Source organism: Saccoglossus kowalevskii, chromosome 3, assembly GCF_978046115.1.
Source record: "Saccoglossus kowalevskii chromosome 3, keSacKowa6.1, whole genome shotgun sequence".
Lineage (NCBI taxonomy): Eukaryota > Metazoa > Hemichordata > Enteropneusta > Harrimaniidae > Saccoglossus > Saccoglossus kowalevskii.
Genome location: NC_140643.1, coordinates 17693398 through 17765486, shown reverse-complemented (window position 1 = coordinate 17765486; position 72089 = coordinate 17693398). Strand labels below are relative to the sequence as shown.

Sequence of the window (72089 nt, the reverse complement as noted above, 5' to 3'; positions counted from 1 at the left end):
GCTTGGCTGATGTCATTTATACGTAGAGATACCAGATTAGATCCAAATGAATACACATTAATTCATTACAGATGGTCCAGCTTTATTCGCACAAGCAATCAGCTGAGGTAATCCCTCGCTGTACCGTTCTCTCCTCTTACCAAGGTTACAAACTCTCCATATTAAAAGTCAAAACTAAGGCGTGGCGGAGTCGTTGGCATGATCACGTGATTACCAGAGATGTGTCTCACGGTTAAAGCCTTGCAAAGTTGCCACTACTAAATACAATAAGTAAACAAGTAATTCCTGTTACATATGTTTATAATCTCCACTCTAAACATGCATGTTGTTGATTCTAAGCAATAGTCTAACGGCGTGTCAACCGAATGTGCGAACGTGAAGTCGCTATCATAACAGGGTTGCTCGAATCATGGATGGTACTACCCGAATCATGCTTCCTAGTCGGGTATGGTATAATTATCTCTATTCAACGCAATTGTTATTGACTTATATCGTTCATACTGCGAGTAACCCGGAACAGAGCTGTCAATGCCTAGATCAACTTGATCTTACTCCGAGAAGGGCTCTTGAATTAGTACGCATGCTGAAACACATAAACGCGCGGCGAATTATGAGTAGTTTTCAAGTTTTTTTTTTCAATTTCCATGTCCAAATTTCTTTTGCGAATGTCTAGGTGAATCTGTATCCCATTCCGTGGAATCCTATCACAAATATTTGAGCATGGGTAGGTACCCCAGTTGCAATCTATCTGGCGTGTAGAACCGGATAATGTTCGACGGGTTGCGACAAATTATCACCCGTCAATAATCACGTTTCTGTGGCATTGTCAGACGTCAATTTCATTGACGTAGCCGAGGAGCACTGTCAACAGTCGAAATATCTTTCATCGGAGCAATAATGCAACATGCGAATATCACAAATATTATGAATGATTGCCGTATGAGTGTTATCGTAGCTTGTGGCGGTATTCTGACCACGTGGGTGTGGTTTTCATCAGCCAACGTAATGAAATGTGTATTTGATATATATCTTTATTTAATACAAAGGCGACATCAGAAATTAACGCTAAAATTCAGTAAATCATTACAATTGTAAATTGTAAGTAATAAATGTTTGTTTCTTAATAATTTGAATGCTTTAAATCTTTTAAGAACAATAGGAGTAGTATAAACATAATAAAGATAGAACGCGGCAGAAGTGTAAGAAATACGTGAACCAGACGTGGATTAAAATAAAATGTGCAAATATACCCACAATGAAGTCACTATAAAAAGGGCACACCAGTGGCCGGTGGCACGCGTCACTACTTAGTCCGGATATTTTGTTCCAAATATCGGTCTCGATATTAAGATTGTGTGCCAAGATTTGTAATTTACCGAGAGCTTGTCTGAGTATGGGATTGTCGAAACACGTTAAAGTTCACCTGAACTATGTGATGTCCCCTGTCAGGTTTGAACATATTTTTAGACCACTTGTTTCTCAAACTACATCACTTCAATTTGACCCGCCTTTGGATGTCAAGGATAATAGTCGAATCCTGGTTAAAGTGGTAATCTTAAGTATGATTCCGATAAAGTTTATTGACCCGCGTAAAATAAAATATTTGACGATTTATTAATTTATTTGGGATAATTTATATCATCGTAGTATTGCATCATCCGTTCCGTGGTGATCTTAGAGTTGCATCAGCCGCTGACAGGCGTATGTATTTAACTGTTAAGCAAACACCCATACGGGTCCTAATTGCTTTATTTGCATTTTTACACCAACGCGGTTTTATTGGTCATTTTTATTACTTTGTATGTATGCGACAATTTCTTTATATGTGGACATGTGTACCTACTAACACACACCGACACACTATACAAAATATTCAAATCTAGCCGTCCTCTGACCAGTGATATGTACTATATGGGTAATACAGTTATACAGGTTGTCATGTAGATTAGGTTTAACTAGAACCTTTAACTTATTTGTATAACCGGGTTTATTTCATGGTTCACTCGACAAAGTAATAAATACGTCGGCAGGGTTATTATGAATTCACCTCCCTTCGATTTAGTATAGCGGCGACCTAATTACAGTTGGTATGATTGGCATAATCACGTGCCTAGGTGAATTGGTGACACAATGGTTAAATTATATTACATATGGGTAAATAAGTAACAGACTCATCCCGCCATTTGGATTTACACCCATCGCCACAGTGTTTCGTCATCATTACAGACCCACGTTCAGTCTCGTGTCACCGCATCAAGCATCGTAACCCGATTTCCAGTCGTTCTTCTCTTCTCGCGTGGACATATACACCAGATCGTATCTTATGCATTCTGTCGAGATTATCCTGAAATCCGAATTGTGGTGCTCAGCGTACAGCTCCATGTATTGTCCGCTAGACTCCTGTAACTGTTTTTGTTACTCTTTGCTTGAGACAATTTCCACAACTTTTGGGTATATAGATTACTGAATATCGCGTCAGAGGGGAACTTGTTAAACAATCTAAAAACGTATTTTAACAGGTTTAAGAGACTGGGGTGGATTAGAAAATGGCGGAATCACTTAGCGAACAAGATAGCGTCAGGTATCGGGGATCTGATGGTGGTTCTATAGAACTGGAAGATGCCATACAAGTCAAAGCAAATTTCGACGTAGTAAAAGATGAACCTGGAGACGGAGTGGCTATGAAAAAGAACATTAATTTATTTGCCGGTATCTCAGTGGTGATGGGATGTATCATTGGTTCTGGTATTTTCATATCCCCAAAGGGCGTGCTTGAGTACAGCGGTTCGTCTGGTATGGCCTTGATAGTCTGGGCATTATGCGGCGTGGTGGCCTTTCTCGGAGGTCTCTGTTACGCCGAGCTCGGTTCTTCTATTCCGAAATCTGGAGGCGAGTACACGTATCTTAACGAAGCGTTCGGGCCTGTTCTTGCATTTTTGATGTTGTGGGTGAACTTTGTGATCGTTGCACCTGGAGATATTGCTATTATCTCACAGACCTTCGCTATCTACGCCATAGTGCCGTTTTATGGAGATTGCGATCCACCACGATGGGCTGTTGTGCTTGTTTCGGAAGCGTGCATTAGTGAGTATCTTCAAAATCTATACAGATTTTTAATAAATTTGTTTTTCATATTGCAATCTTTCCAGATCCGAAGCGTGTTGTTTTACGTTTCCGAAGGCCAATCCTGACAAAATAAAACAAATATCTCGAAACGGAACCAGCTTACTAGTATACATTAAACACTGAAACCTGTAATTGCGCGTGAAATGTATTCCTAAAACAAATCCTGGATTTAGTAAACAACAAACATACGTTAGTCTACAAGCGTGTGATAAGTACTTTGTTTAGATACATGTACAGTAGATTACCGTGCAATTAACACACACGACTAGTATAGACTAGTCCTGTAGGTATATTGACCGATGCATTAGCGACACGCCCTACCTGAAACGACTTGATGTTATGATATAATATACTACATGACGTAGTACGTTTATGTCAAGGCAGAGCAAACATACACAAAACACTGAAATTAGGCTTTCAAAACTTGTAATATTTAGCACTGTTTGTTCGCGAATTCATTGAAATAAGATATATAGTGACCTAAAACACGTGTTTGTGTAGCCAGGGAGCTGGTGTAGCGCACAATCCAGTGTTCGTTCGATGAAACCATGACACTCTCTAATGTACGCATGTGCAGTGGTTATTTTGGTACGCATAAAAAACAATCACTGACATACGTAGGAGTGTTTTTCATTGGATGAATATAGAGTGTGTTACAAAACTTTTAGTTTACGATAAATTATAATCTGATTTGGTCCCCAATATTAGTATAAAATGACAATAATGAAAAGTACAGGTTTTCGTCCGTATATCAAGTTGGAGAAATGCGGCACTTTGATTGTTTTATTTCTGATTCAACCGATTAAAGTAATAAGTAAAGGGCGATAATCGTCGCGAAGCGTTGAATGTAAGTTCCACACAACGCGCGTACAATTATATTAAAAAAGAATAATAATAAACAATTGGTTGTTGCTCTACATATGTCTGCAATGTAACTAGGCTAGGGCGTTGGCAAATCTCTTCCTCTATCGCTCCCGTCTGCCGGTAACACGCGTTTTAGTTCACATGCTCTGCATGTCTACCAATCGAAGAGTAAGCCATTGCTGCTGTCGATGAGAGGGATATGCTAGGCTGAACCCAGACACAGCAGGACGATACACAATTCAGATTACTGCACAACTCTATCGTCAAAACAAAGCACATTTGGTATTAAAACAATCGTCCTTGACAGGTAGAAATGTTTGTGCAGGTTATCTCGCATCGCTTTCCTCTCCTGTGTCGTTGTGATATCATCACCACACGACTGATAGGTGACAATACTGCGTATCTATCATGACCTTTGACCTTTGCCACTCCCATTTATCCCCTTGTCCATCACGGTGATATTGACAACATACGCCATTGAATTTATTATGGCCATGGTCTTATCAGGGATTTCTTCATAAACGGTTAGGCTTGAATTATTACAGTTAAGTCAACAGTCATCTCCATGCGTCGTTTCGACGCGGGCCCCATGCAACGCGTGTCAAATACATCGCTTATACACGCCTAGTTTGACAACGACTGCTGCGTTTACGGCAGCAAAAAAAGCGACATAGTGTGTAATTAAGACGCTAAACAAATTACTAAACGTAACAATATTTTTAGGGAACTGGGCTGTGTGAATACGACTGTACATTTTTATTTTTTATTTAATTCCTCCCTAACTCTACCTGAACAATAATTTTGTTTTTATTAGATATATATACAAAGTTATTTTTTGCGGTCTAGTGTATACGTGTAAAATATAATTATAACTAAGGGCGATAGCTCTTCCTTGGCTCCGTCAACGGGGTGATTTACTTTCTACCTAATGCGTTTTTTTTTTTGTCAACAGTACTGGTATACTTTTACAACTGTGCGTCTGTGCGTGGTGCTACTTGGGTACAGAATTTTTGTACTGTTGGCAAAGTGGGGGGTCTAGGAATTATAATAATCGCCGGTATTGTTCTTCTGATACAAGGTAAGACAATCACAAAATTAGTACATGTAGGTGAAAATGTGGATAGAGATGTTAAATAAAGTCGGGATATCCCGCCATTAGATCATATAACGTCATCTGTGAAGTTAACTCTGAGATCAATTCGGTTTATGTTATATAGAATCGCATGGGACAACGCCACATTTTCTCCGACTTTCACTGTATTACTAAAATATAGCAGAAAATGAGTATGCTTTAAATCATATGATGCCAAAACTAGGTGTTTCTCACGAGCGAAATTATAACAACATACCCTGAAAAAAATCGAGCACCCTCAAGTATCGACACAATGCAATGTCCATTCCACTTACGTGATTGGATGCAGCTAATGTAGGCCACTTCCGAGCAAGTGTGCCACGTGACACGATTTCGTACCAAAAAATATCTTTGGGGTCGTTGGAAATTGGAATATAGGTATTAGTAGATATGTAAATACAATAATTGATATTAATATTAAAACGAATTCATATTATGGAATGTGAGTATTCTGATGATAGTAATTCATACGAGGCTTTATAGACGAATGGTCAGATAAGTTCAACATGCTTGTTCCTTTCATCCTTCATAATACAATGTAGTTGTGCACGTTGTATTGATTTTATTATTGTTTTCCGATTAAAACCACCGCTTATATACATGTTACTACATAGTTCATTATTGATTGCAACAGGTAATACCCAGTACATCAATTTTAATGGTCCTGGCACCGACCCATTGAGGTTATCGATCGCCTTCTACAATGGTCTATTCTCTTACGTTGGATGGTAAGTTAGAGTTTTAGGACTGGGTGATATTTGCGCCCTCTAGCGACAGAGCAAGAGAAAGCAATGCCGCTCAAATTGAAAACTCGCTTTGAATGTTTAGTTTTCATACATATGTATATATATCTTAAAATACATGTTTCATTGACGGACGCTCGCTGATTCATTTCGCCACTAGAGGATGTATTATTCCGTGACCACGTCGGAATGCATGTTGTGAGAAACAAAAGAAAACCTGATCTGGAATGTTTTGCTTTGAGCGTCATCATTTTCTGCGCTAAGATTTTGGTGCCTATTCCATGCATTTTTCTATAATGTTGAACCAAATAGACTTAATTTTATAATGAATATTTTGGAAACTTGAAAAAGAAAAACAATTATATATGTGTTTTTTTTAAACGTGATTAAAGATAACTTTGGCGTTAAAATGACACTGGGTAATACTAATAATTAGTTTATTCGAACGTCAGCCGCCAGACCATAGTACGTGACAAGTGCGAATACATCGGCATGATAGTATGGTGTAAGGAGACTTTACCCTGGGCATTAACATGCAACGTCCTTGGGTTGGGAATTGGATTTATAACTCTCTATATTTCATCTAGAATATTCACAAAACAAGTATCTTTGTCATTACAGGTCATGCCTCAACGCTTTAACGGAAGAATTAAAGAACCCCACACGTGATTTCCCAATCGCTGCATCCCTCTCCTTGTCGTTGGTTACGATCATATATGTAATGGCAAACGTGGCATATTTTGCCGCTATGTCACCTGCAGAAATGATGGCATCACCCGCCGTTGCAATAGTAAGATTTTAATATTACAATGCTTACGGTTATGTGAATATTTTGACTATGTTGCTATGGATACGTTTTCAGCCAAGTGATAATCACATCACATAATGTTTTATTCAATTCTTCATTTTCATTGCAGACATTTGGTGATAAAGTACTGGGTAACTTTGCTTGGCTGATGCCACTTGCCGTGGTCATATCTACTTTCGGTGCTACTAACGGTAACGTACTGGCTCTTTCAAGGTAAGTTCACTCTAATACACCCACATAGGCAATAGACCATTTTCCGTTTACTGCGAGAATCACGCGTTATGCGTGAAATCTAACGTAAAAACAGGACTAACAAAGGTCATAGCGTCGTAGTGGCGTCAAACATCGCGTGGGATTCGACAAACGCGAAAGTATTTTGGGGACATTTCCATGATTAATAATGTGCTGTCCACAATTGATGATAGGCAATTTCGATTAAGTAAGGGTATTCGGAAGCAATATTCCTCTGTCGAAGATCGGCCGGTCGGTGTGAGCTACGAAATACGGAAATTCGAGTTCAAAATCAAATCGTTCGATTTTTGCGGCAGACGTTTGACGCGCGTCTTTCATGCATCTCGCGAGATCTCGCAATTGTACGGAAAATCACCTATACTTTCCAAACACTTCCTAGACACAAATGATATTGGCGAATAAAATCTAAGATACTGATAAACTAATTTCGTCGTGTTTTGTCTGTGTCATATCAACAGTTTGCCCGATGGCAAATATGTGTATGTGCACTGTGTAGTCAAGTTCCAATAACTATTGTCGGTGTCTTTCAACGATTTTCTCAAATGAATGTATACTATTTCAGTAGTTGCGTGCCTGTTAATAGTTGCGAATCAATCTTTGTAGAGGTTTTCTCTAGTTGTTTCAAACTTAGTTAATTTCAAGTTAATTACATGTTGTTTAATTAATTCATTATTATATGGGAGCTCATTCACGCAGTTCCTGCTTTAATTTAAAAACAAAACAAAAATTTGTTCCAGCTGTTTAACATCATGTAATACAGACAGAGTTAATATTTATTTACTAGTTTGTTATCTCTTAACTATATATTAAAGGTTGATATTTGTTGGTGCAAGAGACGGATTGTTACCCGACCTCTTTGGCATGGTCCACATCAAATTCCTAACACCAATGCCGGCCCTTCTAGCTATGGTAAGTAGTGCAAGTGCTAGGTAGTATGTTATTATTATTGTTGTTGTTGTTGTTGTTGTTGTTGTTGTTGTTGTTGTTGTTGTTGAAAAAAAATTGTCAGTGTCAATGCGGTGTACCGTTGAGTTTTTTTTATTGCGTTAAGTTTAATTTTCATATCAGCTTCATTAATTTAGATACGTATTTTACTGTTTCGTTTACTCCCCTCCCCCCGCTCACTAGTATACCTCTCGTAACGCCGTTTTTCATATTGCAGGGGTTCTTTACCGTGATATACGGTCTCTATGACGACGTGGGCAGTCTTATTAATTACACTGGGTTTTCGTACTGGTTATTTGTGGGAATTGTCGCCACTGGTCTTCTGTGGATGCGGCACACACGACCTGATATGCCGAGACCGTTTAAAGTAAGCATAAATAAATATTACACCATTCTAATACATAGCGCCCTCTCCCAAAATTAATGTTTCGAATTGTCACGCACACATTAAAAGAAAGTTTAATGTTAAGGTAGAAGCCTACTTATGAGTTTAAATAACAAGAATTTATTTTTTTCCAATAAATTGTACTTCCGGGCAATATAAGGATATTGACTTCAAGTTAAAACAAGTGTGGGTCATCAGCTTAGGTTTCAAGAAAATTACGGTTGTATTTTACTGGATAGTGGGCTTTTTTTCAATAATATAGTGTTTTTACAATAGGTTTCTATGGCAGAGATATTATGCCATATCTCAAATTGTAGGCTGGAGACATAGGCTGAAAACATATATATTGATAGAGAACTTTTTTGTTTTCCTGAATTACTTCAAAAATCTGGATTTTAAAAAATGTCAAAAAATGCAATTTTACATAACATTGAGCACTATGCAATTGTGCTATGCTAAAAATAGTGATTGTTGAAAAAATATTAGGACACGTTTTTTTAATATGTCACTATGACACAAAAGAGAATGCTATTTCATGGTGCTATGAGACATAATATTCATGGTTTAACACAATAAACCAATTAACATTGTCATGCGATGTATCACAAACATTCTCAAAAATGATGAATAGGCTTTTACCTTAACATTGGTGCATTATCCTATCAATATACTCCAACATATGGGCTGTGGGACATCATGACGTCTTATCCTACGGTAGTTCAATGAACGATAGCGAACGAGGTGGCATTAGATCGTAACGAAGAATCGGATATTTTTTGTGTACAAACATTGAATAAATACACAGAAGATAGCGATCTTGATATTTAGGGTGATGTCGTGTGTTGACATAGAAGTCATCGGACCCATAGGCAGTTCATGTCAAGTATAATTCTATATAACTTCCAAAACAGTCTATCCGTGTTTTGACATCTGTGTTTTATTTTTTCAAATATAATTTACATATCCAATTTTATTGTAGGTACCAGTTATTATCCCCATAATCTTCTCTCTATTCTGTTACGCGTTGGTGATTCTCTCAATCTTCGCGTCACCATTTGAGGCTTTAATTGGAACTATTATCATACTGACGGGCATCCCGTTATATATTTATGGAGTCGTTTGGAAGAATAAACCACAATGGCTTAAAGATATTCTAGGTAAGAATTGGGGGAGGCAATTCATCGTGCACGTGCAAAACATCACAGATCTATGAAGCACGCCATCTATCGACGAATTGCTTTTTTGCGTAAATGGGAGTAAAGAACATAGTTCACATCGTCGATATTGTTGTCTGTCAATAAAAAAAGTATTGATGTAAATTATACTGAAAATTGTCTTTCTAAACTCCAGTACATTGCTTTCACCCAACTCTACGTCATTTTGACTACCCAGGGGGTCTTGATCGCTAGAGGGCGCGATTGATAGAGAATGTAGATTGATCACTGTAGGCATCGTCACTACAAGGTCTCTCGACTTGCCAAGACCGGTCAAAGTAACAATACAGTTTTCCGATACACGGCGCCCTCTTCCGCTGTAGCATTATTATGACGTATACATTGTATAGATATGTAAAATGCAATAATAACAATTTATTATTTATGATTTGCAAGGATGAATTAAATGTTAGTATGATTGCTATGTTGCATATGGATTATGTAAATGGAAGAATTAAAATTATTTTGCCTTTATTTCCAGACTCTGGACTTCTATTTTTCCAGAAGTTAATGCAAGTTATTTCACAAGAAATTGACACCCAAATGTTCTAAATGGTGTTCTCGCAGACGTCACGTCTCTATGACAACATAGCCGAATATGTGAAGGACATCAGTATAGCACTCAATCCGTCTTACTGGGCAGCATACACTAAACGTTGGTCATATAATTGACAGCGAACTCGTTAGATACAGATGAATCAATGAATAAATTGACAGTTGTGTGTGGTGTTTTTTTCGTCCACTGTTTTTTTTTCTTTCATGCTGTTTCTTGTGTGCTATTGAGATAATTCATGTGAAAACCACACATCACATATTACGATTCCAGTGTTATGTGCCGAAGTGTTGTTTTAGATCTGCTTCCATATAGCTTATAATTAAATGCAATTCATCAAAGTGAATTTTAATATCACTGAATACTTGGATAGTTGGTGTTGACGGTCTTCTCAATGGACATAGCCACGTTAACCGGTGTTCCATTTTGCAGTTCTTCAAATACACGATGACAAAGGTACATTAATATTCTCCCACGCACTAATGTTTTGATATTACTTATTAATAATGTGCATGAATGGTGGTGAATTATCAATACTAGTCCTCAATCCGCCTTCGGACACCGTCCTGAAACGGTGACTATTAGTTTGGGGTCCGTCTGTCCGTCCGGAGTCATATCTCAGACAGTCATTGATCAATCTCATTCAAATTTTACACACATACAATAGATGCGATTTTTTTTATTTGAAGATCGGAACAAAAGTGGCCGACTGGTGGCCATTTTGGTCATAAAATTTGCTATTTTTGATTCTCAAACGTATCAGCAGCTGTTTCTCGGAGATGACTACTACGATTTGGATAAAAGTTGGTATGACCATCATACATATTGGGCTACATGTGCACGTCATTGGCGGCCATTTTTTTTTACATATTTTCTCTCTTTTTTCAGACACACTTTTACAGATTTATTTAATCTTAGTGCAAATATTATAAATGATACATCAGCACCAATTTTTTGTTTGTGATTGCAATCAATTCGGCCGAACAGCGGTCAATTTTGATGGAAAAGCGCTAAATCGTCAATGGTTACGTGTCAGCAGATGTTTCTCGGACTCGACCATAATCAAAGTTGGTGTGATGATCATACATATTGGGTTACAGGTGCATGTCATTTTTTTAGTAATTCGCCCAAATTTCACCGACTTGTGGCCATTTTTTTTAGTATTTTTCCCCTTTTTTCTCAAATACACTTCAACAGATTTATTCAATCTCTGTACATTGTAAACAGTGCGGGTTCCGTTCATCAAGGTTGTTATAAGTAGATGGCTCGTCAGGTTAATGTACAGAAAGTGATTGCATCGGGGGATGGGTAACTTGCAAGGCAGTAAGTAGTACAGTGGGTCACGGTTCGCTCGACACTCTTATACGCACCATTCAGTCACAAAGACAGTAGTATAACATAGCCAGGTATTTATTGTAACAACAATCGTTACCGTAAACCCTCGGTCCTCTTCTCACTTATTACGCTCGAACCCCCCATTTTTATAATCGACAGTGTTAATTGTTCAACCAATAGTATTAATATATTGCATGCGTTGTCATGACTCCACCACTGAGGGCGTCGCCCCGTAGCATCGTCAAGACAACATCAATGAAACTTGGTGACAACATAGATAGTATAATGAAGATACATCAGCACCAATTTTTTTATTTAATTCAATTCGGCCGACCAACAGCCAATTTTGATGAATAAGCGTTAAATAACCATTGTTACGTGTCACCAAGAGTTGCACGTTCCAGGGCCCAATTGTACATCATCGCAGAGTGGTGAGCCATACTGAACCGATCTGTCGTCTACCCAGTCTTGGACCCAACTCTCCCGTCGCCAATCTCGTTGTTCCCACTCTGGACGTCTACTCTAACTGACCATCGAACGGTCTGCCTCGTAAAGTTGCATTCTGGGATGTATCATGTTACCGAGAGATCACTACGCTCTCTTGCGTCATCAAGCGAAATGGAGTACGCCCTCAGAGTTAAATACACTTTGGTCATCAATCTTTTCTGTGATCGCCCATATAGCAATATCAATACTTTCTGATACTTTTAGGTGTATTTTAGACTGGTGACATGGTACTTTTCCCAACATGGAGTGACCTCACTCCAGTTACATTTATGGGGTGGAACGTTCAACTCTGAAAATTATGAATACATATCAACTAACGAATTTTTAAAAAAATACAGAATTTGTAAAATGTACATTAAATAAATCGAGTTAAAGACTGCACAATTTGAAAAGACATAATTGTCAAACTTTGCATATGCCCCTTATGAGTTACTTGCATGCTGTACTGTAATCAGGATTACAAATAATTGGTAGTTGAGTTGCCTTTATTTTCATTTGTCACCTTGAACATACACGAGCTGTCAAAGTTATCAACAATTGCCTTGATGCACTGTTTTTATTTGTTAAAACCATTTTATAAATTTCATCCCTGGAAAATGAGTGGCTCCTCAATTCCAAAGTAAGATTTTGCAATATTATACATGTACATTTGTTATTCATTTTGACCCTTGAAAAACTGGCGGCCATTTTAGTTTATTTTACGGGTATTGATGATTTTTTTCAAATTTGGTTTGAATATTACGGATGATAGTTTTGATGCACGTCTGCATTATAATCTAATTGAAAATGCTGACTGGAGACCATGTTTTATTTTTATACTTAGATTTTGTTCAAAAAAGTTGTGTACTCGATGAGTAACACATTAACATGCTGAATACTTCTATAACATTTAATTATATTCTACACCTGTCATGGTGGTTTTTAGATACAGTAATTAAAAACTGGACGGGGACTGTGACATTGACAATGACTTGTTAGATTCTAATTTGTAGTTTAATAACTTAATTTTGTTTTGCAAACATCATGTGATAACGGCGACGCCAAGAATTGCTTGTTTTCGTTGTGTAAATCCACCGATGAGCAGGAGTCGACTGCAATACCTGTATAATTGAAAGTATTCATACAAGGACGTGTCTTGATTTGGAATTCTCGTCCACATGCTGCTTAACGTAACTCCCAGTTGTTCCATTCATCGAAATAATTAATTGCATAATAATTATATAAACGATAAGAGCTTCATTTTTCCTCACCGTTTTCTTTTTAAAAAACATTTCCTGTGTCATTTTTGTCAATTTGTAACGGCCATCGCCGGAATGTGGACACTGAAAGCATAGCATATACGCTATAAGGTCTCATGCCACTAATCAACCAATGGCTGCTCGTACAAGAACCAATGAAATTTGTTAAATATTTTTTTCTCAGGTGCTCCCTGTTTGAGGGCGTAATCACCTGGGTCAAAGGTGAGACCAACATGTGGTCTTTTGTTTACTACTTAACGGCTGTGTACCTGTGGGTTTATTCTGTGTGTATTTGGATGTTCTAATCTTGGTGTTTTTCCAGTGTGTTCTCTTAGTGCAATCCAAATACAGTAGGTGTGTCTTGTTTACCTGAGATTTGCAAGAGTTTGAGCTGGCCAACATGCTAGTTTTTTTCATATGGTTGATTACTGTCATGTTGATTTCCCATTTTTGAGCCATGTTTTCAACTTTCTTCATCATTTTCATATAGCAATCTCGTCATATGTTAACATTGTCGTCTATGGAAATTCAATTATTGGTATGAGCCCTATATACTTCCAAATGGGAAAAGATGGCCGCGGTGTTGCGTTCTGGTCTCCAGAAAGCGCCATCTATTGAAATCCAGTTTTGTCAAGAGAACCTCAGACATCACGGTACAAAATAACAACTTTATCGGGAAACCTGAGCGAAATGTAAAATTCTTTACCATTTTGGTGGGCTAAGCATCTCTCTGGCGACCCCTCACTGAATATCTGTGTGTTATTTCTCATAATAGTGTGTGTCGTGCATTGCAATTTTCACAAAAATATGGCGACATGGTCGCTTTGTCCATGAGATTGTGTCTAAAACAATATTTCGGTAATATAAAAAGTCACAATTATTGCCGCTTCAAGCGATTTAGATCGAAAGACCACGGGCAATAAAACTGTGAAACGACTCGGAGGGAATGGAACTGTTTGAAATGAACAAACTTCCAATGTTTATAATAATTGTTATACATGATGTACCATTTCTATGCTGACTGAATGCTGAATCAGTTTTCAGGTTTGAATACCCTTGATTAGATTGCTGTTGGTTCAGCCCCTAAGTTCAAAGGGAAAACAGTGTTGATGTCGATGAGGAAGTTGTTTCGGGTACAAACCTAGTGTCATGTTTGCTCCATGCGGGCAGGCTTTCTCACATTACATTGCATATCTAAACCTTAAGCGTGGAAAATGTAACACCCACGCACCTACTAAATTAGACAAATAACCAAATTTATGCATAAAGTGTGATGAGACGCGACCGCAGGTGTAAATTGGCATCGATAACAGGGGTTAAAAGAGAGGGATCGGGGGTTTTGGGGGTCGGGGGATTTTGATGTGGAGCGATGATGTTGATAGATGTTGGCAATTAAAGACTCTACATGTAATTATACACAACTGACTGTGCGTGAATGACTTTGGTGTTCCGTCTCAAGATCTAATGGTACCCTCATACTAGAAGCGAGTATTTCCTGATATTCCCTTGAATGGTCAGAGCGTGTTCTTTTACTTATTTCACACTAGTAAAACATGTGTAAGGAGGACCCCTTTTGTGACCATTCAGAGTTGTTTGACACCATTGTTACAGACATCGAGTTACAAAAATGGCCACATCCATATGTTGAAATCCACGCCAAATGTTTGCAAAACCACGCCGAAAATATACAAAGTTACGGGAAACATAGATATTTAGTTTGGTTCAACTCTTCAGCCGTTTTTGGCTCTGGAAATTTCTTCGGTTGTCAAATGTACATGAGCAAGCATGATCGCAAACAATCGGGGCAACGTCATTATATAGTTTATTCTGATTAAGTTTGTACTTGGTGTACAATTAACATTCTCACTTACATTCTCATTCTCAATCTTTATTCACTAGACATGTGCAAGCCGTGACAACTTCTGTGGAAATGTGATTATACGATAGAAATAAGAATTGTTTGGCTGTAAAAGTGGCTTTTCCCCCATTCGGGAAACTGAAAACCCCGGTTCTCAACTTGTCTATTGTGTTTATTTCAGCACCCGCCGCCGATGAGTGTAATTTCACGCATGTTTATAATAATTATCGGCTGTATTGTCACTTTCGTTTAGTCAATGTGTGCATGGAGGGAGTCCATTTTTTTAGCTCCCTGGTGTGTGTTATGTCTTGACACTATTTTATTTTGGCTCATTTAATCACGGTTACTAGAACTTCTAATTAATTTAAAAAAACGAAGTTGTCGTTGTCAAATTGGAGAACTGTTCGATAATGTCCGAGTTGTATTACATTTTTTAAATAACATTATTTTATGCTAGTGTTACTAGCGATGTGGTATAACCACTGGGTTGTGGCACGGGAACTGCTGACTTACACAAAGCAATTAGAGCGAGCAGGAAACTGAGACATGAGCTGCCAGCGGCAAAGAAACAAATCTCGTGGCTTTCTCGATATCTACGAGATCTTGACGTCCTTTTGAATCTACTAGTAATTGAATCTTTTGAGTTCTAACTGTTGTTTGAATTAATAGCATTGACGTCAATTAACTTGTTAGTATCAAGACACGTGAGACTAACCAGACTAATACATACATTTATTCAATTAACATTTTCAGAAATATACTAGTATATTACTTGTAATGTAGAGCATTAATTATGGTGACAAAGCTCAATTCACGTTACACACGTATGATATACAAACCACCAATAACGTATGTGCTCTCAATTAGTTCTAAGGCTAAACCTTTAACGACATATGTGTCAGATTACATCGCCAGTAGATTGAACTACAGCGTGATTCTCGTCGATTAATAGAAAACAACGATATTTAATCAATGGGACGATTGGAGACAAATACAAACAAGCGATAACAAACACTCCCCCACCTATATAGTTTGCTAATTTATAGTGACAAATAGTCAAACTAAAATTACACTTTAACCAATAACATTTTGAGAAAAATAATAAGTAATATACAATTATACGATTATCAATCATCATATTTAATGGAAGACCTTTTTCTCTGCAATAACTTTTATAATAAAAATAATATTCGATTTTTCGCCGATAATTTTTGTTATGTTATTAGGCCAAATTCATAGATTGAAATAAGCTATTATTTATGCTGACGTAAGGCAATGAAATGTACACAAGTATGTAGTCAAGTTAATTACATATTGACATGAAAATAATAATAACAAAATAGAAAACCCTTATGATCATATGCTTGAGGATTGTCAACACAGTTTCACAAAAGCATTGAGATTTTGCTCATTTGTGATACACAGGGAGATTATTCCAATATATTGTAATAACAAACGGGGATCACCGACGTTGTTTTTTGAGAAAATCGTAGTTTTATATTATGCAGTTGATGACAGGTATATGAGTAAAAAAGAAAACATGACCATTTCAACTATACATTGTCAAATTCGGGGTAATGATGAAATTTATAGTTGGTCAACGACCATTCTAAAATGGTATTAAAATTTACATTGTGCGGGCCACTAATACTTACAAAATATTTTCTCAGGTTAAATCGCTGCCGCGTCCACTGCGAACATTGAGATTTAATATCGATTCGCTCGCACAGAAATCTACAATTTTTTACTCGATACCCATGAGAAAAAAATAAACTCTAGAACTAATACAATTTTGAAATTAATAAAATGAGTTTTTTTATAGATTGGCATTATTAACACCCTCATACTAGTCTATATTTGAACTAGTGGAGGTTGTGCACACAACACAGAAGTGAAACTCTATTGAACATCCATAAAGATGCACATTTATGGTCGATTGGAGCATTAATTACCTTATATCATTTTAGACAGTGTTAGGTACACTGTTATTTATTAAATTTACCTTACAAACAAATGTTAGTATGTTTGTACTGAGTGAAGCACAAACTGTGATACATGGACAGCTGCGAGTGCTCACATATCTACATCTATAACTTAATATAATTAACTTAATATACATAACTGATGAATTGAAATTAATCTGACGAATATTACTTAAATGAATTACTAGTATTGTTTTCTTAGAATCTAAATATAGCTAAATCAACAGTATAACAAATATACAAATGTAATACATTAGTCATGGAGACTTAGACAATGCTGCTCAGTCTAATATTTCAAACAGTGATAGTTTCGTATATTATTATGCAATGGAGGGGGAGAACTAAAATGCCCTTTCGCTAAAAGTGGGAGTTTGCGGCTGATTTGCATAAACTTTACTGATTTAATATACTTATTCTGTATCGTTGTTACTAGCTATAAGTTCCCAGCGGATAAATTCGTTTAAATATTGATGATTGGGTGCTAATTTCTCTCGCTCAATCTTTTAATACGTGCACTTTAATCTGCGAGAAGAGCCGACCACACGACTCGCACCATGGATCGCACAGGGCGTGCACGTAGAGGGAGTTCTGCTTGCCGACCGCCCACATGTTGATGGCCAGCAGCCGCAGACTTGGTACGATGAACCAGATCTGCCAGAAGATGGTGCACGCAAACACCAACCCCCAGTACACTGCACACGGCACGGCACACACCGTTGACAGACAATTGTAGCAGCAGGTTTTGCTCTTGTTGAAGCACCTGAATGACGATCCCCATACATAGTCACTACTATGGGTACTGTCAGGCTCTGCAAATATGTCTTCAAACGCCACCTGTGAAAAACGAGCGACAATTACATTAAATTAATATTAACGTGTACGTATATGGTAACCATAGAAACGATACAATTATGTACAATCGAGGTACCCGTGATATGTAATCGCACAATGATTTTAAACGTGTTTTCTTTCACAACGTCTTTCAAGATTGTCTTGTAAGTCTACATCACAATTCGTGAATACATTTTATTTCTATTTGTTCACAAATTCAGGTGGAAATTCTCTGTTCCCACGTATTATACTCAGATATGTCCATGTATCACTTACGTCAGTTTTAAGTTAATCAAACTAAAATTGTCCACTTAATAACAAAGTTCACCGAAATGATTTTTTTTTATATTTTTCCTTAAAAATGGCAGTATATATATAGACTGATATAATATACTGGTTTACTATACGGCGGCGCTCTCGATCATCGCAGCATCCACGCCCTGGATTAAGGAAAATACGTCATTCACATAAATACCAGTTATAAATAGGGCATTTATTTTTATCTTGCAAAAAAACAAAAAACAAACATGTTTTATAAGCAAAAAATATGGATTTTCAGTTCAAGATGCCGAATAATAATGGAAATATGTTGTGTCTGTATTTAAATAGGTATGCATCCCATGGTCAACTTGAATTTCATGACTGAACTCATGAGTATTGTAACGTGCATGCTGGGAATATATTAGCGCATGCGTATACATTTGAATTTGTAAATGTTCATGTGCGTACGTAAATTGAGTTATTGTTATGTGCCTAAAACCATCGGTGCTTTGGATTGTTTTCAGAAGTGTTACATTGTCAAGTTACATTCCGTTAGAACATAAAGAACGGATCATGATCATGTGACATGTGAATCGTGACAAATAAGAATAGCCGACAATTCGACGTAATAGTAACGAACATGTTTTTGTAATGCTTTTCAGTCACGGAAGGAATGTGAGTATATGTGTATATGTGTATTTTGTAATTGTGTTTAGATAGCAAGACGGGTTAGATGACCATATATGAATAATTAATGAGTACGTGGCTTACCCTAATGTGTTCGTTTATTCTGGTCGGATCTCTGTCTCTCATGTCGATATTAACATCGGCTGGGTTCTTTATAGTCACTCTCAAATCGCCCATCGGGTCTTCTAACTCGACATCACCATGCTGCTTACCCCCGTCGTCTGGTTCGAACCCGCTGTTGTGATGGTCCGTCATCTTCGTCAAACCAATGCTTCTTTCTGTTCAGTATTTTTCGTATGTTGCGGATTAAATCCGAATACAATATGAGGGTAGTTTACCTGCTTAAAATACGTACTCATTTGCTGACGTTTAGTCAGGCCCTGCCTGGGGACAAAGCCACGTGATATTATTTAGCTAGGGACGCTGCGTATTGTATGTTTGAATTAATTCTATCTGCAATTTTCTGTATGTGTTACTGCCTTGTTAGTGTGTAAATAATAGTGTTGCATTTTGTAAACAACATTTTGGAACCATTTACAACATTATTATGATTGAAGGTTCGGCTGTGGAAATAAACAACACATTCACAGGCGGTAATAATATGGCACATTGCAGTGGTTTCCGGCGTCCCTTGCAAATGACAAAGAGCTCTGGTAAAGAACAGTAACCATCTTCTCCAACTGGGTTGATAAAGGTAACATTCGATTCACGCGAATAAGTGACGTAAACTGTTTTCAATGTGAAGCACTCACTGATAACGTTACGTCCGATCCATTCAGCCTGCTTGTTTGCTTAGACTCGGACTTGTGATGTTTCTATAATTTCTAGCTAACTTGTAAAAAGTGACAACACTCGAAACATTTCTGCATTTGCTGCAATTTTTAGATGTAAAGGAAGTCACTGTTCTACATTTAAAACGGCCACCATGTGATTGGAAATTAAGCGTTGATGTCAGGTAAGCTGTGGAAGGTACTAACAGTCACGGATTGGATACACTGTTCTGATGAGTAGCGCCCCCTAGCGACGAAATGCTAATATCGGTGATAGGAATAAGCGAGCTGTTTGAATGTAAGGAATGAAGGATATGTCATGAAAACAGACACTGGGATTATAGACTAAAGAAAAGAAAATTTAATTTCAACTTATTACATATTCACAGCATTCTTGCATACTGAGCGACCGTGTTTACCATAATAACTATGTGAGTTTGGTTATTATCGCAAACAAAAATTATTTGAATCCCCATTTCATCTGCATTGAAGAAAATATAAAATACTATAAACACAGCCTTGAAATAGAAGTAGTATGATTGTTTAGCCGTGTTAAACTAATCAACGCACCTTACAATACGCCCTCTAGCGACAACACTTCTACTACGTCAAATGGACGTATCCTTATTTTGAATATTACAGCTCTTATTTTTATTGACGGACGACCAGAGATCTGAACATATCTGTGTTGCGAACTGAGTCCCCGTATGCCAATCTGCGTCAAAGTTTCCGGGTGCTTTTAGAGAGCGCCAATTCACGCGGCTCAGGCTTAATGTCAGTTTAAATCACTCAATCTTCCTAAGATCGCTTTTCAGAGGTTTGAAAATATTTGTGAGATGTGTTAGGATTTATCAACATTTGTACAACTCTAAAAAAACTGTCATCGTTTTTACTAACTAGTTTTAAGAAAATCTTTTCTACTGAAAAACGTTAACACGACATCATTAAGGTGGGCCTGGTCTGTTATTTCTCGTGGCCCCAACTTCTGAACCAGTACATTATCGTTTTCTCAAATAAGAATATAATCTGAACTCAAGATTTTCAGTGATTCGTCGTCAAATATTATCTGTAATTATGTTTACATTGAGAAGGACTATCTTGGGGACTAGTAAAGGATTGTGCCACCAGACATACTCTATTCCGTCCAAGGCAATCATAATGTGAAAATGGAAATCCTTTCACAAATTCCAAACAATGTATACTCACAGACTATAGTTCATTTTTTTAATTGGTTATCATAGTGTGTGATATATTTCCCATTGAAATTGGTGACTTTTGTGGCTTCAATAACGGATTTTTGAGGATCGGACAACGGTTTGGAGGTGATATTAAAGGTTAATTATAAATTATGAATACTGGAACTAAAGGCCTCTTACCAGAAGGTTGGCTCTAAAAATACACATACACAAATTATGAGATATGGACAGATAGTTATAATATAATATAACGATAGTTAGAGTAAACATCGGACGCTCATTATGCATGTAATCGAAAGCTCGGATTGATCCTGAAATTATGCTTCCTTGGGAGGAATGACGTCATTTTCAACAGTCGTCATCGGCACCACCTTGGTAAAATGTGTGGCGCCACCACTGTCACCATCATGGGTCAGCGTGATGCGTATTTTGGAGCAGCAAGCGCCACACGCCTCGAGCCCCGGTGCACAGAAAGCCGACAATACCGTGGTAAGGCACTTCTTATACGGGGACATAGAGATTCTCAGATTCTTCAGCATGGGCGTGATGCACCATATCTGTTCGAAAGACATGAATGCGAACATAAATCCACATATCAAAGCAGTCGGCACGGCACAGATCACTGTCAACACTTTGTAACAGCATGACTTGCCACCACTGAAGGTCCTGAATGCACAGCGCCACACACCGTCCATGCTATGAACACGAGAAAGTAAAAACATATTTTAGATAGATTATCATACAAATACTTGGTCATTCCTGCGCACGTAAACTGATAAAACTGACAAACTTTAAGTATTAATATTTATTTAACGTCGTTTTGGGGCTATAGGGCCACGTGACTATATTATAATATAATAATTGCACAGAGCACTAAACTACAAACACGAAATTTTGAATAATATGGCTGGTTGTGACTCTTGCTGGTTGCTATATTGGTGTCCAGTATCACTGCGTGATACACCTTGTCTTTCAAACACACAAACTAACGGTTAACGGCCTTTTTAGGGCCATCCCATCATCTCAAAAGGAGAACTATCATACTCTATCTGTTTCAGTGTTGTTTTTGTCAGTTCGCATAATCGTACGATGTTCGTGTTATATTCGAGTTCACTTAAAATCCTCTACCAAATTTGTTTGTTGACACGAATTTACAATGTTGGCCGGCCATCATAGGCTCTCATAGTGTTGCTATGTCAACTTTACTGAAAGATCTGCAATCAAAGTACAACTAATGTGAAATTGTGTAACCTTGCAAACATACCTGTGCGTCCCACGTGGTTCGGCAAATACGTCGTCATATTTTGCCTATGGGAAAAAACGGTAATAATTGTAATTCAAGTATATACAACCATGGATGTACATTAGTCTATATTTCCGAAACTGTCATACACCGTACGCTGTACTACTGAACTTTTACAAATCGAGCCACGAAAAAGATATGTGCAATATGGCCGCGCAGCAATCATGATAAGAGTTGTATATATTCTGTTTAAAATACCGTTTAACACTCGCCAACATAATTAATGGACTGATGGGTAAATCTCCTAACCTCAAAAGCTACCCCCGCGCTCGTCTGTTATCTCTTAGTAAAACTGCTTTCAATAATATTGTTGTACCAGGCGATAGTTCCGTGCTATGGGTGTCTCAGTATTTGTGTTACTAGCACAAACCGCACGTGCATGTTGCGTAGAACTTAAAAGCTTTTTTCGAGTTTCTTCAGTACTTTGTGATATAAGACGCGAAAATAGTACAACCAAGGACAGAATAGCATGTCCAATTTTTCTTTATGCTGACGGTGTAAGTGTAGGAAAAACCGCGGGACAGATAGGTGTTGGGAGGGCGTAGCTCGAAACAACTCCCAGATGTCCTGTGGTGTTATCTACATATAATATGTCCGAACGCGAGCACGCCATGTTTTTTTAAATGATTTACGAAAATGTTACTGTTTTGGCTCAGCACATGACCCGGATTTCCGTTTCATTACTATTTTTTGTTTACTGTAAGTAGTTGGCGCTCTGCACAGTAAAAAAGCGCCTGGAATTTGAACGCGTGAAAGTGAAATGAGACATTGTGGTAAATAACAATAAATAAACACATACTCTCGGCCTACGTGATACAAATGACACACTATTCTGTCCTCGGTTGTGGCATTCATGCATTATTACATGTTTGTTTGTTTGTTTGTACCAACAACGTTTAACGTCCATCGACTGCGCATGTTCATTGACAGGGTGTTGGCCAATAGTATGCGTTTACATTCAACCGTAAATACACTCAAACACATGGTTGATAATTGTAACACATATCAGCGACTGCACGCACACGAAACATATTGAACATTCTGTACTTAGGTTGTAAGAGTCGAGTTTATTGAGTTTTTCTTTTCACTTATTTTACAAAAGACCAACACATACTGAAATGAACATATGAGAAATATGAGAAGTAATAAGTAAGATACATTACTGGAATATTCAGCTGAAAATTGATTGCTAACTTTCCGTATGTGTTTCTCCAGTAACACTGTTATACAATTCAGGTAAATTCAGCATTAATATAAACTGTTAGCTCTACTGTTGCCTTAATCATGCAGGCAACAGTGGCCTTTTCTAGGTTCTGCAGCCAACGACTAGTTTTTCGTTAAAGTTATTCTTATCTGTGAGAGACAGGCTCCACACGTTTCGCATACTGGAACGCAGATAGCTCCACACACTATCGTGTAGTATCGCTTGACCGCTCCCATGTCGATCATCAAAGCCTTCAGCATTGGGGTGACGCACCAGATCTGTTCGAAGGACTGGAATGCGAAGCAGAAACCCCACATTAACGAAGAGGGAACGGCGCACAGTACGGTAAGTATTTTGTAGCAACACGACTTGGCGAAATTGAAGGTTTTGAAGGAACAGCGCCACACGCCGTCAATGCTGTAAAACATAAAATAGTCACGTGTTAGATGTACAGGAAAAAAGCTGGCAAAGCTCCCAGGCGGTGATTCGATATGAATTAAACCAATACCAAACAGAGAGGATTATTGGTTGAGCCCCGCTCTGTGCTAAAGTTTTGGGAAAAAATAACACGCCTTTCAGAACCAATGCAGGTTTGGTTATCGGACACCAACTATAATATGATGAATTATCAAAATTCATTTGGAAAAAGCAACATATTTTCCCATCATGCTAAAACAATGAACCAAAACCTACCTGTGCGTCCCCTCGGGTTCCGCGAAGACGTCTTCCCACAACGCCTACAGAAGAAAAGAAAGCCGTCTGAGTGAGTGAGCCACGTGAATTAACAAATGTCAAGATTATTGTACGTCTTTTGTATTTGAATTTGAATTATTACGCGTATTGTTTTTTTCAATTGCAGAAACTGGATGTCACGAACAGCCTTAAACAAAATAACTGGGGTAGTTGAAGATGGGACACTGTATCTAGTGATTATGTTTTAAAGATGTAATATGGGCATTTATATGTAATTTTTTAATATTGTTGTTTAATGATGTATATTAGTGAATACATGGGACTAGTATGTCATCTCACTGTAAAAACACTCGTATTTGCGCCCTCTAGTAGCGGATACGAGCATTATCAGTACAGTAACAGTAACGGCCAGTTTTCTGTCCGAATACGAACAGGTTCAAGTAGAAAAAGTAGCTGCCCGGTTTAATAGAAATTGGTTCGAAGTTCAAGGAGCCGAGATTCCTGTCCTGTTAGAAATTTTCACTTTGTATTTAGCGCAAGTGTGCCCAAGTCAACGAATTGAAAGAATCTTAATTATATTCACGCAGTTTGATCTCGATGGTTTGACGTAAGTGTTTTAATAAAGTTGCGTAGTCACGATGTTATGAATTATGGCGTATGAGTTTTCATTTCAGTGCGATACACTAAAGTTGCTTTTTACTGGGAAAGATTTGTTTATTCAAATAAGAGCAATATATTATAGCGCACCCTATGTTTTACGTCAACAATGCAGCGTGACACAGCACATATTTACGGCATGGAGGCAGTATTATCACGTGACTTGGAGAAAGCCGCTTACACGTATTAGAACTTCAGACCCAGAATTTGCAGGGACGCATAGTTGCGTTTTGTCGGCAAAGCACGAGTTTTTATTTCAGTGCAAGCTACTATAATTTACCCGACGCTAAGAAATAGGTAAACAGAAACCTCTTGTTACAATTTCCTAAAAATGTAAAAACGTTTAAATGCATTTACGTTTAAGTTGTCCTATTTTTATACAGCAATTGACTTTCTTTTGGAGTTAAACGATGGGTTTTCAATGTGTTCCATTCTGCTGGCAAAAACGAGCGAGGCGCCGCACTGAATTTTCAGTTCACGAACATTCTTGCATAATATTTATATATCGCGCGGAGCTCCCCGCAGGACAAAGCAGCACCTCGGAGCTCTCAGGAATACCGGAACGTTACGTATGAGGTAATATTTGCGTGGCCAGCATTATGATCAATGCATTATTCATACCTAGTAAATTCATAGTTAGCCTATTTTCATGATGTAAGTAGGGAGGGGATGTCTGAAGCTACGCGAAATGTCATTCATTCTGGCGAAAAGTAATTTTGAAAACGCTTCAAACGCAAACGTCTTATTGTTTCGCCGAATATAAAAATGGCGATAAAATAGCTAAAATGCACAATGGTGCAGTGTTCGCAAAATGGAAAAGCGATAACCCATTGTAGCATTTTTTGCTATTTTCGACAACAAATAAAGAGACTTGTCATATCAAAGTAAATTTGTGTCTATACTTAAACAACAGTCAATGTAATGGTATGTAAATTATGTCCATTCTGGTACATCATGCACAGAATAAACTCGTTTACTGAGCATGCTTCCGCCGTCGGTAATGCGCTTATAATAAAAATGTCTATCCCTATATCAAAATCGATATCGATCGTTGGCTTATGTATGGCCTTTTAAGCAATGCAATCAGATTTCATGTTGTACGAAGTGCTCGGATCATTCACATGAATTCGCCGTTAAGATCCTGTGGTGAGTTATAGAAACGTCTTGAAACAATGTGCCCCGGTCAGCTGAGATTCAGTCAACAACCAACGTATAGTCAACTGACACTTTTAGTGATGGCGCTCTTTTTTACCGTATAAATGGTTGAACTTGAATCAGCTGCTATGTTGTGGGTCACATTGACACTGGCATGGATACAGCAAACACCAAGCCCAGTTAATAATTGTAGTACATTTGAACCAACACAGAACGTGCAATGTCGAATAAACATTCACTTTCAATGTTGACTCATATGCATTAGATAGAATACAACGTTTTCGGCTTATTGCCATTGCATGTTTGCTTAACCTATCTGTTGTAGCAACGCGAATATGTTGCTATATACAGTTGAAAACACGGTCCCTGTCATTGTGTTAAAGTTTGCCTGTTTCGGTCCGCACTTTATTTTGTTTTTGTTTAACTTTGAACATAACAGCTATCATGATGGGCACAACTTTTATTCTTCGCATCCCGGCATGCACATGTTCTTCTAGTGTTTAATGATTCAACATTTCGATTAAGTATGTTTTTTGATATGCAGTGTGAATGAAGCTGCGACTTTCGTTTAGCCTATCGGGTGATTAGATAGCATAAACCTTGTATAATAATGATACACATTGTCACGTGGGTGTATTTTTCATCGGACCAATCAATTTTATTAACTCGCCAAAAAATACGCAACGAATTTTGCATTTCATCTGTTACTTGTCACGGCCGCGCTATTACAGGTTCTTTTACAAACAACAGAAAGAGTATATTTGAACTTGCATTACTAATGGCTTATCGGTGTTTGTTTAAACGGTTTCCATGCCAATAATACACACGGATAGTGTTTCAAAAGACACACTGTTCGAGAAAATGGACGGCATTGAAAAGGAAAGTGCCGGGAATAGACTTAGGCTGGCACACCGACTAAATATACTAACTACAACATATTGTGACAAGAATAGTTTTGCGACGCTGACAAGGTTTCGTCGGTTTGTTTTCACTTTGTAGATTGTGGGCAAACATGACATTATGTGGGCCAATACAGCATTAGACTGCGCTCAGTGATCCGATGTTACTGAAAACATTATTCAGATCTTTATTCAAATTGTACATCAATAGTGTTTAGTATAAAACAAATGGGTGAATGAGGATAGTGTTTTGATTCAATTGAACTGCAGTTGATTTTCAGGATTTCGGATTTTCGTGAATCATATCGTTAATATCCGGTAGGTATCTGTTTGTAATGGTACAACAAAAAATCGTTTGCGATGGTACTTAATTTGCGCTGTGACGTTTGTTCAATTAACGATTATCATTCACAACTACGTGTACATTCCATCATGAAAAAATTACACCTCCTCGATTCATAATTAATGACTGATTTCGCGAACAAAAAAAATGCAAAATTTTGATCACAATATTGCTGTTTAAATCTCACAGTTGCATTCACTTAAATGATAAGCGTGATAACATTATTGAACACAACACAAATATGTATTTCGTGGATGGTAAACCCAGCAAAGCGCCGATAGTGTATTGTATTAATTTGTGATACTCTGCCATTAGTATTAAGTAGCTAGTGCTAACATGTATTCATGATGGGGGCAAGTTTAGGAAAAAATGTAATGTAATCGTTGCCGAGAAATGTTACGTGTAATAAGACAGGAGCAGCACGCAAGATCATCACCTCGATTACCTCAACTGGACGACAAACTCCCAACCATGATTGCCCAACTTGACAACTTTTTTTCACTACCGTAGTACTTAGTGGACAGAAAACCACGAGTCGAACCCACAACTTCCCTGATACTGGGTGGGTAAGAAAACCACTATCCTGCGCATTAGGTCTGAGTGTTCCAAGACTGTGACCGTTTTCTCAAATTCAAGACGATGGACAACAATTTTTATATTTTTGGAAATAGTCCTTACTCACCCGAACATGGGGGTTCAACTCTTGGGGGTCGCGGTTAACCATATCCAAACTTTCAGGATCCATGCTTGCGGGCAGATGTTTTACCACCAAGTTCAAATTGCACTGCCAAGTTGGTGCAAGAATCCGACGGGCGTGTCGATGCTTTCGGTTTCAAATATTATCTTTGCCAACAAGCTGCGCTTTTTAAATCGAGGACAGGTAGCATCTCGGCTAGTTGCCTAGCAATATGCAAATGCCCTGCCTCCTACTGGACGTATGTTAGTACAGCTAACGCGACATGGATAGAATGAGGTTAATATTGACGGGCGGTGTATATTTCGGTTGTATTAATCAAGCCTGTGTGATATGTGTCAGAGAGACGTTGGTAGGTGGAACTAGAGTTCATCACGTGCAGTTTAATCACAGTCCAAGTCATACAAGGCTCATTTTCATGATACGCACTTTACGGTTTAATTTTAGAATGCTAAACAAAAGTGTGAAATGTTTTCGATTGAGTTGCTACGAAACTCTGACTCAATATAATGGAGACATAATACGAGCAAAACGATGATGTCGTGTTTTATTACGTGATGTCAGTATTGAGTTACAAAACGCACGGTTCGAATGGCGAACGTGATGTGTTTTTTTTAAAATGAGAATTTCGCTTTGACTCAAAACATAACTGAATGCAAATATTACTTTATTGCTGACATAATATTACTGCGGTTGGCAAATGCTGGAGCCACGTTAAACGAAAACATGGCAACAGTAATTGCATTCTCTGTTTTGCGTACTGATTGGTGGCCGTTCTGCCGGACCGCGTTTCGATGACAAACAAACCATTCCTGACATGTTTGCATCAGTGTATTTGTATCAATATTTGAACAATATGTGATTCTCATAACATGCCTGTTTTAGAATTTAGTTTTAGCTCAATAATGTTGATCAAGCGAAGAATGTCTTACTGAAAATGCATTAATTACTCGCTGGGTTTTAATTTCTCACTGGGTTTAAAGTGAAATTTGCTAAATAAAATCCAATCGAGTATGTAAAATAACAATAGAGCTCACTGTTACTTGCCAATTTAGTGTGTTTAAAGCCCATTCAGTATTCATCCATGTTATTAACTTATTATTAAGCTATTTAAGAGGAATGGTTGATGGATTATACTTGACAATCATCGTCTTCGCCGTGCACGCGCATCATTCTTGTACCTAACCCTCTTCATAAGATTGTATACACGTTTTTCGTGTTTGGCTTGCCATATTTCATTTGATTTCTTGTTATACGTCATTCATTGTACATTTTGAATGACCTTTTAATATTTTAACGGTCATAAGAATATTTTAAGACACAAGTCTGAATTGATAACGGCAATCGTGGTGACGCTATCCCAGTGTTACACGACATGTTGTTGCCACACCAAAGTCGGGAGAATTAATCGTACTGGAGTAGGGTAAAATGCAGATTATTTAATTATTTTCGTTATATGTGATGAATATGTTGAATTGGGGACGAAAAACAAACAAACAAATAATTGTGATAATTATAAACTTCCTTCAAGAATTGAAAGGTTATAATAATTATGTACTTTTGAACTTTGTTAGATGCCATTGACGTCCATATGAACGCAATATTATCTTACTCAAATTTAAATGCGTTTTTTTTTCTTGTCTTACCAAGGGTTGTAAAATGTGAGACACGTCTACGGTGTGTGGCACTGGACAGAGTGTCCCGCAGTCACCTGATCATGTCACCTAGGTAACACAAGGCAACAATGAGCAAAATATTTGAGTTGTACCTTTCTACAGTCTAATGTCAATAATAATGAACGTAGTCAGTCATTCAGACCACCGTGACGTCATAATTGTACAAACACACCATTGTTACGTCAAGTCAGTCAGGGAATTATATCGACATTCAATAACCAAAAGGTGGTGTCAAATGTGCACATAGAGTGTAAGAAGCTTTTCACATGTGATACCCGCGATATTTCAGTCTAAGTATAGGTTAGATCACGGTCTAATTCTCATAGTCACCGAGGGGCGTGATCTGACCGACTTAGCATTGGCCAATCAGCCCTAGAAAAGATTTGTATTAGCCAATATAATGATGACATTTTGACAGCAATCAAACTTGTGTTTTCTTGCGTTTTTTTCCAGCCGTGATCTTAAGTGAATTCATTGTGAAATAGAACCACACTTTATCGCAACTCTGATTGGTCGAGGGCTGTTGGCCATGTGCTAATGCATGATAACGAAGTAGTAAGCAAGTGATGGTACACATAGAATAATTGCATTGGAAACTTCTAAAGTTCTAAGCTAATTTTTGTTAATGAATTTGCAACTCGGCATTGTGTAATACGGACTCCATGAAACAGAAAATACAGTGGGCGAGTACAATAAAGAAGTTCAATGCGTACACAGTCTTTTTGAACTCCTGTCTTCTTTATTAGTGTACAAGTAATACAAATAGTACTCAGCATTGCTGGTTTATTTTTGGTACAATGTATATCGCATTATATCATTAACAAATATCTTACATCATTAACAAATATCACGATGAACGAAAAGCAATGTATCTGTGTGCATAGGCTACACATTGGTGTTACGCTGTATGCAATATCTGCCGTGTATTATTTACATGTCATATGATATTCTCAGCTATTACGATGAATGACGTGCCGACTCTCTCTAAAAGTGAAGAATCCTCAACGCATATGTGTGTGTATATATACGGGTAATGACTGCATGCCCAAGATGAATTGTCAGTGTTCGTAAGTTTCTTTTGATTTTGTTTTTATAGCTAGAAATAGAAAGTGGCGATACACATCGTTACGTCATTTCTATTTTCTTATTAAGACCTCGTAATCGTGGCAATCGAACGAATTGTGCGACGAAAGTGACTGCGGCTTTGTTCCTAATCGACATTCAACCACCGACTACGATAAATACCACGTGTTTTACAGTATAGATGTGTCCATTGTTCATTACATGTATTTACATTCTATCTGGTGTTAACGGTCACGTAATGGCGTCTTTCTTGTTCTCTTTTATTATATTTACAGCGAAAACAAATATTGTTCCGCAATAGTAATTTCAAAAGAATTTCAAATTCTTTTTCACAAGAGATATGATAGCCCTTTCTAATGCTGATATTTACTACTGGTCTAACACCTGAACGGAGTGAAACGACCACTCGGCGTAGTCACCAATGAGGGCGTGTTAGTGAGTGTGAAAGAAATAAAATAATATTATGATTGTTTCGTTGATAAGCACAGCGCGTTGTTTACAACAGTGCACCAATGTTTCTGTTTATATGACAAACTAGTGATCGTACTCGGTCATTGTTGCCCGATATAGTAATGTCACACAGAGTGTCAGTGGAAACAAAAACCCCAATTGTGGAAATGCGGAAATATCGTATCGCAAGCCTTGGACATTAATGGTTGTTCTATTAAACATACATGAGTATGCGAGACACCAACTTCTGACGAAAATCATGATTCGTTAGACCAAATTCACCTTCCGAAACAAACTGTGAAGAAACCGCGCCCCTTAAAAAACACGCTATTACATACTAGTAGTAATAGTATATTTCATTTGTCACGAATTCACGTAGTTAATATATAATTTGTGGTCAACTGAACATAACAGAGGCACAATCATTCAAAATGATGGTAAATGGGAGCCTTTTGGTGCACACCCTTTGATAAGTTTCTACTCGTGATCGGTAAAAACGGAGGATGACAAGCCCAGTGGTTATATTATACTAGAAAAGTGGTACAGTCAACCGATCACTGCTTAAGACGCTCATTCGAAAACGGGAATTCCCAATTAGCGTTCTGCTCTTTATGATTTCTTCTGTAATTGCAATGGGGTGATTATCTAGACATTACTGACAGATTTCTTTCGATTTTCCATTACATTCAAATAAATACTTTTTTGTTTTCTTCTAAAATTGTTCGATGCTTATGAACGTCATTATATTTATTGCTTATCGTCAGAGTAAATGAAACTATGAATTTAAAACGAAAATCGACCGTGCTTTCTCTTACCAAAAATAATATATATATTTTACATGTATAAAGTTTGTTTTAAATGTATTTAAATACTTTTTTCACACCACAAAGACTCATTTGTAATACATCAGTGAGCGAAATAAAAATATCTTTAAAAGTTCCACAGTTTTTCAACGTTAAATACGTTGGGAACACGTAACAATAACACGAGAAAGATAATGTGTGTCAATGATTACATCAACATCCCGCCTGACGTTTTGTATCAATTTGTCGAATTACGTTCCGTAATAAGTTACTCGGTATTTTAGAGAATTTTCAGACGATAAGATTCTTTTCAACCCCAACCCAATTGCGTTACTTTGTATTATTATTTTGATTTATGATGAGTTTTTGACTACTAATTCTTCATCCGAATAGAACATGATAATGAGATAACTCTGATCAATACTATATCATCTTCATCGCATATCACCGTATATAGATCGAAGTTGCGTCCCTTAACTTAAAAATCGAAAGGAATACTACGATAGCCCAACACTCAACAAGATTCCGTGATCTAAGTGAAATATCCCAACACTATTCCCGTTTCATTTCCATAGAAGAATTGTAATAAAAATAACAAACAAAAAAACAACAACAAAAACGGAACATTTCGATGGAACATTTCCATCGAACTTTAAAAGTAATTTGCGATACTACAAAATACTGCCAAATAAGGCAAACAAAAATAGAGCATGTTGAATGTGAATGCTAGGACGCAAAACGCTAATTTGGATCTCCCTTCAAAATGAACTTGGCTGCGACGTCCAGATTGCGTTCACTCTTAAAAGTCATGATACTACGTGACTATGGCGAGGAGCGGGTACTAGAAGCCAGATGTATGTACGACCAAGTTAGGGAAAAGTTGTAAGTTTTTACTGAAGCTCAGACCAAACATATCCGGCCGCCTATCTAGTTTTAAAATGAAAATGAAACATTCGCACCATTGTTAATAACGCGCAGTGCTCACCGGGAAACAAACATAATAGTATTACTTCACATTCACTGTAACCGTCATTGGTGACTACATCAAGTGGTTGTTTCGCCCCTCTCCGGTGTTACCGGTAGTAAAGAGCAGTTGTTGTAGGACATCAGGATTTCCAATTTAGTGCAAGCGAACATTACATTTATGTACGCTGTATACGTCACATAGAGCAAATATCACTTTCCTTCACTTGATAAAAACAAAAGAAACAGCGAGATCGGTAAAAAATAACAATTCATAAAACATAATTCGAGATTAGTAGTAATATAGATTTGTAACTTTGCTGTTGACTTAAAGGTAGGTAGTCGTCGTGCCACGCATGCGCGAGATATATGGGTCTCATATAAACAAAGATGGCAACTTTGACTGTTGCGCTGATCACCGAGTAAAAACAGAGACGTTACCAAGCTTTAATGGGGGTATTTTTAGGTGATCGAAGAAGTCACCAGAGGTAATTAGTGCAAGTCGCGCCCAGGCCAAACCTCAAACTCCCATTAGAAGAGCGCATTGGATTGTGGGGAAATCAATGTTTATCAACACAAATGTCACACATGCGCAGCGCAACGACCACCGCCCTTTAATTATGTAGACATCATCTCTACCGATCGCTTCATCCATGTCAAAACGTCGACGTATTTCTTCGCGGTTACTCTAATCTGGAAAACTGCCCTACTTCGACGCCACAAGCTTTCACTTTAGAAATAAGTCGTACGTCTCATCACATTCGCCGACATTAATGCTCACACTGCCCCCTTGTTTAAAAAACTTGGAATATTAAATGCTTATGTAAGCTTCAAACATGTCTATTTGTTTTTGATCTAAAAATAGTCGTTTTGCACATACAATAAATCATTATCTGGACCCAATACCCCACAATTATGCAACACGTCTAGCAATGACTGATAGTTTTTATATCCCCAAAATGAATCTAACTTTATGCCAAACAACAATTACATTTTACTGCAATACACCATTGGAATAGACACACATTTAAATACAAATTAAAAAATGCTCTCGTAAGTCAGTGTAACTACGAAATGTCTATGATTTCATTTAATGTGTTTTTATGTTTATTTTTTTTTGTATGTTTATTGTTACTGTTCTGACTTTGTATGATTAAGTTTTTTTCTTTTCTCCAAGTGATTGACAAAAATGCTTCAATCAGTTTATTTTCTTTCATCTCTTTTGTTGATTTAAGACTTTGAGTCTATTCAATTATTTATAAACTATGTACTTGTATATATTACTTATTAATATTATTATTTACTGTTTATTTTGTTTACTCATTTGTTTATATATCAACTCGATTTGTATATTATTATCTGTATATATGTTTTATAGTGAAATAAACTTTATTCATTCATTCATTCACGATGTGCTACAGACGACTAACTTTGACACTTTTCACCCAGATCGGACGGCGCCCTCTCGTGCCAATCCCCCTGGAATATTATTTGTAAATAGCCATTTTATAAAAACCATTAATACCCTTATACAAAACTATATGTCGATATATTTCATTACCATTATTACCAAATAGTCTTGAACTTGCGTAGTGTTTCTCATATGTAGTCGCTGGGACGTTTCGAACAGCAATAATGCTCAATAATAATTTTAAAGAGCCTCATTATTTTGATTTATATCTTCATATTTATCACATGACTTTGATTCGCAACTATTTTCTCATAAAAAAACATCACTTTCGTTTAAAGTAAGTAAGTAAGTGCGTTTAACTAAGTACGGATGGAAATAGATAGATTAAGGATCTGCTCAAATTGTGTTTTTTTGGACGGTGAGACGATTTGTGTGTGAAGCTTAAATGTTTGACAGCATTCTTGTTGAAAGTTTAATGAATTCGACAGCAGAGGGCGCTATGCAGTGAAAACAAATTCGGCGCGCACGCTGATTAAGGTAAAGTATAAAGTAAGTAACGAAAGTAATTACGAAATATACTACTGGTGTCTATACATATGTTTTCAGGGTCAAATAATCCAAAAATACCACTAGACTTTTACACAGTGGAGGGGAGTAATCTTCAATTTGTACTGCATGGCCAAGGAGATCTAACCCCTGCGCCCAACATAATTCAAGAGTCTTGTTATGTCTTGGGATCTTTCACACTCGCAAGACATTGCTAAAATGCATTGGAAAGAGTTTGGAAGGAAGTGGTGGAGAGAATGTATGGCTAGAAGCAGGAATCTATGGACCAACAGTGATTCAAAACTCCATTCTCAACGGAGGTCACTATAATCGGTCACTCGATGCGCAGGAACTCCTGGCTGAATCAATGCAACATCTACTGTACAAGGAGTTCTTTAAAAAGAAAGGTATGACAAGTTATGGTCAAGAGCAAGATATCTTAGCTGAGCTTAAGAAAAGCACGGCCTGTGGCAAAACGACAGACAGTAGAAAAATATTGGAGGAGTTTCAGAAGTCTAGAACAAATGAGAACTTCCCATTCTGGAGTTAGTTTCTGAAACGGCATGAAGTAACCCTTGATCTGTTGTGAGCTGACCGAGAAGGATTATGGCATTTGCATCTTGATGTAATGCAACGGACCCTCTATGAGTTTGCTGCTCTGGATTAAACTAATTATCTTCGAAGGTGTACAGTTTATCTAGAGGATGCAAGAAGTCTACCACAAACAGCCCCAGCTGTTTTTAATCACTTTTCTGGTGGACATTCCTTCTCAATTAAGGACAAGCCTGGATGTATCTCAGCAGTTGGTGATGATCAGAAACTTGAGAAGACCATCAGCTTTCATCAGAGTGTAGTGATGGTGTCATTGGACATGCCAAGCAGAAGCAATACATTGCTCAATAGGATTTGATCTACCACGAAATGGTGGCTGTGAAAAACGTGCACCGAGAATATACTGGTGCCAATGAGAGCACATCTGATGCATGGCTGCATCATAAATCATCCCAGGCAACTACAAATAAACATGAGAGACACGTCCAAGAAATTATGAAGTTCATTGAGGAAAGAGGATCACCATTTTCAGCAGACTGTCCCACAAAGCTTCACAACTTTGTCACCAAGCAAGTTATGTCAGAAGAAATCAGAAAAAATGTCCTGAATGCATTTGAAAAGGGCAAAAAGAAATACAAAGCTTTCCACTGGGAACGGATCATTAACAAAACTGTTTAACTCAGAAACACTATTCACAGATTAAATCTCAAAACCAAGATCTCCATCAAAGATAAGCCCAAGCAAACAGCCAAGAAAGTTCTCATAGCCATGAACGTCACTGACAAATTAGTCGAAGTAGCTAGAGTGATGTTGTACTTTTCCCTATGCTGCTTGGTGATGGTGGATTAATGACCAAACCATAGAAGAGCCAACTTTTTCGTTAATTAAAAGAACAACTGAAGTCGGATGAGTATAGCTACCATTACAAAGCCGCTTCAGCATTCCTTATTGATGTTATGGCAACAGTCCTCAGAGTATCTCTATCTGGACTTTTAAATTTCTCTGATTTGCTTTCAAAGTTTGGAGAGATTAATGATTTGTATCATAACTATGGCAGATGTGACTACATCTTTGACAATTTACAATGACAATACATAAGTGAAAGACACAAAGATGTTGCGGAGATGCAGTACGAATCCAGTGGTCCTTAGATCAGTTAACCTCTCAACACCAATTTCCAAGAACATGGCAACATTCTGGCCATCAAGCTAAACTAAAGTGTTACGCCGACCATTTCAGCCAGCTTTGCATGGAGAATAATGAATGGCAGTGCAGATTCACCGTGGTGCTGTACTTAACATACAGCAGGTCCAGTACCCAGTTGAATCGGCAGATCTTCGTTTACCGATGCATGTCCTGAATTGTCTCAGAGCAGATTACAAAACTTGTGTTGTTTTATCCAATGGTACTGACGTAGTAGTTGCTCCGTTGTTCTATATGCCCAACTTTCCTTCAAGCAGGTCTTCAGGAACTTTGGGTAAGGTTAGGAAGAGGCAGCACTACCTGTTTGTTCCTCTTCACATTTTGTATGCACTATTGGGTCACCTTATGTGCACAGTAATTCCAGCTCTACATAATCTCACAGGATGTGATGTAACTAGTAAAAAGGGCACAAAGAAAACATCTCTGAAGACCGACCGATTTTGTGCAACAGCTCCACTTGTTTCTTCAATGACCCAGCAGGCAGTACTTGGTGCATGTCGTAGATGCTGGAACTTCTCAAAATCAAAATCAGCTTCACATTATAATCTGCCACCACTGGATTGACACCTCTTATCTACAGTCCATTCTTTAATGCATACACCACCATGCACGTCCTTGACAGGCAGCTCAACACCTCTAGATTCATTAGATAATGATTTCGCTCTTGGGATTGGAAACCTCCTCCCTTTATGCAAATCGTTGGAACCTCGTTGGAATGTGGTGTGCCATTGTGGCAAATGTGCTCACATAACGTGTCCTCCATGCAACGCTGGTAAAATGCAGTTCGTTTCAGAAAACAGATGACTGTAGAAACCCTCATAACTCAGCCGATGAACACTAAAAACATGATGAGTGTGGACTTGGGACTATAATGCTTTCCCATGACATCATAACATATCAATGATCTATTATAGCCACTTTATATGCATGTTTTTGCTATCAATGGTAATTTTGACACTAATTTGGAATTAAAGTTTAAATACATACTTAACCAAATAGAAATAATGTACTTTTAATACTCCAATTGATAGGTGTAACCGACAAAATCATAACTCTGTGTGGTTTATACATATATATCAGGAATAGCTAGCTGAATTATAGGAAAATATATCAATTTCATAGTGGCCATTTTGAAATTCAAGATGGCTGCCCTCCCCTAGCTTCACCCCCACTGTACGATGGGTTACAACAGTGGTATTTCCGGGGTCCTTTGACCTGAGACCCGAATCACTTCCACATGAGCCTCAAAAGCCGAGATATTGCCAAAAATAGGTAATTTGCCGGCCCTTCCGTAGAAAAAGTTAGACATTTTCAGATCGATCACTCACGTTTTTCTGAACGCCCTCGACCTGCACAACAATAAAATCATGGTTGATTGAGTAAAACAAACATCTCCATGAACTCCCCCACAGAGCCTAGAGTAAACATAGTTGACTACAGAATCATGCCTCTTTTTCAAACACTACAACTGAAAGTACATTTTATCGCTTGGCTATCATGTGATGATACACAGTGATACACTGTGACCGTGTTATAATGAACACCTATAAAATAAATTCCCTTATATAATCAGGTGGTAGCAGATGCTTTGTTACGTGAAGGCAACCACGTTCCATTATGGGAGCAGACAATATTTATCACTTCACTATAAATTGTATGCCACCAAAAATAGTTTGTTATAACGAGGTTAAAATGTAATATTAAAACTAGGCAAATCAGAATACAGCCATATGTTATTTAGGATTATATGTGTTTATACTTTATATATTCTTACTTTAGACTTACTTTATCATGGTCTGTGGTAATTGAAGGTTGACAAACCAACTACTGGTATCACTTTTGTTTTAAATACTATAGTTAGCGTGGCCGCCTATCATCAGGCAGGATTGTGCGTTAAGAGTGCATTTCTGCCTACTTGATAGCAATGGTTTATTTTCGGATGGAACATATATCTATCGGACCGTGTACTGTTCCTATCTTCGGTGCAAGCAAAAGATCTGTTTTCTGTCGCGGTAGCGGTTTCCGCGGGACAACTGACGTATTCCTTTAAATATATGTGTATATTATCTAGAAAGGTAATATGTATCGTCAGTCCAATAATTACTGGCTAAAATAATAAAAATTACCAATCTTACATGAGTCGACGCGTAACGCGTCGTTGGATGGCCACCATGTTTTTGTTGATAAATTTATGTTGAATGCAAGTTTTTAACTGGTCTCAACAATTTATAGCAATATAGCAATCCGAACAAAAGAAACCCAGAAACTATAATCGATTGCTCCCTGACTTTATGTATGTCCATACGCAGCGTGAGAGGTACCGGCTGGTATCTAGTGAAATAAAAATGGACAAAGAATGGAGACTCCAGCGGTGGCTCTCCATCCAATTAATTACACGCTTGATGAAGGTTAACAATTACAACTTGCCGATCACACCATGACCATTCTGCTATACAGGTCTGCTGAAATTGAATCCAATTGGCGACAATTTAATGTTTGGACAATTTTCAAACTGTTATTAATAACGCTTGTACGTTTCGGATTTGACCTCTACATGCTTCGAACGATAATCCGTCTTTTCGAATGTTGATTACCAGGCTTTTCATCGCTTTTTCGAACTTTCCATTTCCGGTTTTGAAAAGAAAACCACTTAGTCACGCTACCAAACAAAACAAGCAACATGCAAGTTGTTGGCTTATCGAACCCCGCAGTTGTAAAGTCGAAAAAATGAATAAAGTCAAGATGAAAGCAGCCTATATTAGCAGATTGTTACATGAGCTGACCGTTAATGTTGAAAAACAGCGTGCACAGATTTGAGGGCGTTTTCAGTGGGGCGTTTTCAGGTGGTGATTTTGTTTGTAAGTTTCATCACATACATGCAAAAAATATCAGGCAACTTTCGTGTAACTTTCTTATTGTGATGTCACACATTTCTTGGAGAAAGGCGTGGAAATTATTGTAATTTTTTAACTTCATGTAAAGTTTTCAAATACTCTCTAATTTGCAAAAAACATTGTTAATGCTGTTAATACATAGTGGCTTTAAACTGTTAACACGCCGTACACATATAGGCAAAGTTGTCATAGTGATTGCAAAGTTGTTGTATTATCGAACCCCGCAGTTGTAAAATAGAAAAAAATGATGTTAAATTACAGTAGTATTACTCAAAGTATGTAGAGGTCGTAGGTCAATTCTAGAAAGTAACTGTACAAGCGATTTTAAAACATGTAAAAACATGAAATAGTCGCCATTTCGACTCAATTTCAAATAATCCATGCAGCTGTGTGGTTAGTTGTCTGAACAATGGCTAGAATAAAGCACAATCGGGCGAGGTTAGTACTTGCATGGGATTTGTTTCTGTTGTTTTATCACACATATGGACAAGATTTAAGGCAACGTTCCTGCATTCTTTCTTACTGTGATGTCAATCATTTAAAGTGAAAAACCGTGGAACTTTTGATTTTTTTTTTAATTACTGAAAATTTTCAAATTCTTTATAATTTTTAATAACAAGTTCTTGATGCTGTCGGCACGTAGTGGGCGTTAAGCTATTAACACACCGTGCAAAATTGTTCAAAGTTGTGCAAAGTGATTGTAAAGTTGGTAGATGTATTTGTATATATGATCTAAATTGTTGGCATATAGTAACGCGCAGTTATAAAGTCGACAAATTTAATAACAGCCAGTTGAAAGCAACCTTTAGATGTTCACTTGAGCTGTCTGTAAAATGTTAGAAAACAGCGTGCAAAGTTGGAAAATACGATTTAAGTGTTGGCGGAGCTGCTTGCATGCTTGTATAAGTCATTGTCATGACAAACCCGCAGTTAAATTTCGAGAACATTAAGTAAATTTCTCGGGAAAGCCTCATATATAAGCAGGTTATCAAAACAGTCAACCGAAAAATTTACGACAAACTGCTTACAAAGTTTCGAAAAGCGATTGCACAGTTGGTAGTTTCATTCTGAATTGTTACCTGTGATATCATGTTAAAAAGTCCCATAATTAAAAGTTCGAAAATATGAATAAATATTTCGTAAGTTGCTGTTAAATTACCGTAGTGTTACTCAAAGAAGGTAGAGGTCATAGGTCAATTATAGAAGGTACTTATGCAAGCGATGTCGATTTTAAAACATTCAAAAACATGAAATAGCCGCCATTTCGACTCAATTTCAAATAATCCATGCAGCTGTGTGTTTAGGTGACTGAACAATGGCTAAAGTAAAGCACAATCGGGCGTGGTTAGTACTTGCATGGGAGACTGCTTGAGTATACACGCTGTTGTATTTTTTCTTTTGTGTCATCACACACATGGTAAAGATATAAGGAAACGTTCCTTCGTTCTTTCTTACTATGATGACAGTCATTTATAGTGAAAAACCGTGAAACGTTGGTAGATGTATTTGTATATATGACCTAAGTTGTTGGCATATAGTAACGCGCGGTTGTAAAGTCGAAAAATTTAGTCAAAGCCAGTTGAAAGCAGCCTATAGATGTTCCCATGAGCTGACTGTAAAATGTCAGAAAACAGTATGCAAAGTACGAAAAACCGATTGAAATTTTGGCAGAGTTGCTTGTGTATTTAGCCAAAGTCATTGTCATGACAACCCCGCAGTTAAATTTCGATAACATTAAGTAAATGTGGAGAATGCCTCATATATAAGCAGGTTATCACAACAGCCAGACGAAAAATCGACGACAAACTGCTTACAAAGTCGAGAAAAGCGATTGCAAAGTTGGTAGTTTCATTCGGGATTGTTACTTGTGATATCATATTAAAAAATCGCATAGTTAAAAGTTCAAAAATGTGAATAAATATTTCGTTAATTGCTGTTAAATCACCATGGTGTTACTAAAAGTATGTAGAGGTCATAGGTCAATTATAGAAGGTACTTATGCAAGCGATGTCGATTTTAAAACATTAAAAAACATGAAAGAGCCGCCATTTCTACTCAATTTCGAATAATCAAAGCAGCTGTGTGTTCAGGTGACTGAACAATGCCTAAAGTAAAGCACAATCGGGCGTGGTTGCTTGCATGGGCGACTCCCTGAGTATACACGCTGTTGTATTTTTTTCTTTTCTTTCATCACACACATGGTAAAGATATAAGGAAACGTTCCTTCGTTCTTTCTTACTGTGATGTCAGTAACTTATAGTGAAAAACCGTGGAACTTTTGTATTTTTTTTAATTAACGTAAAATTTTCAAATTCTTTCTAATTTGTTAGAACAAGTTGTTGATGCTGTCGGCACGTAGTGGATTTTAAGCTATTAACACACCGCGAATGAATATTTTGTAAATTTCCGTTGAGTTATCGTACTGTGTCTCGAAGCATGTACAGGTTATAGGTCAATTCAAGAAGTTATGAGTGCAGACTATATCAATTTTGAAACATTTCCAAACATGAAATGGCCGCCAATTTGGGAAAATTTTAAATTATTTATACAGAAGCGTGGTTAGAGGTGCTCGACCGATGTCTAAATTAAAGCTCAATAGGGCGTGGTTAGTACTTACATGGGAGACGCCCTGAGCAGAATTTGGTGGATTGTTTTAGGGGATTCATCACACACAAAGATATGAGGCAACTTTCTTGTATCCTTTCGAACTGTGGTGTCAATCATTTATTGTAAAATGTCGTGAAAATTATTGTATTATTTTTTAGGTTCATGGAAAGTTTTCAAATTCGCTTTAAATTTCAAAGAACAGATTGTTGATGCTGTTGGCACATAGTGGCTTTGTTCTGTTAAGACGGCGGATAAATTTGTGCAACGCGATTGCAAAGTTGGTAGATGCATTTGTATATATGACCTAAGGTGTTGGCTTATCGAATCTCGCAGTTGTAAGTCGAAGCAAATAATAAAAGCCAGATGAAAGCAGACTTATTTATACTACATAATATATCACAGAACATCTTTTGGGCGCCAAACGATACGATCCTTTGTATTCTTGAAACCGAAAAGTTACAATCGACAAAAATGTGAGAGTTTGGTCAGTTGAGAAATTTTGACCAAAATATCTTTTCAAGTATGTACTAGAAAACAAAGCCATTTTAGTGATTAGAAAACTGTGTTTTATTGATACTTGTAGTGTGAATAACAATATGATAATTAATTAGTTATAAAATTAAAATACATTGTGCCTTCATAAATAGAGTGAGGTCGCGATTGGTATATGTATAATAAACACAGGCCTCGATTCAGCTTTACGCGTTTGACAAATAAATCGTAAATATTGCACATATTAGGGGAATACGATAATTTGGCGGAGAATGTACGCGTAAATGTAAAAGCAATGCTGCTGCACCTCGTGTAATAATTAGCTCTTAAAGTGTCATGTTTGTATATGCGCAATGAATTTTCAATTACAAATACGTACTTGTTATTAAATGGGCATGCGCATTTTGTTTAAACAAATTCGTACAAATTTGTTTACGTAATCTACCTGTTTAGTTAACAATATTCTAAATCAATTAAAGTCAGCTAAATGTACTACAAAAATATTAATACAAAACTTATCAATATTGTCTCTATAATTGTACTCAAATATTATCACGTGATGTGAGGTAGATATGTATATAATCGTGTAATTTATTCAGAAATAACACGTTTCTATTGAGTGAGACTTGAAACTATATCGTAGATTTGAGGCGGCTATTAACCAGTATCGGGCACTGTATGTTGATGGCTACTCGTTGACATGAGTGACCCTTATGTCACTGAGCATGCGACCACACGCTTCATAGCACGGATCACAGCACATGCGCACTGTAGCACCGTAGATCATCTTACAAGCTCCGATGTTCATGACGTAAGCTTTCAGGCATGGTGTGATCGCGTAGACGTGACTGAAACTGACACAGGCGAAGTTGCATCCCCAGCATATCGCGGCGGGCACTGCACATAAGTAGCTGAGTATCTTGTAGCACATGTCCTTAGAACAGATGAACATCTTAAAAACACATCGCCAAATGCCTTCCGGGCTGTGTGCGCCCAGAGGTTCCGCCAAGACATCTTCGAAAAGCACCTAAAACAATAAAAGTTGTTAAGAGTGTTTATTCGCTCAATTATCAGTAAATATCTCAATACGTCCAATTAGATGACAGCGAGAAGGGAGGACGCTGTGACAGTGATACATAGTGATGGCAGTGATACATAGTTCAATTTTTAAAAACAATCACACAAACTAAATAAAGTATACTGTCTGCACATTTAAACCACAAATTTGAGCCATTTTCTGGATTGGGGCACGTTTAAAAGTTTCTCTGTACGTCAGCGACCATCACAAACATTGACTTGATGCTCACTGGCTGAAATAATGGGCGTGTTCTACGACCGCTGTGTTTTTGAATAATCAACGTAACTTGCGTGGCCCAATAAAGCAAAGCTTTCTTTTCCATGTTTTCACACATTTCATTAAACTTTGCACGACAACACAGAAAAAGTGTTTATTTTAATCTAATCAATCATTTGTTTAGCATGGCACATTTTATTCAATCTTTGACATTTTTTTCTAAATCCCTGAAAGAAATGCCCATTTTGCTAACGATGTTTGTGATTTTAAAATTTGGCATCTCAATCTCCGGCGGGAGTGACGCTGTGCAAACGGATAAATTATGCAAATGTGGAAGTGACCATGCGACTGTATCGGAGTTGGAAAGTGCGTGGTGTCCCGTATCAATAATGAAAAAGAAACGTCCCCATCACATATGTTAGGTATGCGGTGGATGAAATGGTATAGGATACTAAATTGTTAGAGCGTGCCAGAAAGTGTCTTCGTTACCGTCACACATATATGTGAAGCTTGGTAATTGGGGCTGTATCGTTCAGTATAAAGTCAACAATGGCTCAAGTTCAGTCTTGTTGTCCAGAACAACATGTCTGTTTTGACAAGGCAAACACTCTCGTGTTTAGAAATGTTCTCTTTCTGGCATAGTTGCTATAACAATATTCACCGCGACTCTACTGCAGTGTCACCATATGCGCATATCTAGCATTAGTTACTCGCCACCTACAGAGGCGGTGGCAGCTTTTTTTTTGACTGTTGGGGCGAAGATTTCATGTGAATGTAAACAAATCGCACGGGGTCGTGCCGAAGACGCGACCTTTCGTGGCGGATCCGGGGGCATGCTCCCCCGGGAATAGAAATCTAGACCCTTTGAAACGCTGTTTTCTGCATTTTTAGAAGCAAATTTTGATTGTACACTATAGGTATATTTCTCTTACAAGTATAGATGAGTGTTTCACCTTATTTTATTGTGGGCACGACCTATTTTTCGTGGGGCGTCCGCCCCCACTGCCCCCACGGTGTCGCCGCCACTGACCTGTCCCTATCCTAAAACAAGTCATTCATAATTTCGTTCTCGGGCTTTTCCGGACTATAACACCTTATCTAGATGAATTCTATTAAAAGCACGCACACTATATCGCACGTTCATTGTAGGGTATTATTTTAGATAATATTCATCTGATACGTAAAAAATGGAGATCAAGCTGCCATTCCTCCATCCAAATTCAATACATTTTGTGGTTCCGTTGTTTCCAAATGCCCGGATCAGGAACTTTGAATGATGGAAAATTTTTGTTTAGCGTATAATTTCTGGTTAGCTTGCACAGAAAGCCGGAAAAGTTGCACGAAATATTGCCTTGAATATCTGAGCATTTGGCTGGCCGTCAAAAAGCACACTGAAGTAAGTATTTTGAAAATGAAATCCTACTAATGATTACAGTACTGCAATATTATTGCATATTACATTTTGGTTAGCAGCTATATACTAGTATATAGTTCTTATCAAAAGATGTCGCACTGACCATGACAGAGGCGGCGGCACGGAATTTTGCATGAGGGGCCGAAGTCTGAAATCTAGACTGTCTGAAACGCTATTTCCCGCATTTTGAGAGACAAATTTTGCTGAAACAAAGGATTTCAGCTTGATTTGGGGGCGACCCCCCCCCCCCGACATTTTTTTTACGGATGGCGACCGCCCCTCTACCCCCCCCCCCCTGGTGCCGCCGCCAAAGACTGGGGTCCAGAGTGGTAACTCGTTTATACGGAGCCCGATGTTTGCATATTAACTTATGATAGTGGCATCGTCCATTCGTTGCCCGTGGATTTTCAATTCACATTCACGGCCATTGCATCCGACATTGTCAGTTTTTGATTTTTTTTTTTGTAAAACTGTGGCCTTCAAAGAACATATAAAGATCTAGATGGCAAATATTACACGAATACAATAAAACTGATTTACAGGTCAAAATGATCTAGATGACCGTTCAAGACTTACCCTGACGTGCACGTTGAGACTTTCAGGATCCCGGTTCTCCATGTCCAAACCGAAGTCATCGGGAAGTTTGGGTGTTTCTGAGGTGATAGACATTATTTTTGATCAAGACAAAATGCCTGCAACAAACTTATTCTCGTTCGGATAATACCGCTGCCGCCTTCAAAATTAAAACGTTGCTTACAAACATCGTCTTATATACTGACGAAACGCCCGAATTTTAAAGATTGTGGAAGGAAAAATCGGTTGTCCAGCAACGACTTTAATTTTGTAACATATTAACTTGTAGATTGTACTGATCACGTAATTATGTGCTCAATTGTATGAGCTTTTAGAGTAATAATTCCCAGAATAAAAATTACATAACTACACATATTAATATAACACCATTAGGTTGTCAATATCACGTGCGTTTATCGCCTAATGTTACTTTCGTCAAATTATCAGCTTCAAAACTTAAACGCGTTGCTAAGCGACAGGTGTTCCATATGAACATCCATTTTTTCCGCCCACCAGTAAATCAAATGCGCAGTGAAGTAACAGTAATTTATCGCATAACCTTGAATTATACGCCAATCTGGTGGCGTTGGACGCCAAATTGATCATTTTTAGTGTAACAGATTTTGACTTCAATACTCATTTAAACATTGAACTGCTCGGCGCTTCTGATGTTGACGAGCATATTGATTTGTTCCATGGCGCCATCAACGCCATCATTTCACAAAGTCGGGGTCATTTCTCACAGCCACATTAAATCCAGCCACCCATAATAATGCGATTGTATCGAAGGTGGATGCTTGGCTTGATCAAACGAACATGTAGACAATTCAACCGTTATGCCTGTCTAATTAGTTTGTTTCAGCCGGTCGTCAGAAGCCAACTGTTCTGAAATTTGGTCCCCGCATCAAATCTATCTGACCATGGTAAGAAGATCGAATGGGTCCGAAGGAAAGTTTTTAAATTTCGATTCTACCATACTATACTCTACTATACTACTACCATTTCGTATGCATCATTACGCTGCATTAATGCAATTATTTTAATCTAACAACACATGAGTCTCGGTAAAAACTTCTTGACTCTGTTTTTATCTACAAACATTTTTATTCCTTTTACATTATTTTCAAAGTTCATGCGTCATCACGCATATTTCGTCTTTTTTTTTTTTGGTAAAATTCCTCGCTATCAAAATATGCTTTTGTCCCTCAGTGCCTTGACTTTTTAAGCAACAATTACAACTCTGATAATTTAGATATTTTTTTTTAGTTTAAAGCTAATTTATACCACAATATAAAAAAAAATGAAAGAAGCATTACAGGAAGACATTGATTATGTAACAAAAGGTATAATAATTAGACAAACATATAACTGGTATGAATTAGGTGAAAAAAGCAATCGTTATTTTCTGCGGTTAGAAAAAAATTACAAACGCACTCAACTTAATAGAATAATTAATCAAGATGACAAACTAATTGTAAATTAAGATGAAATTAATAAAGAAATTTAAAAACTTTAATCAAGATTTATACTCTTCGCAGGATAGCGTGATTTCCCATAATGAATTACTTCTTAATAACAGTAACATTCCAACTTTGACAGATGAACAACAAAACATGTTTAGTGCTCTGATAACGTTGGATGTAGCTCATGCTGCTCTCAAGGAATTCCCTAGTAACAAAACTCACGGAAACGATGAGCCAACATTTGATTTTCATAAACATTGGCCTCTAATTGGTAAAATCTTTTAATAAAGCCTTTGGAGAAGAAGAATTATCAACTTCACAAAAACAAAGTGTAATTACGTTAATTGAAAAGAGAGGAAAAGATCAAAGACATATAAAAAAAATGGATAGCCATTTCCTTCTTAAATACCGACTATAAAATATGAATGAAATCATCATCATCGTCATCTTAGCTTTTCACGCCACTGCTGGCAGGTAGCCACCACAACAGCTTCATTTTGTTGTGGGGTTGAACCGTAACTCACCACGTTGGTTCAATGTCTGGCCAAAAAAATCTTCTTCCGTCGTTGATCCACACGGTCAGCGTTTGTTAAAAATAGACACATTAGGGGTGTAAGATTAATAGAAGGTATTATGAATTATACCAACGAGATGCATCTACCAGGTTTATTATTAACTATCGATTTTGAAAACGCCTTTGATTGTGTAGAATGGGATTATCTATTTATTTGAACATTAAAAGCATTTAATTTTGGTGACACTTTGATCAGAACATTATACAAATACATAAGTAGTTGTGTAATGAATGAAGGGGTATATTCAGGTAATTTCTAGGGGTGTTAGGCAAGTTGATTGTATATCACCTATGTTATTTGTTTTAGTGCTTGAAACCTTATTAATATCACTGCGATCAGAATCCAACATGGCTGGTATAAAAGTTGATGTAACTGAAATTAAGAATGCCTCATTTTCAGGTGATCTCACTTGTTTTATGAATGATATACAGTCAGCTGAACATTTATTTGATTTATTAACAAAAATCAATAATGACTCTGGTCTGAAGGTAAATCATACTAAATGTGAAGCCATGTGGTTGGGAAACATGAAAACAGCAATTTAACTCCGCTAAATGTTACCTGGCCAAACAAACCAATTAAAATAGTTAGCATATACATGTCCCATGATCATGGAACTGCTGCGAATTTAAATTTTGCAAACCCACTTGAGTGTCTTGAGAAATCTCTCAGTTTTTGGGAAAGTAGAAATCTCACTTTACTTAGAAAAATTCAAATTATTAAATCAATGGGAATATCGAGAATTCAATATATAAATAGTAATGCCAATATTCCTGTAAAATTATTGAAAAATAATAATAAACTCTTGTACAATTTTCTTTGGAAAGGTCCTAATAAAATAGCCCGAAAAACTATGGTAAAATGGAAAAGGGATGACTTACTATGCCAGATATTTTTACAATCTATAGAGCACAGAGGATACATTTGATAAGGCGTTACTGAAATGAAAACCCCCATCAGGCATAGAAAATAAATTTTGACATAATACTGAAAACATAGTGGCGTGAATTTTGTTTTGCTTGACATAAATGTATCAGGTTTCTTTAAAAGCATGTTATCAACATGGTCATACTTTAAGTCTTATCCATTCATAGAAAATAGCAACATTGTTACTCTTAACCCCGTCATATGGAATAATAGAAATATTCTTATAGGGGTAGATCTTTATTCTTACATGAATTGTTTAATCACAGCATAATATTTGTTGGACAACTGTTTCATGAAACTGGTCGTCTATTACAAAGAGAAGAAATTGCTTCAAGTAGATATGTTTTACAATGGTTTGGTCTAATACATGTACTACTAGTTGAGGTGAAACAAAATACAACCATTCCAGAAGAATAAGTTGTACATTTCAACATTAGTACCACTAACATTAATATTCATGATTGTAATACAAGAAATATGTTCAAATCTATTGTGGATTATAATTGTATTACTCCCAGATCAGAAATTGTTGTTGTCAACTTGCTGAATGTAGACATAGATTCCGTCTTACAGTTGACAACAAACTAAGCGAATTTCAAATTTAAGATTTTACATAATATTTACCAACAAATGTTGTGTAAATGGACGCCCCCTAGAGTTGATTCAGATAAATGTACATTCTGTAATTCTGAACCTGAAATACTAATTCATCTTTTTGTAATTGTAGTTATATTGAGGAATGTTGAGAATGTTTTTTTTATGTTATGGGGAAGGAAACTTTATTTACATACTACTCTCAATGCAGCACAAATTATACTTGGAGATGAACAGAAAACTTGCTTGACTAATTTAACTTATTCTAATTGCAAAACGTTTTATTTATATTTCTCGAACAAAGAAACAAAATCCTGATTTCATTGGATACATTAAATATGTACAGCATATTAGCAATTCGAATATTTTATTGCTTCGAGAAGGAATAAATTAAATAGTCATATAAAGAAATGGGGGTAATTACTTGAAAACAAGTGTCCAAAGTATTTAAGAAACGAACTGAATACACTTATTACTGTAATATGTCAATTATACTGTTACATGTAAAGCATCCAGACCTTTTGACAAATAGAGCTGTAATGTATTAACATTTAACGATTTCCATATTACCTAACATCTGAAATGTATCTTTCATAATGTTTCTCCAATAAAAAATTTCAAAAATAAAACAAAAATTATAGGTATTTTCGGGGCATAATCGAAAGTGATAGGTATTTTACTTTGTTTACACGTCTTTAAGAAGCATTCACTGGTAACTCAAACTCAAAAAAAAATACACGAGGTCGGGTGAAATAACCATTTATTCAATTGCAAACGTGAGTAACGATCTGCGGAGGCATACTGTTCACATGTTCTTCTGTCTGAGCAGGGTTACTACTTCTACTGTGGTCTGTAAAGTAGCGGCAGTGTGCTTACCTTTGAAGTGAACACATGCGTAAGTTTACTTTTCCTTGTACTTCTTTTCAAAGTTGTCGAAATAAACTGTATTACGGTTTGCTGCGTGTAACTGTTTCTTAAATACACTTCTTGGGTAACTAATGACGAGACTTAAAAATAAATGTGTTGTTTTCTGTTCTTGGTAAGTTCTATCGCATGGAATGCAACTGTCATGGATTAGTAGGTATAATACAGCGATAATTCAATTTTTATGATAAAAAATTATATAACAGTACTGTTAAATCACAAACGATTCTCATGTTTATGGTATGATAAGGTAAGTAGTACTTACGCTTCATTTGGAAATATTCTGGCGAAAATTCAGTAAAATAAGCTACCTTTATTTTCAAATCAATGTTATATTTGAATCCCAAACGTGTTTAATAAATAACCTAGCTTCAATTGTTAAATGATATATTACTAAAAACTGATCGGCTTTGAAATGGCAGACTAATACATTAACAGTGAATCTGCTGGGATAAACTTTGTGATGCTGCCATGAGTAGACTGGGTAGTGCTGGATGGAAACGTTGCAAGTCACAATCATCATAACAAAACGGCAGTAAAAGGGACAGTACAAGATGTTGCCGTAGAGAAACATGTCGTAAGGCTTGTCGTAAATGTATGCACTCTAATCAAAGTCACGTGTCATGCTATGTCGTTCAATCATATAGTTCGGATTAATAACTATTCGCCCATTAATGATAATCAAATTTAAATTATTTATATATTATATACATAATTGTTACACGCAAATCTAGTATACATATGTACACATTATAAACATATCTAATATAAACAAAATATATACATTGCGCCACCAACGTCCTAGATAGCATTTGTAAATGAATTAAATATTAATTATATTTTCATGTCACGTGATGGCATTTTCTTATAATATTTAAAGTAAAAAAGACGGTACACTTAATGGTCTAGCATTTATGGGATAAATATATGTTATGAAGTTTTTCAACAATTCCCTTTTTTTTAAATAAGTGCAAATCTTATTGCTATTGAGCTTTACGTCTTCGGAGTTGATACGTCAGATGTATTAGTACCAACGTCAGACTTAAGACTGGTAGGTCGACTGTCTGAATGTCGACTTACTGGTCGACTACCGTCCAAGTTCGATATTAACGGCTCCACTGATATGCTGCTCTTCGGTTTGGTGCCTACTAGGAAACTGGCGGATTTCTTCCGTTTTTCTGACGCTTTGTGTTTCGATTTCGACCCCTTCGTGCCCTGAATGGCGAGTTTTTGTCTGGCATTACTACTTACGACCTGTGATTATGCATAATAGACAATACATGGTCGTTAGAATGTGTCAACTTGTCCAAGAGCCACGTGGCCCCGTGAGTGTCACAAACTCCACGCACGGCGAAGAGCAACGCCATGAGACAGAGATATTGATAACGGGTTGTATACATACCTTCCAATCTCTGAGTGACATCTGACTCTCGTCGTCATCATCAGAATCACCACTTTGCCCTCTGAATAATAGTTTGCTCTTGTTCGTCTTCATGTCGACACCATTCGTGATAGGTTTGACAATCATGAGAGCAGGGCACATCTCGTCTTCCTCCTGCCCATCGGCGTGTATCGTCGAAACGTAACTTGACGCATCACCAAACGAAGTCATGGATCCTCTGCGGAACAAATATGGAACGGTTAAATAAAATAGTTGGAAAACCATTACGCCTCAAACACACGTTCCCATGGAAACGGCACACATAGATACACATATGCACAAAACTCAACGTGACTGGAACGAGAATCTTGATTTTCAATTAAATGTGTGTAAAACGTAATATTCACGTACATGTTTCTGTTGGAACTATGGGTCATAGTTGCTGTACTTTCCGATATCTTCTTTGCCATGGATTTGGGTTTCGGTGCATCAATGGAGTACAGTTGTTGGTACTTCTGTAGGTGTTGTTTTGTACAGGAACGTTCCATTACCACTACGATCTTAGCCCACTAAAGATTGATGAACAGACGTAATTTAGCGCATTTATTTGATGGGTATAAGTGTTTTAATGACGTCGACTCTAGTTACAAAAATCCAATAGTTGATATCATGTCGAATTAGTTTGAATGGTACCGGTGAAGCGTGGCAATGCAAATCGGAGAAAAGCTATACATTTCGAGAACCACTGGATCATACTCTGGCTTCCTCCGTCTGTTTCATCGCTTCTCTGTCGAAAATAGCTGGGAAGCTGTAGATACTGAGGTCCCACGCCGATTCAGTATTTTTCTACACGCTGTCATTTGTGTCATTGTTTATCGTAGAATAGAACCACCCAGTGACAATTGGCCGGACCAGACTGAGTACTGAGGCGCCATCTAATTCCTCGTGGCTAGCGAGACGTACATCCCACATGTAGATGATCATTTAAATTAATAAAATTAACATTTCGTACTTTTTAGATGCTAGTTTAATAGGCGGTAGTCGTCGCATCACGCATGCGCGAGGTATATGGGTCTCATATAAACAAAGATGGTGACTTTGACTGTTGCGCAGATCAACGAGTACAAACTGAGACGTTACCAAGCTTTACTTAGGTATTTTCAGGTGATTGGAAGGTATCGAAGAAGTCACCGGTTCAAACCTCGTACCTCTCATTTCAATTAGAAGAGCGCATTGGATCACGGGAAACTCAATGTTTATCAACACAAATGTTTCACATGCGCAGCGCGCCGACTACCGCCCTTTAAATAAAAGAAAGCCTCGTAAAGTCCGATGCGAAGTCTTGAATGCCTCATTTTAGAGCTAAACCAAAATGTTTCAGCCATTTTGCCGGCAAATCTTCGAAACGCTTTAGAAAAAAATCCTACCTGTCTTTGCCACTCCTTTCTAGATCGAACGAGGATTTTTTGGTACGTATTTGTCATCATAGCTGTTAAAAGAAAACAATAGCTTACAGACAAAAGAAAACATGAACATAAAGACATATTAACGATCGAATCTCGAATTCGTAAATTCGTTCTGGCAGAGAACAAATTGATAGCATATTTCTAGTTGGCACCTGCTCCACAGAAAACAGTGCACGGACGGACATAAATATAATGTCGTTTTTTATCTTTGTTGATCAGAATTCACTTTACCAAAGTATACTGTCTTTTTAAATACGATATTTCTTTAGAAATTCATTTTCATTCGTATAGCGGTCACATATAAAAGAGATATAGTAGTGTAATAACTCGTATCACGGTATTGGGACTACCATCTTGTACACGTTAATCTAACCAATATCACGGTATTGGGACTACCATCTTGTACACGTTAATCTAACCAATATCACGGTATTGAGACTACTATCTTGCACACGTTAATCTAACCAATATCACGGTATTGGGACTACTATCTTGCACACGTTAATCTAACCAATATCACGGTATTGAGACTACCATCTTGTACACGTTAATCTAACCAATATCACGGTATTGGGACTACCATCTTGTACACGTTAATCTAACCAATATCACGGTATTGAGACTACTATCTTGCACACGTTAATCTAACCAATATCACGGTATTGGGACTACCATCTTGCACACGTTAATCTAACCAATATCACGGTATTGGGACTACCATACGTTAATCTAACCAATATCACGGTATTGGGACTACCATCTTGCACACGTTAATCTAACCAATATCACGGTATTGGGACTACCATACGTTAATCTAACCAATATCACGGTATTGGGACTACCATACGTTAATCTAACCAATATCACGGTATTGGGACTACCATACGTTAATCTAACCAATATCACGGTATTGGGACTACCATCTTGCACACGTTAATCTAACCAATATCACGGTATTGGGACTACCATCTTGCACACGTTAATCTAACCAATATCACGGTATTGGGATTACCATCTTGTACACGTTAATCTAACCAATATCACGGTATAGGGACTACCATCTTGCACACGTTAATCTAACCAATATCACGGTATTGGGACTACCATCTTGCACACGTTAATCTAACCAATATCACGGTATTGGGACTACCATCTTGCACACGTTAATCTAACCAATATCACGGTATTGGGACTACCATCTTGTACACGTTAATCTAACCAATATCACGGTATTGGGACTACCATCTTGCACACGTTAATCTAACCAATATCACGGTATTGGGACTACCATCTTGTACACGTTAATCTAACCAATATCACGGTATTGGGACTACCATCTTGCACACGTTAATCTAACCAATATCACGGTATTGGGACTACCATCTTGCACACGTTAATCTAACCAATATCACGGTATTGGGACTACTATCTTGTACACGTTAATCTAACCAATATCACGGTATTGGGACTACTATCTTGCACACGTTAATCTAACCAATATCACGGTATTGGGACTACCATCTTGCACACGTTAATCTAACCAATATCACGGTATTGGGACTACCATCTTGTACACGTTAATCTAACCAATATCACGGTTTTGGGACTACCATCTTGTACACGTTAATCTAACCAATATCACGGTATTGGGACTACCATCTTGCACACGTTAATCTAACCAATATCACGGTATTGGGACTACTATCTTGTACACGTTAATCTAACCAATATCACGGTATTGGGACTACCATCTTGCACACGTTAATCTAACCAATATCACGGTATTGGGACTACCATCTTGCACACGTTAATCTAACTAATATCACGGTATTGGGACTACCATCTTGCACACGTTAATCTAACCAATATCACGGTATTGGGACTACCATCTTGTACACGTTAATCTAACCAAATCACGGTATTGGGACTACCATCTTGCACACGTTAATCTAACCAATATCACGGTATTGGGACTACCATCTTGTACACGTTAATCTAACCAATATCACGGTATTGGGACTACTATCTTGCACACGTTAATCTAACCAATATCACGGTATTGGGACTACCATCTTGCACACGTTAATCTAACCAATATCACGGTATTGGGACTACCATCTTGCACACGTTAATCTAACCAATATCACGGTATTGGGACTACCATCTTGTATACGTTAATCTAACCAATATCACGGTATTGGGACTACCATCTTGCACACGTTATTCTAACCAATATCACGGTATTGGGACTACCATCTTGCACACGTTAATCTAACCAATATCACGGTATTGGGACTACCATCTTGCACACGTTAATCTAACCAATATCACGGTATTGGGACTACCATCTTGCACACGTTAATCTAACCAATATCACGGTATTGGGACTACCATCTTGCACACGTTAATCTAACCAATATCACGGTATTGGGACTACCATCTTGCACACGTTAATCTAACCAATATCACGGTATTGGGACTACCATCTTGCACACGTTAATCTAACCAATATCACGGTATTGGGACTACCATCTTGCACACGTTAATCTAACCAATATCACGGTATTGGGACTACCATCTTGCACACGTTAATCTAACCAATATCACGGTATTGGGACTACCATACGTTAATCTAACCAATATCACGGTATTGGGACTACCATCTTGTACACGTTAATCTAACCAATATCACGGTATTGGGACTACCATCTTGCACACGTTAATCTAACCAATATCACGGTATTGGGACTACCATCTTGCACACGTTAATCTAACCAATATCACGGTATTGGGACTACCATCTTGTACACGTTAATCTAACCAATATCACGGTATTGGGACTACCATCTTGCACACGTTAATCTAACCAATATCACGGTATTGGGACTACCATCTTGCACACGTTAATCTAACCAATATCGCGGTATTGGGACTACCATCTTGCACACGTTAATCTAACCAATATCACGGTATTGGGACTACCATCTTGCACACGTTAATCTAACCAATATCACGGTATTGGGACTACCATCTTGCACACGTTAATCTAACCAATATCACGGTATTGGGACTACCATCTTGCACACGTTAATCTAACCAATATCACGGTATTGGGACTACCATCTTGCACACGTTAATCTAACCAATATCACGGTATTGAGACTACCATCTTGTACACGTTAATCTAACCAATATCACGGTATTGGGACTACCATCTTGCACACGTTAATCTAACCAATATCACGGTATTGGGACTACCATCTTGCACACGTTAATCTAACCAATATCACGGTATTGGGACTACCATCTTGCACACGTTAATCTAACCAATATCACGGTATTGGGACTACCATCTTGCACACGTTAATCTAACCAATATCACGGTATTGGGACTACCATACGTTAATCTAACCAATATCACGGTATTGGGACTACCATCTTGTACACGTTAATCTAACCAATATCACGGTATCGGGGCTACCATCTTGCACACGTTAATCTAACCAATATCACGGTATTGGGACTACCATCTTGCACACGTTAATCTAACCAATATCACGGTATTGGGACTACCATCTTGCACACGTTAATCTAACCAATATCACGGTATTGGGACTACCATCTTGCACACGTTAATCTAACCAATATCACGGTATTGGGACTACCATCTTGCACACGTTAATCTAACCAATATCACGGTATTGGGACTACCATCTTGCACACGTTAATCTAACCAATATCACGGTATTGGGACTACCATACGTTAATCTAACCAATATCACGGTATTGGGACTACCATCTTGTACACGTTAATCTAACCAATATCACGGTATCGGGGCTACCATCTTGCACACGTTAATCTAACCAATATCACGGTATTGGGACTACCATCTTGCACACGTTAATCTAACCAATATCACGGTATTGGGACTACCATCTTGCACACGTTAATCTAACCAATATCACGGTATTGGGACTACCATCTTGCACACGTTAATCTAACCAATATCACGGTATTGGGACTACCATCTTGCACACGTTAATCTAACCAATATCACGGTATTGGGACTACCATCTTGTACACGTTAATCTAACCAATATCACGGTATTGGGACTACCATCTTGCACACGTTAATCTAACCAATATCACGGTATTGGGACTACCATCTTGCACACGTTAATCTAACCAATATCGCGGTATTGGGACTACCATCTTGCACACGTTAATCTAACCAATATCACGGTATTGGGACTACCATCTTGCACACGTTAATCTAACCAATATCACGGTATTGGGACTACCATCTTGCACACGTTAATCTAACCAATATCACGGTATTGGGACTACCATACGTTAATCTAACCAATATCACGGTATTGGGACTACCATCTTGCACACGTTAATCTAACCAATATCACGGTATTGGGACTACCATACGTTAATCTAACCAATATCACGGTATTGGGACTACCATACGTTAATCTAACCAATATCACGGTATTGGGACTACCATACGTTAATCTAACCAATATCACGGTATTGGGACTACCATCTTGCACACGTTAATCTAACCAATATCACGGTATTGGGACTACCATCTTGCACACGTTAATCTAACCAATATCACGGTATTGGGATTACCATCTTGTACACGTTAATCTAACCAATATCACGGTATAGGGACTACCATCTTGCACACGTTAATCTAACCAATATCACGGTATTGGGACTACCATCTTGCACACGTTAATCTAACCAATATCACGGTATTGGGACTACCATCTTGCACACGTTAATCTAACCAATATCACGGTATTGGGACTACCATCTTGTACACGTTAATCTAACCAATATCACGGTATTGGGACTACCATCTTGCACACGTTAATCTAACCAATATCACGGTATTGGGACTACCATCTTGTACACGTTAATCTAACCAATATCACGGTATTGGGACTACCATCTTGCACACGTTAATCTAACCAATATCACGGTATTGGGACTACCATCTTGCACACGTTAATCTAACCAATATCACGGTATTGGGACTACTATCTTGTACACGTTAATCTAACCAATATCACGGTATTGGGACTACTATCTTGCACACGTTAATCTAACCAATATCACGGTATTGGGACTACCATCTTGCACACGTTAATCTAACCAATATCACGGTATTGGGACTACCATCTTGTACACGTTAATCTAACCAATATCACGGTTTTGGGACTACCATCTTGTACACGTTAATCTAACCAATATCACGGTATTGGGACTACCATCTTGCACACGTTAATCTAACCAATATCACGGTATTGGGACTACTATCTTGTACACGTTAATCTAACCAATATCACGGTATTGGGACTACCATCTTGCACACGTTAATCTAACCAATATCACGGTATTGGGACTACCATCTTGCACACGTTAATCTAACTAATATCACGGTATTGGGACTACCATCTTGCACACGTTAATCTAACCAATATCACGGTATTGGGACTACCATCTTGTACACGTTAATCTAACCAAATCACGGTATTGGGACTACCATCTTGCACACGTTATTCTAACCAATATCACGGTATTGGGACTACCATCTTGTACACGTTAATCTAACCAATATCACGGTATTGGGACTACTATCTTGCACACGTTAATCTAACCAATATCACGGTATTGGGACTACCATCTTGCACACGTTAATCTAACCAATATCACGGTATTGGGACTACCATCTTGCACACGTTAATCTAACCAATATCACGGTATTGGGACTACCATCTTGTATACGTTAATCTAACCAATATCACGGTATTGGGACTACCATCTTGCACACGTTATTCTAACCAATATCACGGTATTGGGACTACCATCTTGCACACGTTAATCTAACCAATATCACGGTATTGGGACTACCATCTTGCACACGTTAATCTAACCAATATCACGGTATTGGGACTACCATCTTGCACACGTTAATCTAACCAATATCACGGTATTGGGACTACCATCTTGCACACGTTAATCTAACCAATATCACGGTATTGGGACTACCATCTTGCACACGTTAATCTAACCAATATCACGGTATTGGGACTACCATCTTGCACACGTTAATCTAACCAATATCACGGTATTGGGACTACCATCTTGCACACGTTAATCTAACCAATATCACGGTATTGGGACTACCATCTTGCACACGTTAATCTAACCAATATCACGGTATTGGGACTACCATACGTTAATCTAACCAATATCACGGTATTGGGACTACCATCTTGTACACGTTAATCTAACCAATATCACGGTATTGGGACTACCATCTTGCACACGTTAATCTAACCAATATCACGGTATTGGGACTACCATCTTGCACACGTTAATCTAACCAATATCACGGTATTGGGACTACCATCTTGTACACGTTAATCTAACCAATATCACGGTATTGGGACTACCATCTTGCACACGTTAATCTAACCAATATCACGGTATTGGGACTACCATCTTGCACACGTTAATCTAACCAATATCGCGGTATTGGGACTACCATCTTGCACACGTTAATCTAACCAATATCACGGTATTGGGACTACCATCTTGCACACGTTAATCTAACCAATATCACGGTATTGGGACTACCATCTTGCACACGTTAATCTAACCAATATCACGGTATTGGGACTACCATCTTGCACACGTTAATCTAACCAATATCACGGTATTGGGACTACCATCTTGCACACGTTAATCTAACCAATATCACGGTATTGGGACTACCATCTTGTACACGTTAATCTAACCAATATCACGGTATTGGGACTACCATCTTGCACACGTTAATCTAACCAATATCACGGTATTGGGACTACCATCTTGCACACGTTAATCTAACCAATATCACGGTATTGGGACTACCATCTTGCACACGTTAATCTAACCAATATCACGGTATTGGGACTACCATCTTGCACACGTTAATCTAACCAATATCACGGTATTGGGACTACCATACGTTAATCTAACCAATATCACGGTATTGGGACTACCATCTTGTACACGTTAATCTAACCAAAATCACGGTATCGGGGCTACCATCTTGCACACGTTAATCTAACCAATATCACGGTATTGGGACTACCATCTTGCACACGTTAATCTAACCAATATCACGGTATTGGGACTACCATCTTGCACACGTTAATCTAACCAATATCACGGTATTGGGACTACCATCTTGCACACGTTAATCTAACCAATATCACGGTATTGGGACTACCATCTTGCACACGTTAATCTAACCAATATCACGGTATTGGGACTACCATCTTGCACACGTTAATCTAACCAATATCACGGTATTGGGACTACCATACGTTAATCTAACCAATATCACGGTATTGGGACTACCATCTTGTACACGTTAATCTAACCAATATCACGGTATCGGGGCTACCATCTTGCACACGTTAATCTAACCAATATCACGGTATTGGGACTACCATCTTGCACACGTTAATCTAACCAATATCACGGTATTGGGACTACCATCTTGCACACGTTAATCTAACCAATATCACGGTATTGGGACTACCATCTTGCACACGTTAATCTAACCAATATCACGGTATTGGGACTACCATCTTGCACACGTTAATCTAACCAATATCACGGTATTGGGACTACCATCTTGTACACGTTAATCTAACCAATATCACGGTATTGGGACTACCATCTTGCACACGTTAATCTAACCAATATCACGGTATTGGGACTACCATCTTGCACACGTTAATCTAACCAATATCGCGGTATTGGGACTACCATCTTGCACACGTTAATCTAACCAATATCACGGTATTGGGACTACCATCTTGCACACGTTAATCTAACCAATATCACGGTATTGGGACTACCATCTTGCACACGTTAATCTAACCAATATCACGGTATTGGGACTACCATCTTGCACACGTTAATCTAACCAATATCACGGTATTGGGACTACCATCTTGCACACGTTAATCTAACCAATATCACGGTATTGGGACTACCATCTTGTACACGTTAATCTAACCAATATCACGGTATTGGGACTACCATCTTGCACACGTTAATCTAACCAATATCACGGTATTGGGACTACCATCTTGCACACGTTAATCTAACCAATATCACGGTATTGGGACTACCATCTTGCACACGTTAATCTAACCAATATCACGGTATTGGGACTACCATCTTGCACACGTTAATCTAACCAATATCACGGTATTGGGACTACCATACGTTAATCTAACCAATATCACGGTATTGGGACTACCATCTTGTACACGTTAATCTAACCAATATCACGGTATCGGGGCTACCATCTTGCACACGTTAATCTAACCAATATCACGGTATTGGGACTACCATCTTGCACACGTTAATCTAACCAATATCACGGTATTGGGACTACCATCTTGCACACGTTAATCTAACCAATATCACGGTATTGGGACTACCATCTTGCACACGTTAATCTAACCAATATCACGGTATTGGGACTACCATCTTGCACACGTTAATCTAACCAATATCACGGTATTGGGACTACCATCTTGTACACGTTAATCTAACCAATATCACGGTATTGGGACTACCATCTTGCACACGTTAATCTAACCAATATCACGGTATTGGGACTACCATCTTGCACACGTTAATCTAACCAATATCGCGGTATTGGGACTACCATCTTGCACACGTTAATCTAACCAATATCACGGTATTGGGACTACCATCTTGCACACGTTAATCTAACCAATATCACGGTATTGGGACTACCATCTTGCACACGTTAATCTAACCAATATCACGGTATTGGGACTACCATCTTGCACACGTTAATCTAACCAATATCACGGTATTGGGACTACCATCTTGCACACGTTAATCTAACCAATATCACGGTATTGGGACTACCATCTTGCACACGTTAATCTAACCAATATAACGGTATTGGGACTACCATCATGTACACGTTAATCTAACCAATATCACGGTATTGGGACTACCATCTTGCACACGTTAATCTAACCAATATCACGGTATTGGGACTACCATACGTTAATCTAACCAATATCACGGTATTGGGACTACCATCTTGTACACGTTAATCTAACCAATATCACGGTATCGGGGCTACCATCTTGCACACGTTAATCTAACCAATATCACGGTATTGGGACTACCATCTTGCACACGTTAATCTAACCAATATCACGGTATTGGGACTACTATCTTGCACACGTTAATCTAACCAATATCACGGTATTGGGACTACCATCTTGCACACGTTAATCTAACCAATATCACGGTATTGGGACTACCATCTTGCACACGTTAATCTAACCAATATCACGGTATTGGGACTACCATCTTGTACACGTTAATCTAACCAATATCACGGTATTGGGACTACCATCTTGCACACGTTAATCTAACCAATATCACGGTATTGGGACTACCATCTTGCACACGTTAATCTAACAAATATCACGGTATTGGGACTACCATCTTGCACTCGTTAATCTAACCAATATCACGGTATTGGGACTACCATCTTGCACACGTTAATCTAACCAATATCACGGTATTGGGACTACCATCTTGCACACGTTAATCTAACCAATATCACGGTATTGGGACTACCATCTTGCACACGTTAATCTAACCAATATCACGGTATTGGGACTACCATCTTGCACACGTTAATCTAACCAATATCACGGTATTGGGACTACCATCTTGCACACGTTAATCTAACCAATATAACGGTATTGGGACTACCATCATGTACACGTTAATCTAACCAATATCACGGTATTGGGACTACCATCTTGCACACGTTAATCTAACCAATATAACGGTATTGGGACTACCATCTTGCACACGTTAATCTAACCAATATAACGGTATTGGGACTACCATCTTGCACACGTTAATCTAACCAATATCACGGTATTAGGACTACCATCTTGCACACGTTAATCTAACCAATATAACGGTATTGGGACTACCATCTTGCACACGTTAATCTAACCAATATAACGGTATTGGGACTACCATCTTGTACACGTTAATCTAACCAATATCACGGAATTGGGACTACCATCTTGCACACGTTAATCTAACCAATATCACGGTATTGGGACTACCATCTTGCACACGTTAATCTAACCAATATCACGGTTTTAGGACTACCATCTTGCACACGTTAATCTAATCTAATCACCAACCAATATCAATCAACATTCATTAATACTCACCAATTAACATGCTAAGTAACAATATAGGAACTAGCAACATGAAAATAACGAAAATGAGTTTTGTCAGTATAGGGGAGCGACTTAGTTCGATTTCGTCATCCTGAAAACGAAAAAAAAAAGCACCATGAAATGCGCTGTATATATAAGGGCCGAAGATAATGAGGTGTTTTTGGCTTAGAATTGCCGAAGTGCGCATGACCGAGGCTATTCCTAAGCCTTAGAAGATGGAGACAAACTCGTAGAACTACAAATTTAGGGTTATGTTAAAAATGACCACAAGTTGAGGAGAACTACCTACTATCAAGATATCTAATTTAATTATGGAATACAATAACGAAAAAACAATTTTCCAGAAATATGGTCGATATTTTGAGTTTGGTCGGCGGGTCATTGCTGAATAGTTGTGATATAGTGAAAATACTGCTTTCTATATTTGTGCTAGTTGTAATGCCCTTACCTTTCCACTGATAAGAGTCTGAAAATGAATAAGAAAAAATAAAAATGTAGTAAACATAATACAGAATTAGACCGCTTCAAATTTTCGATCGAAAGCAACAGACTGACATATAGTCGTCAGTGATCAGGTACGCATGTATTTTATCGTATTGAACGGTGCACATTCCATAGACGAGTATTTATACGCATGCGTAGTAATACCATTCGCCACACTTGTATACTTACTGCAAACTCGCCAAACGCCATATGAAATAAACTCATCCAGGTGCCATAGACCGTATCGAATGTAAATACGTAAACTCCGATGTCTTTAAAGAGGAAGTAAAACGCTGAAACGCACAAATTTAGTAACATTACAATTCATCTGACTCATGGTTGTAATGCAATGATCTGAATGTTATGGTGTTCAAGACGAGATCAAATGTTGTCGCTCTGAGCATCTCTGAAGTGTCATGCAACTACATACCCTAAGATATTATTGTATAATAGCAGCTTACTCTGGAAATTCAATAAATTATTTTAATTTAATAATGCGATAAATTATAACCCTGTGGATACGCAAAATAACTAAGAACGCATTGTTTCACTGGTAAATTGGTAAAATTGAAACTCAGTGAGTATACTCTAAAAATCAAAATCACCACGGAAACAAAAATGTTTATTTTTTTTTGTCATTTTTCCTTTACATTTCGTGCTTTTGTTTCTCGGAAATTTTACCCATTTTTGAGCCATGGCGTTTCCAAATTGTAATCTCCACCTACGTAATACTCGAACTAATGACGTAACGGTACACTTACCTGGGGAAAACGAGGACAATATAGTAATGGTGATAAGACTGAAACGAAACAAGTCTCCGGCAATCATCTTATAGATCATGGTCACAAACGGTCCTAGACTTTCCAGAACCCTGTCAACATAAAACGAAAGTGTGTGAAAAAAGGACCTTTAATTTTTCTTGATGCTGCCACTCGTTATTATTTGGGAGAGAAACTTGAAATGGGTTTCATGATTTATTAAAACAATTTAGTTCGCTCCATTGTCGCCCTCATGCGTTTCAGATTTCCGCAAGGTCAGCATACTCTGACATGTAAACCATGCTTTTTATCACACTCATTTTGTGTGACCATTTATTTCATATGGTATTCCTGACGCCCTTCAATGTCCCCATAATGGCAAACAACTTGACCCGGGGCAAGTAACTCATACAACTTACAACAATTACAATTCACATACTTATGTATTACGCCATTTTATCTATGTTATCATTAACCAGAACAAAATCGCCACAGCCTCCTTGCTGCGCCGCGTCGTGTTCGACACGGGTCTCATGTGACGTTTACAGTTTAACGCATTATTTGTTAGCACTGAATTCAAACGCTTTGCACGAAGACAATGACTGGGGCACTTTATCGGAATGCCCAAGCCCAGGTACATGCATAGTAATACGTAATATCATATTTACCTGTAAAAGAAGAGTATATATGTCCATGCTAGAGGAACTGCAGCTATTACCAACATATCCTCAATGTATCGTTTATCCAGGAATCGCATTGGTACGCACAATAATATCAAGACACAGGAGAATAGGAAGAGGCCCTTGGCTGGAACGTTACGCTATTAAAAACACGTTAAGTATCTGATTAGTATGTGATTATATAGTGTGTGCATACTACATGACTTGGTAATATCAGACGGAACCTGATTGTGATCATTTGGAAATAATGTGTATTCCTTCGCATAATAAAAACAAAAGAATGAAAGTGCGTAGAACCGCCACAAGAGGGCATAGTGTACTACGGTCGACTGTACCTGTAATGTGGTACACATTAAATTTACACATCACAAAATAAACCGTTTGCACACCAATCAACTACACCACATATCTCGTTTGAGTATATATCGATAGGAAATGATTTCTTTAAATCTACGCATGCTGGCATCAGAGGGCGTACTTACCATCGTACTAAAGTAACCCAATTTAACGGTTTTAATGTGGAAAAATTCGAGGCCTAGATACATTAAACAACCAATCGTTGTCAAAGCTTCGGCGACGTATCGAACCTGTAAAATACGTAACATAGAGTCAAATACATTGAACTGCGCATGCACTTCTAAATAGCCCTACTTATAAGCGCATGCGCAAATGTACGATGATGCCTTTATTAAACAAACGAGGACGACTTGTCAACAACATAGATCGCACATATGGTTAACATATGGTAACTAGTCAATTCAAGGTAAAAATGAAAATATCACAGATTTATTTATTTTTTGCACTAAATTGTACTTCTGGTCGATGTACGGATATTGACTGTTCGGGACCACCAGCCCATTTTTCTAAACTGGTGATTATACTTCAATAATGTTGTCAATATTATAATGTTTCAATCATTGGTATAAATGATGAAGTTATTGACCAATATCTCAATTTGGTGACACAATGTAGATAACTTATTATATATCGTGACTGGGTACATTTCGTTATCCTGGATTACTTAAAAAATCTGCGTTCCAAAAAAATCATACATGTCAGTTTACGTTAACATTGTGTAACAAGGCTGTTCTAAAAAATAATAGCATTTTTTAATAATATTCAGCCATTTTACGGTATGTACCGTAACACAAAAAAGAACGACGTTTCATGTCATCATTAAAAACAATAGTTTCATGCATAATACGATTTATGACCAACTATTATGAATTCGGTTCAATCTTACGAAGAGTATTATTGGTCGGGTCACGTGTCAACTTACAATACTCTTGACGTCAGTTCCACCAATCAAGTCTCCAGCAGGTCTGGTATATATGGCAACGCTTAATGTTAGTAGGTATATGATAGCGAAGGTAAGACGAATTGTAAATTGTCTCTGAAAATAAATTAAACATAAATAGCGACGCGTTAGTAATATATGTTTGTCAAATTTATATGTTTGTCGAATTAGATGATTTTTGAGGAGAAAAACTCCCCCAATATGTCACTATAAAAAGAGCCCGTGCAATATTTCAAAGGTGAGAAATTTATACATTTGGGGTTATGTTTTCCTACGACGCGTACCAAAGATAGTTTACTTGTCAGGGGCAGTAACAAAGTGCTGAGTTTAGGTACAATGTATAACAAGGAGCCTCAGGGTGGATTATATCTGATTTAGAAAAGTCAACCGACTATTACACCTAAAACACAGTGTTAACCAAAGCGCAAAAATGTGGAGTTTATTTGTTACATATGAACAACTTGAATTGTGGGTTTATCTAAATAAAATAGACACAACAAACCACGTGTTGAGTTTACTATAAGTAACAACAGTTTTGTTTGATTTACTTGTGAAAGCAAGCACAAGTTCGAGATTTTCTACGCATCCATTGACTGTTAACTAACCTTTGCAAACACCCGCCACTTCTCCAGCAACAGCAGATGTATCACTCCGCCGTCTAACATTGGGAGATGTTCGTCCTTGTTACTACCGACTATAATTGATAAGGCCGAGTCCCAGTCTGAACCAGTAAAAAGGAGAAGCTAATCTTAAAGCTAAACTTAAAATCCAAATGAAGTTAATTTATGAATAAATATAAATACATGTAGGTGTACATTGCACACACACATATAGTTGTTTCAAACAAAACTGAACCGTTATTGACATTTACTCACCGTGATCGCCATTTGATTTTATGCTGTCTATGTTGTCTAGTGGGTACGCAACGCAGTGAAAATTACTGAATTTCCAAAAGGTCGTACTATTCACTTCTAAGATCTGCTGAAATAGTTTGTTCCTACCCAGTTTACACGCCAAACCAAGCGGGGTTAACCCTGACACGTTTCGGATTTCCGGATCAGCGCGCTCCAAGACCAGTTTGTACATTTCCTAATATTAATATACATGATCATTTTGTCATTATTGCAATCATTGTATGTTACAATAATGGGGGAGATATAATTTGGATAATAATTTCACATTAATATATTCATGAACTTTAATTAGTGTAGTTATTAATTAGCCACTGACTGTAATACAAACATTACGACTCCTATGCACAGATTTACAAAAACAAATTTGGCCAACACCTTGTGCCACAACAGTGTTTGTGTGTCGCCGATGGGCTGTATTGGGTTACAGTGCAGTCACGGTACATTTCAACATTGTACCAAGCAAGACAAAACGTCTTTTCTTATATGAAAGAGTTATATTAGAGTTATGCGATTACTTCCGGGTGTGTCAGTTGTATTGACACGCAGCGTTCGAATTTGTTGCCAGCCTGGCATAGTCGGAGTAAGTGTCAGCGCCTCCCACGACAGACTCACATTAGTGGTTGTGTCGACGAGGGCGCTGCAACATATGCGGACCTTCACGTCACACAGTAATTTTCGAACCTAACATTATTTCTCCTTTGTATAAACTGAATACTTACCGGCTTATTATGAATTACCAGCATATGCAGTGCGGTGTTTCCGAATGAGTCTTGGGCATTGGGATCTACTAGACCAGTTAACGGATTACTTTTTTCTAACAAGTACGTGTAAATATCTTCATTAGCTACGGAAGCGGCGAAGTGAAGGGGATATTCTCCATAATAGGCATACCCAAAATAATCAATGTCTTTACCCTTCGCCGATCCATCTTTATGAGCCTCCGGAAGAAAGAAACGTCCGGACGCACGTTGATCTAGACGAGCACCCTTTTCCACAAGAAATTTTACTGACTCTAGGTCCTGGTTAACGATTGCGAGGTGAAGACACGATTCCCCTGTCAGTAAAAAAAATAAACTTAACACGACTTGGACAACTGTGAACTTATTTATTGAACATGAAGCTAAAAAAATGCTTTGAAATCGATCAAGTCGCAAATTAATAAATAAATCAATTACACTAACCGTAATATTCGTATCCTTCATAAATATCCAATACCATTTTCGGATATTTTTCAATTAACACCTTGGCCAGCTCTTTGTGAATGTCCGAGTTATTCAAATAACATAGATGAAGGATCGTCTCGCCGACACCTCCACGATTATCCAGATCAAAACACGCTTCATGCTCCTGAAACTTGTTACGAAATTGCCCTTCTTGTCTTTTGTCGAACTCTTCTCCGAGTTGCTTGGCTTTCTCGTCTGTCCATATTGTCTGAATCAATTAAAACGACCTCTAAGATTTACATTGATCCGCTGACATTACAGCGATAATGCGCGCTACCATATATGTGTTCACTTTGGGCGGAGCTTGTGTATTATGCGTAGTAAGTGATCACATCAAATTTCAAAATGTGATAATTTTTACCGATCTATTATGCAGTTTAGTGGCATGACCTTCAATGAGGTCACACATCCTGGGACGTTTATTTCTCAATTATTGTATCAAAAAATGCAATGTTTTAACGTGATAAAAGTTGTAAAACAGAATATTTCTGTTTCATAGCAGAATCTGAATATCAATTGTTTCAGTTAGCGCCCTTGATTGGCAAAAACACAGAGTAAATACAAAACAAACAAGCAAACACATGAAACAAATCAACAACACATAACTTCTATATACTATTACTTCAGATTTTAAGCGGCCAGTCGAATCAATTCAATCATGCATTCAGTTTGGCAACATTTCTTGAAATACGGAAACCAGGGGAAGTGTTATCGTTAAAAGGAATACAGGTTTTAATCGACCGTTTATCATGAGTTAAGTGGTCAACAGGTGGTTGGCCGCCCTCATGCCACGTGACGTATACTCACCGCAACTTGTTTGGCGCACATTTTTAAATACATTACATACTCTGTCTTAGTGATGAGATGGGTATCTTCGCCGCCGTTATACAGATACGGAGGAAGCTCCTTAGCTGCAATCTCCTTGAAACTTTCTAGATCGTTCCTTTCCCTCATTTCTTTGAATGTTTCGAGGAGGGTACCCCCGTTTTGTAAATTAATTATCTTGTACATGCTTTTTTCTGATTGGGCCTTGTTCTGTTTCTGCCACGCAGTGTCAGGATCTTCGTCCTCCAGCTCTTTGTGTCCACACACACGGTTGCCCATGGTTACGATTGATAAAAAAATTGCTCGTTAATTGTCACCGTAACCTGTAAGCCAAAAAAACGTTATTTTAATTATTTATTGCGGTTATTTCTTTAAAAAGACATTAAAAACGGGATACGGTGATGTTGTTTGGAACTGTCGTCCAATGAACGGAAATAGTAATAACAGACGTGAGTGACTGGAAGCTCAGTGGACTTGTGTATAGTAAGGCAACCGAAGTGCCTCACAGCATGGCATTTCATAAAACCATTTTTACAAGTCATTTACTAATACATTTTAAAAATGAATTTTAAAAATATAAACATATTTTAAAAACGAAAATGAATGTTAAACATGAAAATGGGTTTTAAAAACGAATATGGATTTTAAAAATGAAAATGGATTTTAAAAAATGAACTTGAAAATAGACTTTTAAAAACGAAAGAATGTTTTACAATGGATTCCAGAACCGAAAATGGATATTAAAAAATGATTATAAAATAAAAATGAATTTTCAAAATATTAATGAATTGTAAAAATGATTTTATAAAATGCTATGTTGTGAGCCATCTCGGTTGCCGTAGTACAATGAAGTTTTTTTTTTCTTTCAAAGTTGTACTCAGCTGAACCCGCTGACCCAAACAAAATGGTGCCAGTGACGTTTTCTTGTGTTGGTACTTTTTAGTGTCAGTAGTAGTGCAATAAACTGCTACAGGCCACTGATGATGTCCTTTCCACCACCGCCGTGATTGCTGACACCGTGGTCACCTGAAACAGTTCTGTTAACGGGGTATGAGCGCAATAACAGTTGGCACCGTGGACCGTCTTTAAACACGGTGTGACTGACCTCAGGACTCGCCCGAAACATATTACAACTGAGCATTGTCCTCATGGTCTTGTGTTACAGAATTAACTTACTAGTATTTGACAATAGAAAACACAGCAATATTGGTAATATGCTACCAAGGTGTGTGTCCTTCACCAAATACTTTATATTGATGGGGTATATACTCTTCCGATTGTCGAAATCGTCGAATATATGCCGTGTGTTATTTCTTGGTCTATCTTTGAGTTATATAAGTGCGTTATATCTGTCACACTCACCTTAAATCCTGTCACATACCGTGATTTAGGTGTTGTCTAATCTCCGTCAAAGTGACGGCGTTACACACTCTTTTGTTATTGAGGTTCTCACTTATCGCGACGAGGAGAGCGCGTGGCGTATCGGTATATGCCAATCGTAGGTAACGGAACTACTATCTCCAAATCACTTTCGTTTCTAGTTGAAGAAAACACACCAATTGACACAGACGATGCAAGCGGAGCCTAATTAACATAAAAAAGAATCAGAGTTTCACCAATTAAATGGCACAGTTCCTTTTATATCGAGTAAGATCTTTGCCCCTAGATCATCAACGACTGTTCCATGACAGTATTACCACAATTGTTCGGCGTTAATCACGACACGGTTTCGCAAAACATAGATCAGCATTCAAGTACACAGATTAACGGCGGCGGTATTCACTGTTGTCGCTCGGCAAATATGGTAACGTAGTACACAATTCATAGCATTCAAGTACTATTGTCAGCTTTTGGGCGTTTACATTTGCAACCGTTTTAAGCAGATGTGTTTTTTGAATGAGCCACACAATAAGAAACCTTATCAACCGCACATATATATTACGAGTATTTATAGTATGATTTTTAAAAAAACAAACAGAGATATCTACTCTGGATTTACATTTTGAGCTTTCTTACCTGCTGTTCAAAATGGAATCGTTTGTCGAAGTCGTTGGGGAAAGTTGTCTAGCGCCCTCATTGACGAATAAAGAAATTGCAAACCTTGACCTCAATGACAAAGGCTGTGTCACATACGCGGCGATTTTAACCATGGCCGATCATACTTATATAATGCAACAATTTAAGACTGTTCCGAGAAAGTATAAAAGTAGTATCCCTAAACTACAAAACAAAAATAACAGCAATGATACACAGAAAGTGTACACAGGCATTAAATTATAAAGTTTAGTACAAATCACAAAATTCATTTATTAAATGAAAATACACATTAGAATTATACTACATGAATGGAAATAATCTTCCATTTCTTCTGTAAAAATCACGCGTTTTTTTTTTTCAACTGATGTTTTTAGTTTCGTGTGTCAGTCATTCATTATTTGATCCAATTTTGCCCAGTTGCTCATATTCTTAATGTATGTGGATTTTTTGACTCGGATTTGTATTTGTTCTTCAATGTAGTGCTTGCTACGAGTATCATTGTACAAATCTTCTATTCAATGCGACACGACGGATTCTTCGAGTTAAGCTTTGTGGGTTTATTCCACAAATTATAATTCTGGTGTGGGTGACAAGTTTATTATCGTGAT

General features: G+C 37.7%; 5 protein-coding genes across 5 annotated transcripts; 1 reads left to right on the top strand and 4 right to left on the bottom strand.

The window, feature by feature from the left end:
* The first annotated feature begins 2474 nt into the window (after positions 1–2474).
* LOC102807196 (Y+L amino acid transporter 2-like) lies at positions 2475–10198 on the top strand. Its single transcript, XM_085496508.1, has 9 exons — positions 2475–3084; positions 4943–5068; positions 5757–5850; positions 6487–6655; positions 6783–6886; positions 7738–7834; positions 8088–8237; positions 9235–9412; positions 9951–10198. Exons 1-9 carry the CDS (start codon positions 2547–2549, stop codon positions 10019–10021), a joined length of 1527 nt encoding a protein of 508 aa, XP_085352634.1. The 5' UTR covers positions 2475–2546; the 3' UTR covers positions 10022–10198.
* Positions 10199–17141: 6943 nt separating this feature from the next.
* On the bottom strand, positions 17142–19020 carry LOC102804182 (caveolin-1-like). The gene is made up of 2 exons (XM_085496834.1): positions 18806–19020; positions 17142–17776 (listed from the first exon to the last, which is right to left on the bottom strand). Exons 1-2 carry the CDS (start codon positions 18974–18976, stop codon positions 17438–17440), a joined length of 510 nt encoding a protein of 169 aa, XP_085352960.1. The 5' UTR covers positions 18977–19020; the 3' UTR covers positions 17142–17437.
* Positions 19021–23037: 4017 nt separating this feature from the next.
* LOC100369236 (caveolin-1-like) lies at positions 23038–27782 on the bottom strand. The gene is made up of 3 exons (XM_006820886.3): positions 27624–27782; positions 23888–23931; positions 23038–23611 (listed from the first exon to the last, which is right to left on the bottom strand). The coding sequence occupies exons 1-3, from the start codon at positions 27684–27686 to the stop codon at positions 23317–23319; spliced, it is 402 nt and encodes a 133-aa protein (XP_006820949.1). The 5' UTR covers positions 27687–27782; the 3' UTR covers positions 23038–23316.
* Positions 27783–43003: 15221 nt separating this feature from the next.
* On the bottom strand, positions 43004–45692 carry LOC100369096 (caveolin-3-like). Its single transcript, XM_002738305.3, has 2 exons — positions 45600–45692; positions 43004–43342 (listed from the first exon to the last, which is right to left on the bottom strand). The coding sequence occupies exons 1-2, from the start codon at positions 45690–45692 to the stop codon at positions 43004–43006; spliced, it is 432 nt and encodes a 143-aa protein (XP_002738351.1).
* Positions 45693–48740: 3048 nt separating this feature from the next.
* On the bottom strand, positions 48741–71520 carry LOC102800666 (transient receptor potential cation channel subfamily V member 5-like). Its single transcript, XM_085496833.1, has 18 exons — positions 71461–71520; positions 70807–71028; positions 69427–69767; positions 68578–68827; positions 68116–68450; positions 67358–67571; positions 67088–67203; positions 66465–66578; positions 65668–65772; positions 65174–65325; positions 64509–64618; positions 63937–64040; positions 63713–63730; positions 63256–63355; positions 52888–52949; positions 51872–52029; positions 51482–51698; positions 48741–51333 (listed from the first exon to the last, which is right to left on the bottom strand). The coding sequence occupies exons 3-18, from the start codon at positions 69721–69723 to the stop codon at positions 51073–51075; spliced, it is 2613 nt and encodes an 870-aa protein (XP_085352959.1). The 5' UTR covers positions 69724–69767; positions 70807–71028; positions 71461–71520; the 3' UTR covers positions 48741–51072.
* Between the last annotated feature and the right edge of the window lie 569 nt (positions 71521–72089).

Coding starts and splice junctions, on each gene's coding strand:
- LOC100369236 (XM_006820886.3), bottom strand. CDS start 27,686: ATGGATCCTGAAAGTTTGGATATGGTTAACCGCGACCCCCAAGAGTTG. Junction 23,932..27,623: donor AGTTGAACCCCCATGTTCGG/GTGAGTAAGGAC, acceptor TTTCTTCTGTAG/GCGTTGTGGGAAGACGTCTT. Junction 23,612..23,887: donor GAACCCGAGGGGACGCACAG/GTAGGTTTTGGT, acceptor TATGTTTTACAG/CATTGACGGCGTGTGGCGCT.
- LOC102807196 (XM_085496508.1), top strand. CDS start 2,547: ATGGCGGAATCACTTAGCGAACAAGATAGCGTCAGGTATCGGGGATCT. Junction 3,085..4,942: donor TGTTTCGGAAGCGTGCATTA/GTGAGTATCTTC, acceptor TTTTGTCAACAG/TACTGGTATACTTTTACAAC. Junction 5,069..5,756: donor TATTGTTCTTCTGATACAAG/GTAAGACAATCA, acceptor TGATTGCAACAG/GTAATACCCAGTACATCAAT.
- LOC102800666 (XM_085496833.1), bottom strand. CDS start 69,723: ATGGGCAACCGTGTGTGTGGACACAAAGAGCTGGAGGACGAAGATCCT. Junction 65,773..66,464: donor GAACTGACGTCAAGAGTATT/GTAAGTTGACAC, acceptor CGTATTTTACAG/GTTCGATACGTCGCCGAAGC. Junction 65,326..65,667: donor TGGGTTACTTTAGTACGATG/GTAAGTACGCCC, acceptor TGTTTTTAATAG/CGTAACGTTCCAGCCAAGGG.
- LOC100369096 (XM_002738305.3), bottom strand. CDS start 45,692: ATGTCTATCACCTCAGAAACACCCAAACTTCCCGATGACTTCGGTTTG. Junction 43,343..45,599: donor GTCTCAACGTGCACGTCAGG/GTAAGTCTTGAA, acceptor TTATTGTTTTAG/GTGCTTTTCGAAGATGTCTT.
- LOC102804182 (XM_085496834.1), bottom strand. CDS start 18,976: ATGACGGACCATCACAACAGCGGGTTCGAACCAGACGACGGGGGTAAG. Junction 17,777..18,805: donor GAATAAACGAACACATTAGG/GTAAGCCACGTA, acceptor CGTTTTTCACAG/GTGGCGTTTGAAGACATATT.